Genomic DNA, 72,089 nt, shown 5'->3' on the forward strand with positions numbered 1-72,089 from the left:
ACAAAAGTAACAAAACAAGTTGAGCCTAGGCTTATTTATGAGTTTGGTAATAAAATTGATATGAGCTTGACAAGTAAACTCATATCCTTCTAATACTTTAATTAATTATAAGTTGAGACCACTCATCCAAACCAAATAGGCTAGAGAGTAAACTTGATATAGGCTTGATAATATATTTGTGTTGGATCTCAAGGTCAAAAACATGATATTGAGCTTGAGTTTGGGCTTGATATTGAGCTCGAGCTTGGCTTGATTCATTGAATCAAGCCAATCCGAGCTGAGCTCAAGCTTTTATACTTTATAACAAGCTCAAGCTTAAACATTATTTGTAAGCTCGTATCAAACTCAAGCCAAGTTTGAACATTCTACTTTTGATGTCGAGCCGAGCTTGAACATTCACTACTCGACAAAACTCGGCTTGTTTACAGCCCTACTCAAGAGAATATGAGATATGGGTTAGAGTTTTAAGTGATGGGAATTAAATTTTGAGAACTTATGCTCTGTTTGGATGTTTAAAAAAGGAGGGGGAGTAGAGTAAAGAAAGGGAGAGTAATTCAATTACCTTATTTGGAAGTTTTTTAAGGAATGGGGGGGAGGGGTTTGGAGGGGTTTCAACTACCTCTAACCCCTCATTTTTAATTCTCCCAAATTGGAGAGATTTGAAGAGAGAATAGAGTACATAAATTATTGACCAAATAAATTACCTAATATACCCTTATTATATTAACAAAATTACAATGTTTTGTAACATTAAAAAAAAAATATATATATATATATATATATATATATATATATATATATAACCCACAAATTTCTCTCAAGCTCTCTCAGCTTTGTAACCCACAATTTCTCTCAAGCTCTCTCTCTCTCTCTCTCTCTTGGACTGTCTTTCACTCTTCTCTCTCACGCCTAGCATTCTCTCACAAAGGTAAACTCTGTTTTAATTTCTATTTCATGGGCTTCTTTTGAGTTGGATCAAATAACTATGTTCTTAAAATTGTGATTTTATTGGGTGATTTCTTATTAATTGTGATTTTATGAGGTAATAACATGTTATTTGTGGGTGGGTTTCAAATCTGATTGTTTTTTTTTTTTTTTTGGCTCAAATTTTAAAGTTTCAAAGTATTGCTCATAACGTGTTTGATAAAGTACTTGAGTGAGTCTAGATTGTGAACTTGCATAAATTTGTATATTGTAGCTATATATGGATCTGTGTTTCTTGTTTCTTTTTATCTAAACACTTGCAATCCTTTTAGTTCATGATATATGGATGAACTATGGTTAAACCTAGGCTTTGTGATTGTTTATTTTGTGTAAGTTTGATTTTATGGTCAAGTTTTTAATTATTGGTTTGAGTTTGTGATTTTTATCGGGTAATTTCTTGTTTTCTGTGAATGGGTTTCTGATTTGGGGTTTTCTTTTTCTTTTTTTTTCTTTTTTTACTAGAATTTTAAAGTTTCAAAGAGTCGCTCACAATGTGTTCAATAAATTGCTTGTTTGATTGTGTATGATCAAACTCACATGAGTTTGTGCAGCATCTCACTGTGTAGTTGTCTCTCTCTTTGCCTTTATATATATATATATATATATATATATATATATATATATATATATATATATGTCATCGTGAAGGAATCTAATGATTGAAACTAAACAATGAGTTATCGGGAGTTACTCAACATCATGAAAGATTTTCATATGATTAGATTGTGCCCTGCTCTATATAATTAATGACATATAAAACACAACCTGAGATATGCCAGGCTTATTCAATTTCTTCTGTTCCTCACTCTATTTACTTCCCGGTTCGGCATTTCCTACTCGCTTCTTGGCTATATATATTATGGAGATAATTATGTTGTTGATTGATTGATAGGATATGCAAATTATTTTATGTGGATTAATATTTTTGTTTGCATTTCAACTGCTAGCTTATCGGGCTGTCTTTGAAAGTAGTATATATTGGTACTACTGTTTTGCAACTACTGTTTCTGTTTGTGAGAGTTCTTGTTTGGATAATGGTACTATTTTGGTGCGTATACACATTTTGATTATTTGGTGGTCATCTGTTAGTATATGGTGTTGTTCTAATAGGAGAAATTTCCAAATCAAAAGTTAGTCATGTTTCTTCAATTTGTTTTACTAGTAGATGCTAACATATTAGGGAAATAGTGTCCAAGCACAAACTAACACTTGTAGATGTGTGTATACTTTTGGCATGTTGGAAAGTTTGGATTGTATTGCAAATGTTGATGTTGGAGTACTGAGAAGAATGTAAAGATAGAGCCAAGCATGGGGGGCTGTAGGCAAGGAAAAGTTCAATGTCTTTTGGTGATTTTAGTTCCAATGCTGATTTAGTTTAATTACATCTTTCTATGGAGCTAAGATGGCAAATCTAAATTAAGGTTTTTTCTTTTTTTGCTAGGTTCCTAAGACAGGTCTAAACACAACATTTCAAGGTGGCTTGTTAAAGGATGTAGCTGAAAGCGTTATAAAGTGGGCGAGGGTAATCTACACAAGATAAGATCAATGTCATTGCCGTCTTGTAGTTGACTATCTTAAAACCAATCTATTATTCTATAGGATGGCTTGGAAAGGAGAGGCATTGGGGAATCAATGTACTTGAATGAGCTAGCAGAGGATGTTATAACAGGTAACTAATCTGTAAAGCATTCATGTATTCTTTTCTAGTTTGAAAATATGCTATACATGCATGATTTTCTTAATTAATGCAGGTGTGAAACCAGTTGAGAAGCTTTTGCAGATGTATAATGAAAAGTGGGGAAAAAATGTTGATCCTGTGTTTGAGGAGCTACGCTACTAAGTTGAACTTGATTCTCATGACAAAACGCCTTTTTTTTTTCTTTTTCTTTTTTTGTGTGTAACTTTCTTGTTCATGTTCTAAATTACTTTTCCTAAATGGTTATGTTTCTATATTGCAAGAATAAATAATGACAGATATCATTCTGGATTTTTTATTATTATAAAAAACCTCTTATTTTAAAGTAAATTATTCTCCTAACTCAGTTCATAGAACGAGAAATATTATACTTTGTCTGCTTACATTCATCTTTTATGCATTTCACATCTGAGTGAAGCTATGTTGACCTCATTGGTGCTATTTTTTCTGGTTTTGTCTTGACCTGCCTTGGTTCAAGTGAGCTTTTTTTTTTTCTTTTTTTCTTTTTTTTTTTTTAAATTTTTTTAATTTTTTTTAATGAACGGTTCAAGTGAGATTTTGCTTTATTAATTAGATGGACGAGGCATTCTTAATAGGCTCTATGTTTGGCAAATTCCAGTATCTCACGTCATGATTCAAAGTGGCATTGGTCCCTAAACGGATAAGTATGGTCATGAAAAATAAAAATTTCAGTGTGTGAAATTTTGCATTTTTCTGAGAAATTATTGTCATGTGTTTTGGTTGAAATTTGTGTGCTATTGCTTAGTAGTTAGCAAGGATATTCTCTTGAGAATTTTGAGTTGCTTTCTTTTCTTAATAGTAAGTGGGCAAACACTTGAATTTAAATTACATAGTAGGATCCTATTTTTTGAGTTAATTCATAGAGCCACTCTCCCTATCCTTTTTTGTTTTTTTTGGGTCTCAATTCTTCTCCGAATCCTCAAAAAATTAAATTTACATACTAAGCAAAATAAAAAAATAAAATATATATATATATATATATATTAAAAATAATAATAGTAAATGAAAGAAACACTCAAAATTCAATATTTTGTTGATTTTTTTTCAGTAAACAAATAAACCAAACATTTTTTTCTTATTTTAATTATTATCAATTAAGGATAGTTTTTTTTTTAGTATAATAAAAAGGAGAAAAAATATTTAATCATAGACCAATGTTGATTATTTAATTCACATCAAGAAAAAAAATTATCAAAAAAAATATTGCATGCTATAGTCATAATTATTTAATCTAACAAATTAATCATAGACCAACGTTACAAGTCCATTTTCAAATAAAGGTAAATTTGTTTATTTAAAAATATTTAATCATTTCCTCTCATTTCTATCCTAATTTTTAAAACATCCAAACAAGGGAGAATGACTAATTACTCCATTCTCCCTTACTAATTTTAAAAACATCCAAACAAGGTGGAGGATAACCATTCCCCTCTACTCTCCTCCCCACTACTCTCCTCCCTCTCTAAACTTCCAAACAGGCCATTAGTTTTGAGTGATGCTCAAACCAAACATAGCTAGTGCCTCATACTACAAACTCAAATAACCAAAAAAAATTAGGCTAAAATGCAAAATTCACTCTCTAAGTTTCACTAGAATTCATTTTAGTTATGTAACTTTGTTTTCATTAATTTCAATCCTCTAAGTTTTTTTAATCATTAATTGTAATTTTTTTAATTAAAAAAAATTGAAGAAAAAATTTAAAATTTGGACAATTAATCGCAACATTTAACGGAAATTGACAAAGATTCCTTAATTTAATAAACTTAAAATTTAGAGGATTGAAATAAATGAAAACAACGTTTAAGAATTGAAATGAATTTTGGTGAAATGTAACGGGTGAATTTTACATTTTAGTTAAAAAATTATAAAGTAAAACCCAAGCATGAAACCTTTAATGCAAATGCTCAAATCTCAAGCCTCATTCCACAAAGTGTTGAGTTCCAAATAATATTATCACAAAAACTATCAATTCAAAACAACAATCACACAAGAACAGAAAATTTATGTGGAAAACCCTTTCTCTTTGAAGGGAAAAACTACGGGACAAACTCCAAATAATTTCACTATTATCAAATCAATTACAATAATTCTTGTATATGTCTCACAACTAAAGAAAAATCTCTCTTTTTTTTCTTTACTCTTACGCACACAAATTATCTCTCTTAAAGGCGGCAACACTTTGCACTGTCCTTTCTATTTTCTTCTCCACGCACAGCTCTCTCTCTTGGCTGCCTTCTTTTTCTCTAAGTGGCTCCCTCTTGGCTACTCTCTTTTTTTTCTCTTTGTGCAGCTTTCTCTTTCTTTCCTTTCTATTCAATATGCGGCACACCCACATGCTTTTTATACGCAAAAAAGCTTTAGCCGCCTTAGACTTCTTTTCCTAGCAAAATATGAATTCCTAACTTGACTTGAGTTAGGATTCTTACAAGTATTAATTATTAAACACAACTCCTACTTACATTTGGAGTAGGATTCTAGGACTTGTCAACCACGTTCATCTATTTCTAATTGAAATAGAATTCCATCAATGCATGCATGGCAAGCTCATTATCTTGGGCACAAATGCTACATGGACTGGACTTCTATTAGGTGTTGTGCACCTCCCAACAATCTCCCCCACCAGCCCATCAAGGAATGAGATCTTCAATCTAGCTTTTTAATTCAGATCCATGTCGGTCAAGCCAACTTCAAGCTTGACCTTCTTCATTATCTTCACTAGCACTGAGAACACCTCATCAACGTCAATATCTTTCACTCTTAAAGAATTTATCTAATCTTGGATTTCCTTAATCCAATCTCTTGGCTCCCTCTCATCAAAAGCCCAATTATTCTTGAAGCTAACAGTTCGATGTTCTCCAGTAGACCTCTTTTTATGAGGTTCAACAATCTCTAGTAGAGGATATTGCTCTCCCTGCTCAAGACCTCCAAGGTCTTTCACTTCATTATCATCCCATGTAGCCTTAGCATCTTTGCATTTTTCATCATCTATTACTTCCTCATCTAAAGCACTATTAGGCAATGGGAATTTCTCCCTCTTGGTATCAACACCATTAATGCCAACTCTCATCTGTGGAGTCTTCTCAAAATCTTTAATCTCATTGAACTTCTTTTTACTGGTCTTCACATGAGTCCTGTACATACTGCAACATGCATGTCCTCTTGCAACAACTAATGACCCCTTAGTAAGTTTTCATCTTCCATTACCAAGGTAGTTACAATAACCCGCTCGATCCATAGCCAATGTAGAAAACACATTCATCCTTAAATCTAGAACATTTTGCACATCCTTCAACCTTATGGTGCTACCAACATTGGTTTCAATGCACACATCATCAATTCCAACAATTTTCAAATAACTAGAATTACCTATCTTCATGGTACCAAAGTCTCATGCTTTGTACATGGTAAACAACCCTTTCCTACAGTGACAACTCCAGGAATTTTTCCCAAGGTGTTCCTAAAAATTTTTCTCAAGAAATTTTTTTTTTTTTTGGCACGTGGTTTTCTTATCAAATATTTGTCCATAATTCTAGTAAAAGAATAAATAATAAACTATAAGTTCATTTGAAATATTAATAAAATTATTAATTCTTGTTGTTTAGTTGTTTCATTAATTTGTTTGTCTTTTATAAACTATAATTCATTATATTGTTGTTTCATTAATTATAAAATTATTAATTATTGTTTAGTTTAACATAACTTAATTTGTTTGTCTTTTATAATGTATTGGTTAATTATACTGCTTTAATTATTGTTGTTTAGCCTAACAATAAACTATATTGCTTTAATTTATTTGTCATTAATTATATTGCTTTTAATTTGTTATATTGTTTAGCCCCATGTGCACATTACACTAAAAGAGCCATTGATTTGCACACTACACATGTAACACATCCCATGTGCAACACAAATGCACAATAATTAAAGCACTAACGCAGTGTAATGTGCAGCCCGACCCCCCATGTGCCCATCTACCCCCACCTCACTCAACAAACAAGCACGCCTCATGCCTGATGAGTGATGCCCCCTGCCAATCAGAAAATTTCACAATCACACATTACACTAAAAGACAATTAATATCTCACCAACACCAACACACTAGACACACCAACACCAACGGATAAGATAAACTAATAAAATCCAAATTCAAAAAGTCAAAAACACAAATCAAATCAAAAAAAAAAAAAAAGTCAAAAACAGACAAAATGACAAAACATTAATAAAGCTAAAGTTCGGCCAATCAAAAGAGAGAGAGAGAGTTAGTCTTATTAAAGAATAAAGAGAGAGAGAGAGTTTAATTCATTTCAAATTTTAATTAATTTCATATTCAGTTCAGTTCAGTTCAGAGAGAGAGAGAGAGAGAGAGAAAATGAAATACCTTGAGGGAGGGAGCACCGGAGCAGCCGAGCAGGGAGGCCTGAAGGCTGAGGCCGCTGAAGTAGTGACGAGGCGACGTCGCAATGAGCAACCTGCCGATCTCTATCCTCCAATGAGGGTTAGCGACAAGCGACGACAATGTGGAGGGGTGAGCGAGCGATAATGACGATCTAGACTGGGCCGATCTCCGACGAGTGAGCTGTGACTAATTCGATCTCCGTTTGTTGGCTAGAGGCTCAAGCAGCGTTGCTCTGAGGGACTGAGTTTAGGTTTGCTTTAGGCCTTTAGTGGTTTCCTTTTTCTTTTTCTTTTTTGATAAAGCCTTTAGTGATTTCTGATTTAGACCTTTAAGGACTTAGGCGTTGCTCTGTTTTCCTTTCTTTTTTTTTTTTTTTTTTTTTTTTTTTTTGGAGAATCCATGGTTTGTAATCTGTTGGGCTTACCGTGGGCTGCCTCTATTACAATTTTTTTTTTTTTCAAATTTTAGTTCAATTTTTTTTGGGCTTTTTTTTTTTTTTTGGCTTGAAAGTAGAACATATATTTTTTTTTTTTTTTTTAATTTGAAGGTGTTCCTAATTCTGTGATTGAGGGTGTTCCTAATACAAAGCAAATATAAAAATTAAAAAAAAAATTCAGGTTTTTTTTTCCAGGTTAGGGTCTTCCTAGGAACACCCTGAGTTGCACGTGGCATCGCCATTGCTTTCCTAGGGATAACATGGTGGGAGACTACCAAATCAACAACCCACTCAATATCATTATTAGCAACATGCTCACACTTTTGCTCTTCAACAAAGAGCACCACAACTTCCTCAGCAATCACAGCAGCTATAGTATTTTTCTCATTATCATTCTTTTTATCTTTGCCTTCAATTTGTTCTTTATTCCAATGCCAACAATCTCTTCTTAAGTGACCCTTTTTTTCCCACAATAGAAGCATTCTCTAGTTTCCTTGAGCTAAGATCTATCTCTTGATTGTGACCTATTATTTAATTTTCGATCATTAGGACCTCTACTTCTACCTCTGCTCTTGTTCTTCATGACAAAAACTTGATCTTGTGCATTGTCTATATTCACATCTCTCTTGCGAACTTCTTCACTTAAAATCAAATCTTGAATATAATCATATTTGATTTTACTTTTCCCTGCAGAATTACTCACTGTTATTCTTATGGCTTCCCAACTGTTTAGTAAAGAAGCCAAAAGAATCAATGCACAAACCTCAACATCAAATTCAATTTCCATTGGGATAATTGATTTGTGATCGTATTGAACTCATTCAGATGCTGTGCTACAAGAGTGCCTTCTACCTTCTTCAAATTGAACAACTTCTTCATCAGATGCACCTTATTATTCGCCAATGGCTTTTCATACATGCCAAACAGAGCCTTCATCAAATCCATGCGGTCTTCTCCGTCACAGCATTATGTGCAACTGATCTTGACAAAGTTAATCAAATAACTCCCAATACCTATCTATCAAGAAGGTTCCATTCTTCCTCCTTCATAGTTTCAAGTTTCTTCCCTAAAAGAGACAGATGCAATTTATTCCCATAGAGATAATCTTCAATTTGCATCCTCCAATATCCAAAGTCTGTTCCATCAAACTTTTCAATTCCTGAAGCCTTGCCTTCTTCTTCGGCCATCACTTTGACTCAACCTTAGCTCTAATACCACTTGTTGGGTCCTAAATAATATTATCACCAAAACTATCAATTCAAAACAACAACACACAAGAATACAAAATTTACGTCAAAAATCCTTTCTCTTTGAAGGGAAAAACCACTGGACAAATTCCAAATAATTTCACTATTATCAAATCAATTACAATAATTCTTGTGTATGTCTCACGACTAAAGAAAAATCTCTCTTATTATTATTATTTATTTATTTTTGCTCTTACACACATAAATTATCTCTCTCAAAGGTGGCAACACTTTGCACTCTCCTTTCTATTTTCTTCTCCACGCACAGCTCTCTCTCCTGGATGTCTTCCTTTCCTCTAAGCGGCTCTCTCTTAGCTGCTCTCTCTTTTCTGTTTGTGCGGCTTCTTTTTCTTTACTTTCTATTCAATATGTGGCACACCCACATGCTTTTTATACACAAAAAAGCTTTAGCCACATTAGACTTCTTTTCCTAGCATAATATGAATTACATTTGGAGTAGGATTTTAGGACTTGTCAACCATGTTCGCCTATTTCTAATTGAATAGAATTCCATCAATGCTTGCATGGCAAGCTCATTATCTTGGACACTCATTCTACATGGGTTGGACTTCTATTAGGTGCCGTGTACCTCCCAACACAAAGGCACAAACCCCAAAATACCTATAACATAAAATTTTAAAGGTTCTGTTTGGTTGGAGGAGTGGAAAAGTGGGAGAATAGAAAGTAGAAAAGTGATATAAAATTGGAAAGATAAAAAAGATTTAGTTTTCTCTTATATGTGTTTGATTGAAAGGATAGAAAAGTGAAGAGATGAAAAACTTTTTTATTTGGTTGAGGAGAAAAGCGAGAGGATGGAATATGTAACTTTAATAAATTTACTATTTTATCCTTATTACATTAAATAAGAAAAATGTTATTTATAATCAATTAAAATTAATAAAATTACATCTTATAAAAATTAACACATTACACATGTTATACTATTTTATTTTTTTTTATTTTTTTTTGTTATTATGTGTGTGTGTGTGTATATCATATACTATATAATAAAAGTGGGGTTTAGAAGTCGTGGTTGCATCCAAGTGGATGCACCAAATTGTAAAAAAAATTTAGATTTAAATATATATATATATATATAATTCTTGTTGTTCTTATCTTCTTCTCCTATAATTTCTAAATTGATAAAAAAATCTTAATTTGATTACAATTCAAAATCTTCATCTACTCCTTTTTTTTATTTAAATTATATTTACTACATGTAAAAAATAAAATAAAATAAAAATCAGCAACAATCTTCATCTATTCCTTTTTTCTTTTTCTTTTTTTTTTATTTGAATTATATTACTTCATGTAAAAAAAAAATACCCTTTAAAAAAAAAAACAACAACGTATTCAACAGCAAAATTTTCCTCTTCACACATGTGACTTTTATTTTAGATAATTATTGTAATATCTTATTAATTCTTATCAACTTATTTGGATAAAGTTATGTTGGCAACAAACTATTCTTCTTTGTGTGTGTGTGTGTGTGTGTGTTTTTTTTTTTTTTTTAAATTTTTTTTTAGGTTTTAATTTCTACATTAATTGATAATTAAGTTTTTTTTTTTTTTTTTAAATCTATCGTAGTTCCTTACAACCATCAATCACGTTTTCTTTTTTTCTTTATTTTTTTATGTTACGTTCATATCAACATTTTTTTCCTTTCATATTATTCTTATGACTTTTTTTTTTCTTTTTTCATAATTCAAATTGCATCAATTCTTTTTAACTCAAAAAAAAATGTAAATAAATCACCTTTTTGGATAAAGTTATGTTTTTCTATTTATTATTTAAGAATTATTAAATTTTTTATTCTCTCCTACAACAAGGGTTCCATTTGTATTTGTGTTATGTTTATATGTGTGTTATTATATTAAATTAATTTCTTGAGTAGTAAATTTTTTACTAATAAAAAGGAGAATAATTGAGCAAAAGCACGATGTTTAAAATATTTAAATTTTAGCTTCACACCTCCACAAATTATGAGAGTTTGAATTTAAGTTTAGTATTGATTTTACTTTTTAATGACACTCTTATGAAGACAGTTTTCTAGAGATTAAACTCTATTAGCTAAAAGTTTATTTGTTCATATCAACTTTTTTTTCCTCTTCATCACTATATGAATTATCCACAATTTTTATTTTGTCAATACACTTTTTTTGTCATCAATTTTAATTTAAGTGTTAATTTATCTACTTTTAAATTTTTCAATCCACACACTTGAAAAAGTTTTAAGTTTAACAAATTTCAGTTTTTTTCATGAGTTAAGAGTTTTAGTTTAGTATTTATTTCACTTTTTAATGACACTCATATGAGGAGTTTATTTGTGAATTTGGTTACAAAACATGTAAAGATCTCATATATAATCATCTCAAGTAACTTTACTCCGCACGTAAGTTTAACACTTATTCTTTCTTTGTTTACATTATGCATTGGGAAAGTCAAAATAATGCTCATAAGCCTCAAATGCCATGTTTTATCTCCTCAAAATGCCCATTCATTTTCAATTTTTTCCTCTCATAATTAAAGCGTTTTGGTAATATATAGGTTATACTACTAAGTGCATACTGTCATTAATTATTAATATAGTGACAATTGATCTCTTCAAAAAATATATATATAGAGCCCGTTTGTTTAGGCGTATTGAGAGAGCTAAACGCCCGTTTATCAAATCGCAGAAATTAGCAGATGTTTGGCTGGGCGAAATTTGTGGGATTGCGTTTTTGAATCAGCAGATTTTCGCGTTTCAGGAAAGGCAATTTCCCGTTGCGATTCCGATATCGCGCGATTTGCAAATCGTGATTCCGCCAGAAATTTTTGCTGAAAACCAAAAATAGCCTTCAGTCTTCTCCCTTTACCGTTGTGTCTCCAGTCCTCTCCCTTCACCATATATATCCTCAGTCCTCTGCCTCAACGCATCAGCTTCACAAGGATTGGTTCTCTCTTTAACGTTTTTGCTCTGCTCCGTGTATCGACGTTCTTCATCGCAATTCCAGCCTTTCCAGGTAACTATTCTCCATTACCCATCTTTGAAATTATGATATAGATTTGGGCTTTTGGCATGTTGGTTTACACTATTTGAACTCAAAATATTAGAATTCAGAGATTTGTTGCTGCTGTTGTTGTTTTCGCTCTACTCCGTTTATCATCGTTCTGATCCACCAATTACAAAATCTTAGTAGATAGGGAAAATTTCTAGTTGATGTTCAAAGGAGATATGGATTCTATCTTCTTAGCATTAGTTAATAACAATTACACAGTATGATGAATGTTTGCCTCAGAAGAAAATGTTGGAACACTGCCCTCTGTGGTTTGCTAGTTTTTGAATGTTTGCCTCAGAATAATCTTTTAGAAAAGATAAAATGAACTAAAATTCTTATGCTGTCTTTTGCTCAGATCTTATAACTCTTCTTGGACACTCAAATTTTAGTGGTTGTAGTGATATATTAGATTCTAATGTGGCATTGCTTACCCTGTCTTGCATTTCAGTTGAATTTTTCCTTTTAAGTGATTATTAGAGAAATTCAGTTGGGTTTTGTGCATTGAGTGGCTGTGATAAAAATTAGAGTTTTATGGTTCTGTTGTTAACATAAGTTGAAGTTTTTGGTGTCCTGTTGCCATTGTGTGCTCTAAATCTTATGCAATCATCTTCACATGTCTCTTCCCTTGCTAATAGTACTGGAAATAATAATCACATTTTCATATAATCTTAGTCTTGACTCATCAACCAACTTATCAATTTGTCTGATTCAGGAATACAAAACACAGCCAAAGAATTTCTCTCCATTTTCAACTTTGTCACCATTCTCTATTGATCAAAGCTTTTGAGCTTATATTTTATCACATAGACCATTTGTACTAACCATATTTTATCACACAGAAACAGTTATTGTAAATAGATCATTTGTATTAAACGTCTTTTCTATGTTTATAACTGATAAGGTATCAAGATTGTGCTAGTCTTTCTTAAAGAACATCTATTTTGTGGAACACAATATTGTCCTTAAAACTTGAGGTGAAACTGTTTGATTATTTGGCTGAACATTAATATTAACAAACTTATGTTTTTTTTAGATGGGTAAGCCATCCCAAAATAGCTCAAATGTTAGAGCTCAATGGCCATCAAGAGTAACAACTATCTTTTGCGAAGCTTGTGTGGATGAGGTATTTAAGGGTAATCGACCTAATACCCACTTTAGTAAAAAGGGTTGGACAAATATTATAGCAACTTTTGAAAAGAAAACTGGAAAGGAATATCCTAGGTCGAAGTATAAGCATAAATGGGATAGTTTGAAGAAAGATTGGGTACTTTGGAATAAGTTGAAGGGAAGTGAAACTGGATTGGGATGGGATGCAGCCAAAGGAACAATAGCTGCAACTGATGAGTGGTGGGAGAGGAAACTAATGGTATGTTTTGTATAATCCATTGTACATATTTTGTATTAGTAGATAAACCATGCTATTTGAGTTATTAATGAAACTATTCAAAATTGTAGGAGGTTCCTGAAGCTGCAAAATTTCGAGAGAAAGGTTTGGAGAATATTGACTTATTAGACATTATGTTTAAGGACATTGCGGCCACAGGAGATTTAGCATGGGCCCCCACTTCAGGTGTGTTACCTGATGATCTTGAGACACCTAAGGAGGGGTTAGGTGATACTTCTGCTGACTCATCTTCTCCAAATGATGACGATGACGTTCATGAAGATGAGACTCCTAACCCCACACAACCACCTAACCCAACACAAAAAAAAGGAAAGAAGCGAGTTTTACCATCATCCACACAGAGCAAAGGGAAGAAAGGAGGAACGGCATTACAGTTGACACAACAACTTAGTCGTATCTGTGATGTTGTGGAGTTAAGGAACTCAGCTTTTTCAGTGGAGCCAAGTAGTACTATTCGTAATGTCATGGAACGCGTGTGCACCTTAGATGGCATTGAGAAGGGTTCTGAACTCTACCTTATGGCAGCACGTATTTTTCAGAAACGAGAGAAGAGAGAGATGTTTGTCGTGATGGAAGAACCATATTTACAACTTCAGTTTCTGCAAGAGGAGGCAAGATTGTTAGGAGGGCACTACTTTGGCACTTAGGGCGTTTTATGTTTTATCCTTTGAATAATGTTTTATGGAAGAGAGAGATGTTTTTCATGGTTTGTTGTTTTATCCTTCGAATAATGTGGTTGTTAGGGTGTTTTAACTTGTTGGGCTGTTAGGGTGTTTGAATTACAAAGATAGAGTGTTACATGGAGGGTAATTTTTTATATGGTGCTTTTGTAGTGAATCTTATGGAACTTTCTGAATTTGATTAGAGGTCCTCAGTTTATCTAATATGTTTGATTGTTTAATGCATGCACATATATATATATATATATATATATATATATATATATATAGTTTACCACTTACTAAGAGTAAATATATAGAAGATTGTGAGGATTAAGCCATAATACAGTCACTGTTCACAGCACCAATGCAGTCCTGGGGAGATTAAACATATGGTCATTCTATCATGCTCAGCTATTTATATGCCTAAATAATTCTCTTAAATAGTGGTGGAATTAGATGTTTAATCTTAACTCTCATGTTAGTTGCCATAAAGGGAAAAACAAATTTAAACAAGACTCATGTTAGCCTCTGTTATTGAGCTTCCAAATTACCTACTGCATAGTTAACCGTGGGGACAAGTATGATTTCCTTGTGTTCTCAACAGCTCAGTAGGATGCAGAAGTATACAGCCCCTACATATCAAATCAAATCACCTGGTTTCTCGATATATACAGCAAGCCAGTTTGAGTGTTTGACTATGTTGACTCATATTAGCCTGTACTTGGTAGCTAGGGTGTGTATTTTTAATTTTTAACATGGTTCTTATCCTTATAATTAGTATGAGGAAAGGTGTAACAATGAAAGTGCATATATTCTTCTTTTCAACAGCTGAGAAGGAAGCAAGAAATTGAGTTTCAGATTAATTATTGTATTCCTTACTCTAGAATTTGTGTTATGCCTTATGCTTTATGTAATGACTTTTAAAATCTCCTTTAACGTGGAGTTTTAATGTGCTTTGTAACCTGTATTAAATTGATTGTGAGATTCTTGACAGTGATGACAACTCTGGTTGGAATATTTCCTTTTTAGAATCTAAAATGACTTCTGAACATCGCCTTTTGCGAATTTGTGATACAAGTTTCTGTATTGCGAGGGTGCACTAGATCACCAGATAGGGCATGTGACCAATTTTGGACACTAGATCACCCAGATAGGGCTCTAGATCACCCATGTTGCAATTAATGCAATGAATAGTGTAAAGACTAGTTGCAAATTTCAGTACTAATTTTGTACTTGTTCTTTGAACCAAGTAGCTGATTTTGTGCAAAAGTACAAATTGGGTTTTCCTCAATTGTTTGATGTTGAAAATTAGCATACAAAAATCTGTTGTACAGTCTAAATTACGAGTCTGCTTCTTGCTATTTGCATCCAAAATATCTGACTGTTGATGCTCAATGTATTCCAATTACACCTTGCTATAAGAAGCTCTTACGTTTATTTAGCTGATATGGATTCAATGATTGAATCTTGTAACAAATTCTCATTCCATTTACATTTTTTTTTTTATGTTTTCTCTTTTATTGTTATTGATTACCATACATTATAATAGCTAGCACATATTATATTAATCTGTTAAAAAGAAGACATGTCTTCTTTCATGCACAAGCAACCCACACCAGATATGGATGTGTGTCTATACAGGAATTCCTGTCCATGTCCAAAGTTGTGCTCTTAGTGCTTGATTTTCAGTTGGGATCTACACTTTGGTTGAATTCAGTTGGGTTGAATTTGCTGTGCTTAATTTGTCAACCACTGTTACACTTGTAATTATGAATTTGAATTTGTATTCATTTTCTGCTTCTGCAGAAAGTGAGCATAATTGCTGCAACAATTACTAGCTCTGCTGAGAGAAGAACATTGTTTGCCCAGATAAATAGTTTCATTGCTGCTGTTTTGTCTTCAATAATGAAACTAGTAGGCCTTTTGAGTAACATTATAAAATACAACTCATTTAAGGCCTGAAAAAAGGACATGTATTGGGTTGGCAGCTTATGGATATATATCGTGGAATCTATGTTTATATGCTGAAAACCTCTTAAATGGAATTTCTCTCTTTCTCCACCCCTCCCTTTTTTATAGAGTTAACAAAGAAACAAATGTACAAAAGAAGAATCTAAGGAGTATGCAGGTTGTATACCCATATTTTTTGTAGAATTACATAAGCATAGCATTTTGTCCTCCACTCCTATTTGGAGCTGGAATGAATACAGACTTTGGGAAAAAAATGAGCAAAATTTCTAGCTCCCAATCATGAGTACATCTCACAAACATGGGGATCCACTGGATTCCTCCATTTCTTAGTGGCGGAACCCACTTTAGACACATGAACCTGATTCTTTGGTCTAACATGGGAGGTACTGACATGATTGTTCTTGCTATATGGGAGGTACTAACATGGGAGGTACTGACATGATTGTTAGACACATTTCTTTGATGCTTTGGTTCAACTTTAGAGGTTCTGACAGTACCATTATTGCCAATATGTAGTCCTAAGGAATTTGGCCTATAAGAAACTAAGTTTATAGTACTTTTCTATAAGGTAGTATTATTGGGAGGCTTTGACAATAGTATTATTGCCAAGTATTATTGCCATTTTGTATAAGGTGCTCCTAAAGTACTTTTTACTTAAGAACACATCCACTGTACGGTGCACTTAAGATAAGTTGTCTTTAAGTCTACGTAGGGGGTTTTTGTCATAGACTAACTATGGGGAGTCATGACTATTAGGTAGGTACTTTTGTGGGCTTTTGTTGTATGATAGATACTTATTTTGATTTATCCAGTTATGTAATTTTAAATTTTTGCTCATTTTCTTTACTGTGATTTATCTAATTTGTTGCTATAATATTTTAGGTGACATTCCTATGGATTACAATGATCATATTGATAATAGTGATGAAGATCATTCTTATGATGTTGAAAACGATGAATATGATGATGAGGAATTATATGATCTTGCTATTGCTGGATGTCATGTTGCAGTGACATATTATATAAAATATATTGATAAACAACCTTGTAGAGATTCTGAACAAACTGGCTATATGTGGTTGATGGATTGTTTGACGGGTAATGAAACGAAATGTTACGAAATGTTTAGAATGAAGCCACATGTTTTCCTTCAATTGTGTAATGTTTTACAACATACATATGGACTTCAGCACACTAGGCATATTAGGCTTGAAGAGTCAGTAGGTATATGTTTAATGATACTTGGACAAGGAACTTGTTATAGGATGGTTCAAGAAAGATTCCAACATTCTGGTGAGACTATACATAGACATTTTCATAGAGTTCTGAAACGCCTTAACATAATGTCAATGGATATCTTCAAGCCTTCTGATCCTACATTTAGTGTAGTTCCAAGACATATACAAAAGAATCCATTGTACATGCCACACTTTCAGGTATTCATTTCATACATTCTAATTTGTTTATAATATTTGTTAGGATTATTTCCTAAGTAACTAAAATTTATATTCTATTTTAGGACTGCATTGGTGCCATTGACGGTACACATATCCAAGTTGTTGTTGGAGATGAAAAGAAAGCTGCATATTATAATAGAAAGGGCGTGACATCTTTTAATGTGATGGCAGCATGCGATTTTGATTTACTTTTCACATTTGTTATGGCTGGATGGGAGGGTGCAGCACATGATACACGTATTTTCTTAGATGCTACCCGTCGACAATCTGTCAACTTTCCAAAACCACCACCAGGTATATAAATTTTTGTATATTAAATATGTATGAAGGATATTATTTATGTACATCTTACATTTTTTTTTTCTTTTACTAGGAAAATATTATTTAGTTGATGCTGGATACCCCTTAAGGAAAGGATACTTGCCACCTTATAAGGGACAGAGGTATCATCTTTCAGATTTTCGACGAGCTGGTCGAGGGAATCACATAGAAGAGAAGTTTAATTATGTTCACTCATCACTTAGAAGTGCAATTGAGCGAACATTTGGAGTTTGGAAGAATAAATGGAAAATTTTGAAGCAAATGCCACCTTATGACATTAAGCACCAAAGAAACATTATAGTTGCTACTTGTGTTTTGCATAATTTTATCAGAAAACATGATAGGGAAGATGAGGGATTCAATTGGGATGAACATGACTTGGACAGACCAAGAAGCAATAGTAGTGGAGAAGGTAGTAGCAGACAAGCAAACGTTGAAAATATACAAGATGAGGAGATGAAATTTGTTCGTGACAAAATAGCTCGATCCATTTGTGGGTTGTAAACAATATTTTTATTATTTCTGTTTTGGTGTTCTGGTTTTTGATTTTTCAAATAAGAACCTTTTTATTATTATAATGGATTGTCTAGTATTGATATTGTTGGCAATTAACATTTTAATATAATTATTTTCCTAATCATTTTAATATCTTTTTCTTGATGAGTTATTTTTAATATTTTAAATTTTATAAACTTCTCTCCATGAATTTCAACAACGAAAACATTATTATTGTTGTTATTATTAATGTAATTGTTAAGCTTAATTACATATTTTCAAAAATAAAAAAACACTGATCATAGGAAAAATGACAATATAACCTTCAAAAAATAGTTAAGCCCTTTTTTGGAATTTACACTCAAAACAGCTATTTTTAAAACAGCTTATCCAAACGCTTAAATATGATTTTAAAAATAGAAAACGCATATTTTCACATTTTTACCAAACACTTATCTGTGGTTTTTAAAATGGAGTTTTCAAAACGCACGTTTTAAAAACGCTAGTTTTAAAAACGCACATTTTGAAACAGCTTATCCAAACAGGCCCATAGTGACAATTGATAGTTAATGTAGATTAAACCATTTTACCAATAATTTATTATGAATAACAATCTATTTTCTAAACTATATATAAGAAATTTAAAATTCTACTTCATCTAAGATTCTATTAGCAAAAGTTTCAAGTAATTTAAAACAAATTTAATATTTATTTTAATTGTAAATCATAATTTTATGTTTGAATATGTAAAATTTATATATTAAACACCATGCTCATAAAGAGTGATTTAAATGTATGTATTAATTATATATATGTCGTAACATTAATGTGTTTCATAATGTGAGTAACTAATTATATTAATATAGTTTTGAATCTTTTAATTTATTTATATATATCGTTTTAAGTAAACTGTGCAAAAAAAAAAAAAACAAAACAAAAAAACAAAAAGCACAAACTGACGGTGAACAACATGAGAAAAAGAAAAAGAAGAAGAAAGAAAGTAAGAAATTAAATAACGATTAAAAATAATAATAAATAAATAAATAAATAAAACAAAACGTGTTGGTGGCAAGAAAGAAACAAAAAGACACAAAAATGAAAGAGATAATGTAAAAATAACCTTCTATTAATGCTAAATCCCCAACCCCGAACCCCAAATATTAAACTTCCAACTAAGGGTGGCAAATGGGCGGATTGGGTCATAAATGGGTTGGGTGTATAATTACATATTTATCCATTGATGACCCGTTTATATATAAATTAATTATCTATTACCAATCCAACCCATTTAATTAGTAACCCACCCATTTAATTCAATATGACCCAAATACCTCTAAAACTACATGAATACCCTCTTGACCTCCAAAATTACCAAAATACCCTTAAATACCTAAAATGACACAAATACCCCTACACTTCCAAAATTACCAATATACCCTTAGATATCCAAAATTATCCCCAAAATCTCTAAAATGAGAAAAATATCTCCAAAATCTCTAAAATGAGTAAAATACCAACGAAACCTCTAAAATAACCAAAATACCCCGATATCTCTAAAATCACCAAATATGCTCAAAACCCACTAAAATGACCAAAATACCTTCAAAATCTCTAAAATGACCAAAATACCCCTGAAACCCAAAAAATGACCAAAATACCTCCGAAACCTAAAAATGACCAAAATACCCCCAAAACCTATAAAAATGACCAAAATACCCCCAAAACCTAATAAATGACCAAAGTACCCTTAAAACCTAAAAATGACCAAAGTACCCCTAAAACCTAAAAAATGACCAAAATACCCCCAAAACTCAAAAAATGACCAAAATACCCCCTGAACTCAAAAAATTACCAAAATACCCCCGAAACCCAAAAAATGATCAAAATACTCTCGAAACCTAAAAATGACCAAAACACTCCCGAAACCTATAAAATTATCAAAATACCCCAAAACCTAAAAATTACCAAAATACTTCTGAACCCTAGAAATTTACCTAAATAACCAAAAAAAATCTAAAAATTATTTAAATAACCCAAAAACATAAAAGATGACAGAAATTCCCTCGTAACCTAAAAAATGACTAAAATACCCTTAAAATCTAAAAAATAATCAAAATAACCCCGAAACCTAAAATAGTACTGAAATTCCCTGGAAACTTATTAAATTACTGAAATAATTTTAGAACCTTTAATTTGTCGAAAATATTCTTGAAACATCCAAAATACCCTAAACCTCTATTTCGGTAATTTTAGATGTTTCAGGCGTATTTCGGTCATCTAACATGTTTAGGGATATTTTGGTCATAATTAGGTTTTAGGGGTTTTTATCGATCATTTTTTTTTTTTTTAGGTTTTGGGGTTATTTTGGTCATTTTTTAGGTTTTCAGGTATTTCGGTCATTTTTTAGGTTTTAGGGTATTTTGGTAATTTTCTTAGGTTACGGGAGTATTTCAATTATTTTTTAGGTTTTGGAGGTATTTTGGTCGAATTTTAGGTTTAGGGAGTACTTTGATAATTTTTTAGGTGTAGGGTGTATTTTGGTAATTTTTAGGTTTTAGGGGTATTTCGATAATTTTTTTAGGTTTTGGGGGTATTTCGGTCTTTTTTTTTAGGTTTTTGGGGTATTTTAGTCATTTTTTTTTGGTTTTGGGGTTATTTTAGCCATTTTTAAGGTCTTGGGGTATTTCGATCATTTTTTAGGTTTTAGGGTATTTTGGTAATTTTTTAGGTTTCGGGGATATTTCAGTCATTTTTTAGGTTTATGGGGTATTTTGGTAATTTTTTAGGTTTTAGGAGTATTTCGGTCTTTTTTTTAGGTTTTGGGGGTATTTTAGTCATTTTATAGGTTTTGGGGGGGTATTTTGGTCATCTTTTAGGTTTTGGGGGGTATTTTAGTCATTTTTTTAGGTTCAGGGTATTTCGGTCATTTTTTTTAGTTTAGGGGGCGTTTTGGTAATTTTATGGGTTTCGAAGGTCTTTTAGTCATTTTTTTTATTACAGGGTAATTGGGTAATTTTTTCTAGTTTCGGGGGTGTTTGAGTCATTTTATAGGTTTCAGAGATATTTTTGTCATTTTTTAGGTTTTAGGGGTGCTTTTGGTAATTTTAAGGTTTCGAAGGTATTTCGGTCGTTTGTTAGGTTTCGAGAGTATTTTGGTCATTTTTTTGGGTTTTGGGGGCATTTTGGTCATTTTTGGATTTCGGGGGTATTTTAGTCATTTTTTGGGTTTTGAGGGTATTTTGGTAATTTTTAGATTTTGGGGGGTATATTTGTCATTTTTAAGGTTTCGATGGGTATTTTGGTCATTTTTAAGGTTTCGATGGGTATTTTGGTCATTTTTTTTGTTTTGGGGGGTATTTTGGTAATTTTTTGGATTTTGGGGGTATTTTGGTAATTTTTTGGGTTTTAAGAGTATTTTAGTCATTTTTTAGATTTCAGGGGTATTTTAGTCATTTTCTAGAAATTTAGATTTTATGTTGTTTATTTAAATTTTAGATGGGTTTTAATGGGTATTAGTGAGTTTGTCCATTAGAGCATCAACATCAGAGAATTCTATCCTACTCTATTTTACCATCTCAAAAAGCCACTTTATTACTTATGTCATACCATTTTACAATTCCTTCAGCATCCCAAAATTCTATTTTACCATACTACACATTAAAATAATATAAAGTAAAATAAAAATAATATAAAAATATTCTCACTACAACCACAACTCAGTAAGCCCAAATATCCGTCGGCGATTCGTACTCATTGTGATTAACTGATTCCGGCGACATGTACAAAGGAGTTCCTCTAAAATTCCACCGGAACAAAAATCCCATATTAAAAAAAAAAAAAAAACCAGCGTCACAACAGAAACCCAGCCTCATAACAAAAACCCAGAAACATTGACCTCGCTGTGACCCACTTCAACCATACCACAACCCACTTCATCCCACTTCGATCTCTGATCTCCGATCTCCGTGACCCATGCCGTGACCCACTTCAGTCATACCCACAACCCACTTCAGCCCACTCCGATCTCCGATCTTCGCGACCCATGCCGTGACCCACGCCGTGGCCCACTTCAGCCCACTCCGATCTCCGTGACCCACAACTCACCTCAGCCATACCCACCACTTCCTTTAAGCACCGATCACAGCCAAAAAAAAAAAAAAAAACACAACCACAGAACCCGTCGTATCGCAACTCACTAGAAAAAATGAACCACTGTGAGATGTTGGGAGGTGGATGATGTTTGGGTCTGAAGAGAGGAGAGAGCAGATGAGAAAGAGATAAGGAAGAGAGAGAAGAGAACAGAAATTATGAGAGAGGAGAGAGAAATGTCGGGGAAAGTTGATTAAATTTTTTTTTTTTTTTCAATACTGCTACAGTACAATTCTAAAAATAGAATTGTACTATAGCAGTATTGCAAAAAAATTTGCAATACCTATGTTTAACATTCCCTGATGCAGAACACTTTAAGGCTTAAAATGCCAAATTCTCCTAATATTTGGCATTAGCATTGTCCAATGCTGATACTCTTAGGATCCATATAATTAAATAACCTAATGGGTCTTTACCTATTTAACTCAAATATTCAAATGGGTTAGGTTAAATCCAAATTAGATGAATAATGGGTGAGTTCATAAATATGGATAAAAATTTCCACCCCTACTTCCAACCCAATAAATACCTATAATTGGTATGAGCATTAATCAATGGTGACACACATGAGTGCAAAGGTAACCCTTGTATCAGTTGTATGTGCTCCTTGCATATATAAAATTGTGAAAATGTGTAAATAAATGAAATTAATGGAGTTGTCACTATCTAACGAGAAATTATTCAATGCTCTTAGAGGACCATGTCGTCAATGTCCAATGGTTCTCCATTCAATAATATTTTGCTGTGTCAAAATTAATTGACTAAGTGTACTATTCATTGAAGCGTGAATTTGATTTGAACTTCGGTGACTATGGCAATCCAATACTATGAAATACTATGTAATAAGAAATAAATTAATTAATTAAGATTTTGCAGAAGCTTTGAGATGTCCAAACTATTGGGCAATAATAGGCCAAACTCATCAAAGATGCAACTCATAATTATAACCCCTAGATCTTCATCTTCCTATAGAAAATCCACACAATTATCAGAAACGCTTCTGCACTAGAATCTTTGAATTACAACACTTTACAAGCACTAATGTTTTGACTCACTAACGCTAGTACATACAAAACACCTTTCTTTCACTGCACACATGGCACTTACTCACCAAATACAATTGCACACACTTGACACCTTACTTCTAAACACCTAGCTATTAACACTATGACATAACCACTCTTGACTTTATTTTCTTCACTTCACACTAGTCACGGTGCTTATGACACACACTTCACCGGTGCTTCACCTCACAGGCTCACACTTCACACTTGCTTCATATTATTTATACATGGGTTAAAGTCGGTTAACTCACTGACTTTGAATTCTCCAACACATTCCATTATTATCTTTTAGTAATAGTAAAAATATCTTTCTTTCACCAACCTTCTACACCCATTAAGAATATGTGGCTGAGATTAAATAATATAGGGTAGCTCTAGAGAATTCCGGGGAGAGAGATTAAGAGAAACTCTAGAAATTTCTAGAGACGAGAGTTAGTGTTGATTTCTAACGTTACCCACACTACCCAATACAGAAATCCCAATTGATAAAAATCAAACAAGAATCTTTTGAGCTATTGTCATGTACAACTTCTCTTTCTTGGGGTCTGTTTGGGATTCTCTTATTTTGCTAAAATTGAAAATTTTTTGCTGAAAGTACTATAGATAAAAGTAAAAGTTAGCTGAAATAGTACAATGAGACTCATAAATAGTACCAAAAAGTGTAGTGGGGTCCATAAATAGTAGCAAAAATAACCTGAATAGTAAAATAAACTAGTTTTTTAATTTTTGCCAAAAACACACTTGGTTGATTGCGATTTTAACCACAGTTTGTTTGTTCTTGATGACTTTGCCACTATTAATAGAAGGCCTTGATCAAAAGATGATTAAGGAATGTCACCAGTGAGGACAAAGGGTTTTTTTTTTTTTTAAATAAATAAGAACTACAATGGGTTGTTGTAGGTGAGATGTGAGTGAGTACTTGTTTTATTTTTATTTTCCAGAGGAAAAGGACACTTATTAGTCAATTAATTTTGGCACATTGCATAATATTATTGGAAATTGACGACGTGGTCCTCCAAGAGGAATGAATAATTACGCAATACCTCTGGGTTCTAAATACTACTGGACATGCTAGCCGAAGCAAGGGGATCTTGCCCCCATTTCTCTACTCTCTCTCTTTCTAGAATTAATTTTCAAAATCGAAGAAATATTTTAGATTGATATTAATGATTATTTTTTCTTGACTAGAAAATGCTTAAATTTCGAGATTGAAAAATGAGTCAGAATTTGATAAGGATGTAGTATAAAACCCTTAGTTTACATCCTCCAATCATAGCATGACACATCAACATTTTACAAAACAATGAACAGGTGGTATCACACATAATCACTACTCACAATAGACCCAAACCCGTTTGCTCTCTCTCAATCAAATAGCCACCCAAATTAGACTCTCATCGGGTGCTGCCGTTGTCATCCCTAGTGGTTGCTCCGACAAAATTGACTCCCCTTCACATCTTACTGATCTTCGAACCTACCATTTCAAATCAACCCATAAATGAAACTAAGAAACTATATCCAACCTTAACCAGCTTCACTTCTGTAGACACCGTATTTTATACCTGTTACAACTCGGGCCTCCATTCCCTAATGATACTGAAATTCTAAGATCTAAGGTTGGTTTAAGGCCCAATCAGATTACAAATTGACTTAAGAGATGTTAAGATGGAAAATATAACTTTTATTGAGCAAAAAATCTATTTTTGAAAAATAAATATTAGGACATATGTGATTCACTTGTTAGAAACATATATCACTATTTTACGTAATTGGCTTATCCTTTAACAAAACACACTTTACTTGTATTTGGGTAGATCTAGGATGTGTTTAATACTTCAAAAAACTGTGTTTTAAGATCAAGTGTTGAAGACATGCAAGTCTATCCAAGATTCAAGCTGAAGAAGTGTTGTTCATTAAAGCTCAACAGCTTGCTATCCATCAAGCTTAAGAAGCTGTTCCAGCCCCGTGGCTCGACAGCTACTTGACAGCACCTCGACAGATAGCTATCTGTCGAACTTTATGAAAAACAAAATTCCAGTTCTGTTCTGACTCAAATCCGTGATTATGTGTTTGAGTCTTGTTTTCTTCTAACCCTAAACATGTAAAAAGATTATTTTAAGGGCCGTCAAAGTGTACACAAGTTGCACAAGTGTTGAGCAAAATTTGTTCAAGCAATTTGTAACCGGAGACAAAGTTTTGCCCTAGTTCATCATTCTTGTGAAGAAGTAGCTGTGTATGTGCACCGTAGGGTATAAATGTTAGGACATATGTGATTCACTTGTTAAGAACATATATCATTATTTTACGTAATTGGCTTATCCTTTAACAAAACGTACTATACTTGTATTTGGGTAGATTTATGATGTGTTTAATACTTCAAGAAACTGTGTTTCAAGATCAAGTGTTGAAGACATGCAAGTCTTTCCAAGATTCAAGCTAAAGAAGTGTTGTTCATTAAAGCTCAACAACTAGCTATCCATTGAGTTTAAGAAGCTGTTCCAGCCCCGTGGCTCAACAGCACCTCGACAGACACCTATCTGTCGAGCTTTATGAAAAACAAAATTTCAGTTCTGTTTTAACTCTAATCTGTGATTATGTGTTTGGGCCTTCTTTTCTTCTAACCCTAGACATATAAAATGATTATTTTAAGGGCCGTTAAAGTGTACACAAGTTGCACAAGTGTTGAGAAAAATTTGTCCAAGCAATTTGTAACCGGAGACAAAGTTTTGCCCTAATTCATCATTCTTGTGAAGAAGTTGCTGTGTATGTGCACCGTAGGGTTTTGTGATGAAGCATCTTCTTGATCTTCATCGTTGGGATGAATTGAAGAACTTTGCAGCCAACAACTTTCTCTAGTTTGTGATTGAAGTTGCGTATTGGGATCTGCGCATTGGTTAGTCACATACTTGGGAGCCGTGCATCGAAAAGGGAAATTGTCACTACAAAACAAGTCCAATTGGGTATTGGGGTAAGGGTTCAACTGTAGGTTGGTATAAAGTACTAAGATTCCTTTACTTGTAACCGTTTATTGTGATAATAGTGGAATTTCAGGAGTGGTGACCTAAAAATCACCCGGTGGGGTTTTTGCCGTTAAGTTTTCCCCATTCATAAACAAATCACTATGTCATTTATTTTCCGCTGCATAATTAGTTTATTGGTGATTTGTTTGTGCTACCACGCATTTGCATGTTAATTCACTTGGCTAAATTAATTGGTTAATTTATCACAGGGGGTCAATTCGTTTTTGGCCTATCAATAAAGATCAAAAGAAACCCTAGGCATGCATATGTAGGCATGAACTTAAGTACGTAGGCACGAACCTGGGCATATAGGTAGGGTTTTAGAAGCATAAGAAATGCAAATTTTCTGCATCAATGCTGAGGTTTGGAGTGAATCCAATATCGCCTGGGAGCCGTTCCAAACCCTCATTTTCACAATATAAATAGCCATACATGGTACGTTTTCAAAACACATAGAAATCCCACGGGAAAACACTAAAATTCACTAAAAATAGTGAATCAGAGAGGGAGTTTTTCACAAAACATTCTCAAGTTTTATTTGATTAGAGCCTTTTCTGGCTTTGATCTTTGAATTTTAAGATTACTAATCACACATTTATTGATTTGTGAATAGATTTGACTGAAAGGAACAGTCAAAAATCAAGCCTAGGGGCTTTTTGCTTTAAGGTATATATTTCAAAATTTTCTTTCTTTTCTACCTTTAAATTGTGTTTTAATCTTGTTTTTTGTGTTGTTTATGTTATAACATGTTTATTTAGCCTAGGTTTAGCCTTGTTTCTGTTTTAAAGCATGTTAGGGTGTTAGATTTATAGTTTTAATTTTTGCCCTATTTCTGCTTTTGCCTTTTTTTGGGTTAGGATTTTTGAACAACCCTGCACACGTAGGTATTTGGCCTGCGTACGCAGGCCATTGTCTAGAAACCCTAATTTATGTTTTGCTATGTTGTTTCACATGTTAACCCCTGCTTTGATCCTCCATGTATCTGTATATGAGCTTGAGTTTCTATTTCACATGTTTGTTTGTTTATTTGCCTTTCACATGCTTAGATTAGGGTTTGCTTTCTTTTCTTTGTTAAATGCTATGAAAACGTATTCACATGGCCATGCATAATGTCATAGGTGCTGAGTTGCTGCAAGGTAAATGAGGTAAGTCATGCATTCATATGAACATGCATATTTGAATATGATTTTGCTTAACAATGGATTTGAACATGCTTGTTTGATGAGTTGTGCTTAATCACATGTTTTCTTGAATCTTTCATGTTTGTATCTATGCCTTGCTTTGTTGCTGCCTTAGAAAATGTAATATGATAGGAAATGCCATGTCAGATGTATGCTAGGATTTGTGATGTGCCATGATTAGATGCATGTTAGGCTTTGTTTGATTGTCATGATAGATGTATGGTTAGGGATGATTGATACCATGCTATGTGATTGGATGTATAGTGTGTGTGTGAGTATAGATGCAATGCTAAGTATGCCTTTAATAGGGTAAAGACATAAGACACAATGAAGGGAAGCCAACCTTAGGGTTGGGCAGTTTTGGGTGCCTAATACCTTTCCAAGATCATACCTTAACTCAGAACCCATATATCTGATAGTAAGATCAAAATTTCCTTCCTCGAGAGGACACTATATATATGGTTCCTAGACCATTGCAAAAACTAGGTGGTGACTCCCCGTTGTGTCCATAACTTCACATCTTGCCGATCTCCAAACCTATCATTTCAAGTCGACCCATAAATGAAAATTAGCATGTATGTTAAGAACATATAAGACATGTAATTCAATGATTGCATTTTCAAAATATTAATTCAATAACAAGTTATTGGGTGGTGTAACTTTAAGCAATGTTACACTACTCAATATTTTTTAATTAGATACTAATATTGACAAATCCACCATTAAATTCAATTATCTTCACATATTCTCAATGCTTGCAAATTTTCAATGTGATCAAAGATTAATAATTATGTCATCAATGAGTTTATGGATCAAATGGTAAATAACATCCAATTGATATGAAAATTGGCATGCATGTTAAGAACATATAGAACATGTAATTCAATGGTTGGATTTTTAAAATATTAATTCAATAATAAGTTATTAGGCAGTGTAATATTACTTAGAGTTGCACTAGGTGTAACTTGAACCCAATCTTATATATATATATATATATATATAAAAATATATATATATATATATATATATATATATATATATATATATATTGTGGGGAGTGGAAAAGTCTCTACTCAGACCTAGAGCCCAAGAAGCTATTGGGTTGCGGGAAAGTAGTTGGGCCTGGCCTTTGTGCAGAAGAAAGCTCAAAGGGTGATAATCCATGAAAGAACTGAAAGCTGGATCATCCTAGATGTTGAGGACAAAGTTTGGTAACATGGTTAACCCATTCCCGCAGAAAAGGGAAAGCACTAGCTTATCCGAGGCATGGAGCACAGATAATCAATGTATGACCTCTAGGAGACACTAGTACACGCAACCTCTAGGCAGTTAGAAGGAGAGGAAACCGATAAAGTCAAGGAAAATATTCCTAAGACTTTAAATGGGAACAGGACAGTTGTAGTGATATGAACAGGGATTGAAGTTATAAAAGGAAGGAGAAGGCAAAAGGTAAGGGGATCCCAAAGGGAGGGGAGAAAAATTTGTCTGATGAGAGAAACATAGTAAGAGAGAGAAGCACTGAGTGTGACACCACGAGAATAACAATAAAAGCTTCCCGTGGAAAAGGGAAAGCACTAGCTTATCCAAGGCATAGAGCACAGATAATTAATGTATGACCTCCAGGAGACACTAGTAACCATGGGAAGTTTCTGGAATGTGCAATAAGAAAGAAGATTTTTTACCTCTGCATTAATGAAGGGGTTCTTACCTAACCTCTGCCGCATTAATTGCAAAAAAGACGGCCTGAACAGTACACGCAACCTCTGGGCAGTCAGAATTCAAAGATAAGAATGAGAGGAAACCAATAAAGTCAAGGAGAATATCCCTGAGACTTTGAATGGGAACAGGACAGCTGTAGTGATAAGAACAAGGACTAAAGCTATAAAAGGAAGGAGAAGGCAAAAGGTAAGGGGATCCAAAAGGGAGGCGAGAAAAATCTGTCTGAGGAGAGAAACAAAGTAAGAGAGAGAAGCACTGAGTGTGACACCACGGGAATAACAATTAAAGCTTCCAATAGTCATTTTAGCATTTGTAATAGGAAAGGTACCATATTAATGGTCAAAGAAATCCATTGTTTATGTTTCCCATTGTAGAGTGTTTATTCCCTGTTATTTACTTGTATGTTAATTGTGTGGGTCGTTATAAAAGAATTCTGAGAAGTGTTCCTCGGGACTAATTTCAGTGTCCCTACATATATATATATATATATATATATATATGATTTGGGAAGTAGGTGGTATATAGGATATTACAACATAGTTTTGTTTATTTAGGGCACGTTTGGTAGACTGTAATAGGCACTATAATATAATAGTTATTCCTATGGTTTAATTATTCAATAGTTTGGTTATATTTTTATTACATGAAATAGTTATTCCTTATGAATAGTTATTCTTTAAAATGAGGAATAACTATTCCTCTCTAAAAGGGTTGTAATAGCTATTCCTTAGTAGATGTAATAATTTCTAACATTAATATATTTCCAAATAAATAAACTTTCCATATCCACCTAACAATTATGGAAATAAAAAATCATCGAAAAATAACTAATCTCTCTAAAATTTAAAATATATTATTTTCTAGGAAATATAATTGTATGAATGAGATATTTCCTAAAATAGATCATAAGTTTTATTCTAATGTTACAACTCACAACCAAACTAATGAATAGATTTAGTTACTCCATTACAACACTTTTTATTCCTAGTAATAAAGATTACCATTCCTGTTGTAATCCACATTCAGTGTACCAAACATACCCTAAGTGAATTTAAGATATCCGATGCCTTTAAAGTTAAGCAAAATTGCTACAGAATTAATCGTAATGATTTTTTGGATTTAAAATAATATCGAGTTACATAATTTTTTTTTTTAGAAGAATATTGAGTTACATCATATCATCATATGCTATATAATAAATGTTGGGCTTAAAAGTTATGGTTGGTCTAAGTGGCTTCACCAAATTGTAGAAATTATTATTTTTTTAAATTTTAAAAAAATAGATATAATTTTTTTTTTCTTATCTTCTTCTTATATAATTTCTAAGTTGATAAAACTCTTAATTTGATTACAATCCTTTTATATATATATATATATATATATATATATATTTAAACTATATTACTACACCTAAAAAAAAAAAGAAAATCTAGTACATGTAAAAAAAAAAAAGGTCCATCTATCCTTTTTTTTTTTTTAATTATATTACTAAATGTTAAAAAAATAAAAAATAAAAAGCAACTTAGTACACGTAAAAAAAATGTCTATTACAAAATTTTATTCAACTACTTTTAGTGTTGAAATAAAGGCGAAAACTCCAGTCTGGCTCCTAAATTTTGGGGTCATAATCAATTTGGTCTCTATATTTTGGTAGTAGTCAAATTAGTTCCTATTATTTTCAACTTACAATCAAATTGGTCCTTACCATTAACTTACTAACGGTAAAACTAGTACACAAATAAAAATAAAAGTACAGATCATGAGGATTTTAATGTAATGAACTGATGAAAACGCTAGCCACATCTACGCTTATACCTCAAGAGAACTAGTTAATCATTTATAAATTCAAGATATACCTAATAAACCACAAATGTAGGACTCAACAAATGGCCACACAAAACATTCAAAAAATTCAATCAAATTTAGGGTATTTTGTTGTGGTGCCCTCAAGTCTTTATCTGGGAGGCTTTCTCTGTTAGTAGTGGAAATCCTTTCGACACAATAATGCTTCCACTATTATTATGATTAGTGCCCAATTTAGTGATAGGGAGCATCTAATGACTAATTCCCCATCTTTTTCTCTTTAATAAAGTTAAACCATTAAAGTAATAACTTTAAAAAAAGAAAACAGAAAAAAAAAAAAAAAAAAAAATTGACTAACCCATCCCATTTTCTGTGCATTTGATATTTTGTCTGTATTCGCTTGTTAGTGTCTTCAAAAAAAAAAAAATAATAAATAAAGTTGAGACTATTTGCAACTTTAAAATTAAATGGTTAGTTGTTGAGATTTAATAAATTTAGTTGATTTGTAGTCTTGTGTTGTTTTCATAATGCCGCAATAATTTGTACTTTGTAGATTAATATTGAACATATAATGAGATGATATATTCAACTTATATCTGATTTGTAGATTATGGGAAAGTTAACTACATTGTTTGATTTTTTCAAAAGGAAATATTCAAATGATTTAGAAACAAATACTAGTGGTGCAACATTACCAACCACTGATATTAAGATTCCCATTCTGGTAAATGCCGATGTTCCAATTGAGAAAAATCATGACATCCCAATTGAGGAAAATGTCAATGTCCTAATTGAGGAAAATTCTCAAACCAAATTTCAAACGGTTGATATTAGTTTGTTGGAATTAAAACATGATCCCAGGTTGCATAGTCATATGTTTTTTGGAGTTTCATAATGATATATATATATATATATATATATAATTCTTTTTATACTTTTGCACCTAACTCCAAGTCTTGACTCTATCCTTGCATGTGGATCAGATAAATCAAAAGGAAAAATATGGATCATGTGGAAGAAAAACAATCATGTGAAGATCAAAGGAATGTATGAGCATATGCATATCTGATCATGTTTGCATGGAAGTATGTGAACATTCAAAATTGTAAGCATGTGAACAACCAAGCATGTGAACATCCAAATATGTGAGCATGTAAGCATCTAAACATGTGAGAATTTGAACAACCAAGAATGTGAACATCGAAGCATGTGGATATCCAAACATGTGAGCTTAGGGACTATGAACATGTGAATATCCTAGCATATGAACATGTGAACGTATAAGCATGTAAACATCCAAACATGTGATCTTATGAGCATATAAGAATGTGTGCATGTGAGCAACCAAACACGTGAACACAAAAGCATATGATTATCCAAACATGTGAACATATGGACATGTGAATATCCAAGCATATGAGAACACATAAGCATCCAAGCATGAAGACATGTGAACATGTAGGCATATAAGCATGTGGACATCCAAGTATATGTACATGTTACAATCCAAACGCATGATCATTTAATCCTGGTCCTCAAAGCTTGAGAGCGTACAAACATCCAAATATGTGAACATCCAACCACATAAGCAAGTAAGCATTAAAACATATAAACATGTCATCATCCAAGTGTGTAAGCATGTGAGTATCCAACAATGCAGATGCATGAATGCACATGCATGTGGATATCAAACAAAGTGTTTAATTCTTAATGAAAGTTAATGACTAAGTCTTATGAAGGAGTAACACTTAATTGAAATGAAGTTTTAGTCATTAGGCCTTGAATGTATTTCCGTTAATAAACTTATCATTAATTATTAAATGCATTCTTAATCTTTAAGTATACTCTTCCCTTTTTCCACCACTCTCCCTTGGTGCGATGGTCACTCCTAGGGACGTAGCTAGCTTTGGACTAGGGGGGGCAATGGCCCCCCCTAAATTTTTTTTAAAAAAGTATTATTATATATATGTGTGTGTGTACTAATTTTAGCAATTTTGTTCTATAAAATTACATTTTTTCCCCTAAACAATATCATTGATTCTTTTAAGAGCAATACTATACTCACAAACTTTTTTACAAACTATTTTGGTAACAAATTCTTATTGGTTTGCATATGGACCTACCATTCACATCATCTTTTTACTTACTAGTTACCACTTATTACATCAATAATTTATAAAAATTTTTGTAGTACTAGTATTTTCCTCATTTTAGTGACTATAAAAAAATTTATAGATTTAAAATCTAAAACAAAATATGCAAGCCCCAAAAAATAGCTCAACAACAGAAATTACCAATAATAAAACTTAAAAAAAAATTAAGCTCAGTTAACCAATTTTATTCAAAATAAACAACCCTATCATTTAAAAAATTATAAATAAAAATAATTTTGTTTATACCAAAAAAAAAAAAAAAAAAATCTCACCAACTAAATAGTAACAGAGTCAAAAGTTGAAACCGCTGCACACAGCTAACAGTAAAGCCACCCCCCTTGACTCAAAACTTTGGCTCCGTCCCTGGTCACTCCACAAATAAATGCTTGTGAGGTGTGGGAGACAAGGGCCGAGATTCAAGTTTTCTGGAGGGAGCTTCATACACATGTAACTTAGATTAGAGTAGAGTAGAAATTCTATCTTGTATCAAAAAGTATGCTCTTCCCTTTCAATACATCTCTTCACTCAATTAACCTTTATTACTTTCTTCTCAACCAAAAAAAAAAAAAAAACTTTATTATCTTAGATATCAATTTATTTTGAATTCAGATATTCAAGTCTTTAGAAATGAACATAACATTAATAAAGTCATTAAGTGTTTTGTGCTTTCCTAGTCAGCTTTTAAATTCAAATTCAATTATTTTCAATCCATTAGGCAATATGATTTCTTGATTCTCAATCATTAATGTCTTATCATGCCAACTATTTAGAATTAAAACCCTTACGTCTTTTAGGAAAGATTTGCATTTAGTTATCTCATTAATTACTTGTCTTTTACTTAATTGACTTCCAAGTTCAGATTCAAATTAGTTATCTTACGTCATTAAAGTTTGATTATCAGAAAGATTTTAATATTCAATTAGAACATTAAGATTTTCCTTATCAAAATGAAGTAGATTCAAATTAGAGATTTAAACCTAATTGACTATCATCTTTTATGAGAAATCTATTAGCATTTAATGCATTTAATACTATTACCTTTTAGGAAATATCTTCCCATTAGTGCTTAATTGTCTTCCATAATTAATCTTTCAGATTTTATGATGAATGTGGCTAGCCCTAAAGATTAATGAGAATTTTATTAAAAAATGATCAAAGATTAATTACACAATTTTAAATGTTGGGGTAATTACACTCCTCTCCTTTGAGGTTTGGGGGAATGACACTCCACCCCAAACTTGGAAAAAAAAAAAAAAAAAACTTTCCTCCTTTGAGATTTGAGGAAATTAACACTCCCCCTACTTTTGATTATATTAGTAATAAAATATTCTAAATTTTTAAGAATTTCTTTATAAAATTTTAACTGTGGTTAGTAAAAAAATAATTGTTAAATTTAGAATAAAAATGCAAAATTTATGAAGTACCAAAACACTTGCAACGACAAATCTCCCCATAACCCGTTGAAACTAGAAGAAAAATTAATAAGGAAAATTCACAAATAATATTTTAACACTTTAATTAAAAATTAAAAGCACTGAATTTTAATTATGAAATAAGATAATTTTAAAAACCTTCCACTAAGCAAAGTGCAGGTTAACAATTTTATTAATTGAATAAAGTTTAGTTAATCAACCGTTAAGGGCAGAAAGTGTTTTTTCTTTTAAGTTTGGGTGGGGTGTTATTTCTCCATACCTCAAGAGAGGGAAGTGTAATTACTCCTTAAATGATTTTAGTGTTTTAACTAAAAGCCAATATGGAAAAAAAAAATTAACTGATATTTATAATGAAGTAAATAAACAATTGTAATTATCATTTAAAATCTAATATAAAAGCAAACCATAATTTGTTTTTTCATACTTAGTTTAATTTATTAAACAACCTTCGGTGTTTTTTCATATTTTGAACTCATTATTATGCTCAAGATTTCTCCATAATCTCAATTAACAATAAATAAATTTTTTATATCATTATAATAATGGAACAAAGGAACTAATTCATAGTTTCTAACAATTAAATTACGTGGGTTCTAGTTAGTTTAATTGGCTCTTGTTGAATAAAAGATTTATGGCTCAAACCATGCCTACACAAAAAAACTAATTGTGTTAGCCTGATGATGGACACCATATGATAAGAGCAATTATCATAAAGTAGACACTATAGATTTGAATTTTATCCTATCTGTCAAAAGAAGAAAAGAAAAAAAAAATCAAAGTATGAAAACTTTTATCTTCGGAGGGTGGAAAGCTTCATGGTGCTTATTACAAGAGCAATTGTGCTTGCCCTACTTGTATGCCAAAATACTGTTATTGTTTGAATAGGGGAGAGATCAAATCTCCTCATGCATTACTTTACCTTGACGTAAAACTGTTATTGATAAAATTCCTAATTAAAAAAAATAATAAAATAAAAAAATGAAAAAGTTAAGGGCAATATAAGGAAGGACAAAGTTTAGTTACAAAATTGGTTGTAACTTAAACATACAACCTTATTCAATAAAATAAACACTACTACATATTTTGAAAATCCAACCGTTGAATTGTATATTCTTTACGCTCTTAATATACATATCAAATTTTATATCAATTGGATATTATTTACTATATGATCTATAAGTTTATATTTTATGCATAATTTTAAACTACAAAAACTTGCAATTTAAACAATTTATTAATGACATAGCTATTGATTTTTAATTTTCTAGAAATTTTGTAAGCATGGAAGATATAAGAAGTAGATGTAATCCAATGGTGGATTTGTCAAAATTTACCTTCAATAAAAAGATATTGAGTAAGTATATAGTCTTAGGTTACAATCAATTTTGTAACTAAATTTTTTCCTATAAGGAATAAGAGCTATTGAAATAATTACCATTTAAGTCTTATAGTGTAGGGGTTTTACAAATTAAAAGGAAAGATTTCAAAGGTAACAAAATAGAGCATAAAATTTTAAAAAGTATAATATAAAATTAAATAATTTTAAAAACACTAACAAATAATTAGACCCTAAATTTTTAAAAAGTAATAAATTAAGCTTTAAAATTTCAAAACTAACAAATTAAAATTAGAAGTTTCAAAAATTACATATCAAATTTATAAAATATATTTGACACAATTAATCAATTGGCAGTATGTCCATATGGACCACCGGTTAATAATGAATATATTTATTTATTTACTTGAGAATAGGTTTACTAAGATCACTAAAATTAAATAATAATTTTAATTAAGCATGTCATACAGTATTTTATTTTTATCAACGACATAAGTTTAAAATCATTTAATATAAATAGTGATAATTTTTGAAATATCTTGAATTTTACTAATAGATTTTTAATAAGTGTGAGTTTGGCAAAAATTATTTTTGTCAACTTATTTTACTATTTAGCTTATTTTTGCTACTATTCATGGGTCCTATTGTATTTTTTGGTACTATTCATGGATCCCACTGTGTTATTTCAACCAAATTTTACCTTTATCTATAATACTTTTAGTAAAAAAAAAAAAATAATTTTAACAAAATAAGTTAATTCTGAACGGACACTTAGAGCACTCACAGCAGTGGTGCTATATTGGTATATTGTTATATTTTAGCTCCTTAAACACCAAAATCATGCTTCAATAATGGAGTTAAATCTATGTTTTTAAGCTCCATTGCTACAGTGCACATCTATAAATAGATGTGCACTATTCATGAGAGTTAAACAAAAAAATTATTATTTTACTCCCGGGTGGATTAAAATAATAAACAGTGGTTCTCTCTCTCAGTCTCTCTGTGCCTCTCTCTCTCTTAGTCACTCCAGAAGCTCTCAAAACTCTCTCAAGCAAACTCTCTCAACGTCACTCTTTCAAGCTCCCTCATTCATCGCCGCCAGCCCGACTCATCCTCAATGTTGCCACCATCGAAGCTCGACATCACCGACCCACTAGCCATCCCAAGCCGCCGATCAGCCTCAGACCCACGCCGTCATCTGCCTCAGACTCACGCCGCCGATTGGAGTGCTTGCTCGTGGATATTGGGTACCTGACTGGGAAACCCATGGAGCTCGCCAACCCATCCCTTCTGCCGACCTAGCTCACCGACGTTGTGCTTGTTTGTGATTGGTGATTTTTTATTTTGTTTGTGATTGGTGATTTTGTTTTGTCTAGGTTGAGGAAAAAGATTCGAGGTTTGGGTTTTTTTTTTTTTTTCCTTGTTGTGGATTGGTGGTGGTGGTGGTAGTGGTGGTTGTGGCTATGGTTGTGGTTGTGGCTGATGGTAGAGGTGGTTGTGGTTGGTACTGTGGATGTTTTTTGGTAGTGAAATATATTATTTTATTGTAGTGGTTATATTATTTTATTATGATATTTATATTATTTTATTGTATTGAAAGTTAAAATAGATCCACTGCTGCAATATGTGTGTAGATAAAATAGATAAAGTAACTTTTGATAGAATGAAATAACTAAATTTTTAGTTTTATTACTGTGAATGCTCTAAGAGTACTATTTTAACAAGGGAAGGACTTTCATATGAAAGTTACATTTAAAGCAAATTATTTTAATGATTAAAATGTAAATTACATGACGAATCTCTGTCTGTTCGTCTGTCTCTGCCTCTCTGTGCGAGATTCCAATTACCTATTTTTTATTTTATCATTCTTCTAATTTTTCTCTCTCTTTGTCCCTCTCCCTCTCTCTCTCTCTCTCTCTCTCTCTCAAATTATTTAGACCGGACCGCCAGACCATCAAAAAATAAAGAGACTGGACCGCCAGTCATTCTCGTGGCTCTCATGGGAGTTCGGACTTCGGAGCCCAGTTAAAAGGCAAAAAAGTGGATGTGTTTGTGCTACTGACAATCACACATACAAAAGGAAAAGAAAAACCCGTCACTTCGAGTACACCACAGCACAAACATAGCATGTAAGGTGTGTGTGTGGTGTGAAGAGATTGGTGGAAAATCTGTCCGGCCCTCTAAACTCTTAAAAATAAAAAAAGGAAAGAAAAAAGCTTTAGCTTTAGAAGAAAAAGGGAAAGAAAAAAGCCACACACACAAAAGGAAAAGAAAAACCCGTCACTTCGAGTACACCACAGCACAAACATTAGCATGTACGGTGTGTGTGTGGTGTGAAGAGATTGGTGGAAAATCTGTTTGGTGGAAAATCTGTCCGGCCCTCTAAACTCTTATAAATAAAAAAGGAAAGAAAAAAGCTATAGCTTTAGGAGAAAAAGTAAAAGTATGCAAGATTCTATTGGTAAGTAATTAGAAGAATGATAAACTACGTACATAGGTTTAGGTTCAATTATTATTATATTATAAAGACGAGGACAATGCAATTTGTGCTTCTTGCTCATCACAAATGAGTGAATCTATCATGACTATGGCTTCCTCAACGAATCACCGTAAATGGAAGTATGATGTTTTCTTGAATTTTAGAGGTGAGGATACCCGTAATAACTTCACAGGTCATTTACATAATTATTTGCTTCGTTCTGGTATTAACATCTTCAGAGATAATGAGAAGCTTAAGAAGGGTGAAGAAATTTCTCCAGCTCTTCTCACAGCAATCGGAGAATCCAGATTCTCACTTGTCATATTCTCTAGAAACTATGTATCATCTACATGGTGCTTGAACGAACTTGTTGAGATTCTTCAATCTGTGAAATCAAAGGGTCACCTTATGCATCCCATTTTTTATGATGTTGATCCGTCGGACCTTCGTTACCAGAAGGGGAATCTTGAAGCAGAGGTTGACAAACATGAGAAAAGATTCCAATCTAACCTTGAAATTGTTCAAAAATGGAGGAATGCTCTAACTGAAGCAGCCAATTTGTCTGGATGGCATTTAGGAAATGGGTAACCACTCTTAACCCTTTATTATTCATTTTTATGATATATTTTAAAGCACATAATTTAGGAAAAATACAAAATATAGGTTGTAATACAAGTTTGATTCCACTTTGGTAGTGGAAAAATAATCTTTAATCCCTATTTTTTATGTGAAAAATGTTAATACCTCTTTAGTGAAGGTAGAGTTAAGGAAATCGTAGTAAACAAGTGGAAAATAGGTAAATGATGAAGTTAAAACTTAGAGCTGGGTCGACCCAAGTGTTAATTGAGAGTTGGATCAACTGAGAGAGAGGTGACACTCTCTATATGTCCCTATACATAAGTTCGGTTGACTAAATGTAGACCAAACGTCAACTGAGATTATATAAAATTGCGTTTTCTGCAATTTTGTGGCCAAAGGTTGTACCACTTGAAATATAAACGTTTGTGGGTGTTAGAAAAATGTTTCAAACTTTTTTTATTTATTTATTTTTTTTTAGTTTTTACAATTATAACACTTTACCCATGATAAAATAAGTGATTGTAACTCTCATTTTCAATAATCTCTCTCTTGATTTTCTCTTAGAAACACAAGAAATTTTGTGCGTATTCTCCAAAATTGATATTTATAAAACCCAATAGATTTGATTCTATTCTAGAAACAAATTTATAGTAACCCTTTAAACAACTCTTGTAGGGGAAAATATTGTAAAGGAAAACATTTACTTTATGCCTCCAGGTCATCAGATTTCCTGTTCACCTCTAAGTTACTTTGATCTTTCTATTGTTCTTTTTTATTTTAAAAAAAAATTCTTTTATTCTTTTAAGTACTATCATTTCATAACATTAAATATCCTCTAGTGTTTTCATTAATATATTTGAGTCTTAATAAAAAATAAATAAATAGGCGATTAAATTTAACAATAACAAACAACAACAAAACACATAAATCTAAATAAAAAAATATTTCTACAATTCCATATATTACATATTTATAAATCAAACTTATATTTATAAGTTATAGTCAGATAAAAGATTCCATTAAATCTAATAATGTCCTCAAAGCCACAAATGAAATTCAAAGTTAAAGGTGCAAGAGAAAATTGCTTTATTTAAAAGTCATTACTTGAACTCAAGTCAACAACTAGAACTCATCATCATACAAGAGAGGCAAAAGTTAAAAATGAGAAATGTTATTGGTAGTGGACAGTTTGCTTTCATATATTAAACTGTTTTTTTTTTTTAATTATAAATTTTATAGAGGGCATTTGAGCAATTATTTTTTTGGAGATCACTAGTTGTTCAATTCTTTTTAGGAGGCCGGGCTAAAAGCTTTCTAAGCTAATTAGTTGACACTTCTTAATCTTTTTAATAAAAATATCTAGAATTTAAATTCCTTCACATACAACCACTTATTGAATAATTAAAAAAATAAATATATTTTTTGGGATGAGAGTAACTCTAATTTCTGGTGATCAAATTTTATTTTTAGGTCTAATATTTCAAAGAAAAGTTATTAAAATATATATACATTATGGAAAATTAAAATTATTTTTTTGGGAGTGGGGGGGAAGGTAGATCTGCCCTTGTTAAAATATATGTTTAGTTTCTGAAAAATTATCTACATATACTCGGCCTCTTAAAATTTTTGCGAGTCAAGTTAATCCATGTGTTCTCAAAACATTTTATTTTGGTTTTGGTTTTTCTCTCTCTTGTATCATTTGTTGATATCCTATTAAGTATTAAAATGATAATCAAAATGGTAATAACTTTTTTTTTTTTTGCCGTGCAATATGTTTGAGCTTGAAAATCTATTTTTCCTTCTCATACTATCTACCTATGGAGGAAAAAAAAAAAAAAAAAAAAAAAAAACAATTTTAAAACTAAAAAATAACTAGTAATACATTTCTGAAGTATCTTGGATCTTTTATTCTTGTTTGATAATCAAAAGGAGAAAACTGCTTTGGAAGCGAAAAGTGACAAAAGACAACGTTATAAAGATGCTTTGTATTTTAGAACTGGTTAGCATCAAAAGCGCTAATAGAGGTTTATTTTATAATTTATAAATACTTTTTTCCCATACTAGAATATCCAAAAAATAAAATTAATGATCAATGTTTATTTTTTTAACTATTAATATGGAAATTATCCCAAAAAATATATTTTAATATGGAGAAGAATGGATGTCATTACCAACTAAAATTTGTTATAATTAGATTATATAAAAAAAAAATGATATAATTATTATTTAGGTTTTCAATATTTTTGGAGTCTTATAGTATCTTCTTTAATTGGCAAAATGCAAATAACACCTTTTAAGTTTGACCGATTATTATTTTAGTCACTTAAGTTTCATTTTTATCATTTTAGTCTGTTAACTTTGCATTAGTTATCAATGTTAGTCTTTTTGTCATAAACTACCCTTAACCATTAAAAAGTAACATTTTTAATATGAAAAATTTATTAATTTTTATCAAAAAAATCATAAACATCAACAATAGTAATTTTAGGCAAGATTATGGAACACCCAGCAATTTGATCACACAGCAGATTTACCCAACAAATTGAAAAAACTCAAAATACTCCGTTATACCATTTTTGCAATGTTGAAGAGAATTACATCTACCCAAAATTTAAAAGTCAAGATAACTCAAATAGGAATTAGGAAATAATAAAACCCAAGAGAAACGGATCAGTTATGATAAATAGAGAAATAAAAAAAGAGAATATGGGGAAAAAAAATGGAAGCTACTTTTGGATCTTTGGACACCAAACAAGTTGGTTAAGCAAGGCGAATCCATTCCAAGCTCATTTTTGCAGAAGCTTCACCGTGAATAGGTAAATCTCCTGTATAAGCCTATAATCAAATTACAAAATTCAACCAACAAAATAGGTAGAACTTGCAATGCTGCATAAAAAAAGAAAAGACAAGCAAAATAATTCCAAGGAAACAAACAGAGCATAAGCTGAGAAAGAAAAAGAACATAGAGAGTTTACTTTGATAGAATTAATGTAACGACCCAAGGAAAAATGCTAGTCACATCTACGTTATACCTCAAAAGGACTAGTCAAAATTGATACTCTTTTTAGTTGTTAATAAAGCCCAAATCTACCCAGTAAATACCCGATGTGAGACTCATTGCACACTCACACATATCACACAATCAATCAAATTGGGACATTACAATCTCCCCCACTTAAATCCCTAACATCCTCATTAGGGCCCATTTTGTGGACTAGTATCTCCGAGCCCACACGGGTTATCGGTCCGACTCTGATACCATATGTAACGACTCAAAGAAAAGTGCTAGTCACATCTGCGTTATACCTCAAAAGGACTAGTCACAATTAAGGCTTCTTGTAGTTGTTAATAAAGCCTAGATTTATCTAGTAAATACCCGATGTGGAACTCATCATACACCCACACACATCACACAATCAATCAAATTGGGGCATCACAATTAAAGCCCTTCTTGAGATTGATTTCAAGCTCCATCATGGTGGTGGCCTCACTGGTTGTAATCACAGCGATCATGACATGTATGGTAGCAATGATTATTGAGCTAGGTTTTCGCTACCAGAAGTTCATCGGGTTGGTGGCCCATAGAAGCCTGAGTTTGGGCAAACTAGTCATTCGACGAGAAGAGACTTTACAAGTTGAGATAACTGGAACCTACAACAATTGATTAAACTTAAATGATATAATTTATATTTTTACCTATTTTATTTTGCTGGAGAGAGAATATCTTGGGGAGCCTCTAACTGAGTGGTTATATAAAATATAAGATACCACTAAACTCAAAAACTTAAATTTATGAGTTTGGTCTAATTATATTATATTAACCACTCACTCTAACTCCTCATTCTCATCAATTCACAGCGATACAATGTCTATAACTTCAAGGAATCCTAAAGAGGTACACCGCCTTACAGGAATGGTCACTACCTTGAACCGATTCATCTCTAGATCAACTAAACGTTGTAAGCCATTCTTCCAGCTCCTAAAGAAATGGAGAGACTATATATGGAAACCTAAATATGAGGGGGAATTCCAAGGACTGAAAAATACTTGACAAAGGCCCTATTACTCTCACGGCCCGAGAATGGAGAAAAATTGTACATGTATCTATCAGTATTAGACCATGCTGTCAGCGTAGTCCTTATTAGAATAGAAGAAGGGTTTCAAAACCAATGTATTACGTAAGCAAAATATTACTTGAAGCTGAAGTGAGATACCTTCCCTTGGAAAAGATCGCCCTAGTTCTGGTGCATGCAACCAGACAGTTGTCACACTATTTTCATGCCCACACAATCATCGTCCTAACTGAATACCCACTACAAGCACTTTTAAGAAGAGAAGAGTTCTCTGGTAGGATTGCTTTATAGGGAATTGCTTTGTGAGCCTATGATATCAAGTATTAGCTCCGCATGTCAATTAAAGGATTTTATGGCTGAATTTACCCTGGACAACATGGGAAAGAATCTCAGCTTGAACCAAGTGTGTGGTGTGATCTCGGATTCAAATCCATTGTTGGAAATTTACATTGACGGAGCATCCAACTCTCAAGGATCCGGACTAGGAGTGGTCCTTATCTCCCCCAAGGGAATTTCTCTTGAATGATCGATAAGATTGGAGTTCTCAACATCTAATAATGAGGCTGAATATGAGGCACTACTGTCCGGATTAAGAATGGCCAAACAAGTGGGGGCTACCAAGATAAAAATATTCTATGACTCTCAATTATTAACCAATCAGGTTAACAGAGAGTTTGAAACTTGGGATGAAAGGATGGTAAAATATTGGACCGAAGTGAAGGCATTACAAAAACAGTTCGAGCAAGTTTTTGTTATTTTGATACCTCGAGGAAACAACAATCATGCAGATTCTCTAGCAACTTTGGTCTTCTCGGTCAAAAGTTTATCACTTCGGGTAATCATCGTGAAGTCCTTAACTAAACCTAGCATGGACCACTTAAATGGTGCTCGGGTAATGGGTATCCATCCTAGCCCTAATTGGATGGATTCTATCATGGCATATATTAAAGATGGGATGCTCCTTGAAGATAGTTTTGAAGCAAAAAAAATCAGGCGCAAAGCTCCAAAATATTTGTTATTAAGGGAGGGAAAGCTTTACAAACGCTTGTATACCGGTCCGTGCCTGCTATGTGTTCATCCAGAAGCAATAGAATTACTTTAAGAACTACATGATGGAATTTGTGGTAGTCATACTGAAGGGTAGACTCTAGCTCACTGAGTAATTACCCAAGTATACTGGTGGCCAAACATTAAAAGGAGCTCCCAAGAATACACCAAGAAATGTGATCAGTGCCAAAGATATGCTCCTAACATACACCAGCTAGGTGGGTTTCTGAATCCATTGACAAGTCTGTGGCCTTTCACCTAATAGAGGCTGGATATAGTAAGAACTTTCCCTAGGGCCACGAGAAATCGGAGGTGGTTGTTGGTAGCTACTGATTACTTCACTAAATGAGTTGAGCTGAGCTGTTGGCCAATATTAGAGACTCTGATGTAAAATGCTCTATGTGGAAGAATATAATGACTAGATTTAGAGTCCTTCGAACCCTGATATCAAACAATGGACTGCAATTTGACAACAAAATGTTTTGTAGATATTGCACTGAATTAGGAATCACCAACCAATACTCAACCCCAGCCTACTCATAGGGCAATGGATAGGCTGAAGTTACCAACAAAACAATCGTTAATGGTCTAAAGAAGAGATTGGATGAATCTAAAGGGAGGTGGACTTAGGAACTTCCAAGTGTGCTATGGGCTTTTAGAACAACCCCAAGGAGATCCACCAAAAAAAACCCCTTTTCTATGACTTATGGATTGGAAGTTGTAATACCTACAAAGGTTAGAATGCCAATCTCTAGAACAAATGATTTTGAACAGAAGAGCAACAACTTAACACTATCCAAGAAGCTGGACATGGTAGAAGAAAATAGAGAGGTTGCAATGATCAAGTTAGTTGAATACCAACAAATGATCAGTCATGGTTATAACAAGAATGTGAAGGCTCAAAATTTTGTCCCTAAAGACTTGGTACTTAGGAAATTTATGGGGCACACCAGATATCCGAGCTGGGGAAAGTTGGGTCCAACTTAGGAAGTTCCATATAGGGTCACATTAGTTGATAGAAAGGGAGCTTATAGACTAGAATACTTAGATGAAAACCCGGTCCTTTGACTGTGGAATGTATATAAATTAAGGAAGTACTTTTACTAATAAAGTTTTCTTCCTTTTGTACAAGTGAGTTTTCTTTCCGTCCATACCCCAAAATTACGGAAAGATGTGGAAAACAATAGCTTGGATCATGAAAACCCTAGGATACAAGACCATGTCTTTACCTCGAGTGTATCCTAAATAGAACTGTCTACTAAATTCTATTCCAGGGTTTGGGAGAAAAGGGAAATTAGGATGTGGCCAAACGTATGGACACTCAAGCCCATTAAGGCCATAAATCATAAGCATTCATACTTGCATCAAACAGTAATAAAACATAAGATAACACTTGGCAAAATTGAACCTCATAGAAATTATTTAACCACGAAAAAGATACTGCATTCATTAAAGTAAAGATAATTTCAAATGGATACAAGATAACAAACATAAAACCCTTACAAAAATTATAAATTATAAACCCTTAAAAAATTTTACAAATTTATAAAATCAAAAGAACTATCATGCAGTAGGCTAACCCCCCCTTGGCGCCCCCACCTTGAACTTTTGGATCCTCATCTCGAGCATTTGAAGCTTCCTCTTTAGCCACCAAACCCCTCCTCTCACCTTTGGTGATAGCTAACACATCGGGAAGATAATTGTTCAAAATGGGTATCTCCTCCTCATTCCGAAGCACTAAATCAGTAGCTACCTCTTGTTTGTCCGAGGCACTAGTCCATTCTTCCACAAACGCTTGAAAAAAAGATTTTTAGACCAAAGGCCGGAGATACTCCTTGGTGAACTCTTGACCATCCAATAGGCCTTCTGAAGTTCATCACCATGAGTAATGATCCTCCCCTCCAACTCGACATTTTTCTCTTCCAAGGCCTTTTAGGCCTCCAATGACTTCTTAACTGCATCTCTAGCCTCCTCCATGCCTTGATAAGTTTGCAAATAACAATCATCATCAGAAGTGTACAAAATGACAATAATAATAGTGGTATGAGAAATATTAGCAAAAAGGACAACAATTGAAAAATAAGATAAAATGAAATTAGCCTAATTAATACCAACCAGTACCACATTCCTCTTCAAGGCTAAGAACATTCTCTACCCTTCCATTGTCTTCTAGTTCTCCATATTTGTAGGAAGAAAAAGGGCATTTCCCATTCAATCGGCCTCCTTGCTGACATGCCTGTCTGCCTAGGGCCTAACACCCTTGGTAGATGGAAGAGGAGCTCCCTCCACGACAAAATCACATGAGTAAGGGGGAGGATCAGGCTCAGATGACCCTTCACCATCCGAGGAATCTTTGATACTCATTATTTGCAAAGGATAAGTAGGAGGCTGAATTGGTGCTACTGTTAAGGCCATCAGGACGTTAGTATGAAGAGTTTTGCCATTCTTTGATGGGACATCACCTTGGGAACCCCCATGAGGCCTTTTAGCTTTAGGAGTAGCCATAGAAGAAGCCCTCAAAACTTTGGTTCTCAAAGCTCCAAGGAGGTAAAAAATGTCTGAAATCACCATTTGATAAGACATCTCCAAACCTAGACTTTCATGGAGAATCACCTCAGAAATGATGAGAGTAAATCCTGGAGGGGCTTCTGGAATAATTGGAACCAAGATTGGTAAAACCATGGATACTTAGAGATCCATGTTTGTGAAGGGAGGAGGGGAATCACTACGCCATGAACATTTTTCCATCTCTTCAATCTCCACTGGTGATGGATAGAAGTTCTTTAGACGGACGCCGATATGGGGCAGCCGATAATCACCATTTCTGATTATGTCTTGTGCTTTTTGAAAACAAGGGTACATGGGTCTGTATCCGAGAATCAGATGAGTAGCTCGGAGTTGCCCGTCTGTAGGAATGTAGATCTTAGACCAAAGCAACCTGTTGAGTTGGTTAACTTCAACAAGATTGATGTTTTTCTCGTGGGAATGCAGGTTTGCAAAGAAGGAAACATATTTGCAAATTTAATAATAATAGTAATAGATATATAAAAACAAAAAAGAAAAAGAAAAAAAATGATGATGAGTGAATGAAAATCCTACAGACCTGGTTACTGATGTTAGTAGGGTAAGAGAAATTATCAGATTGCCAATTCCTCGAGATAACGAGGTAGCCCCCATTTGTGAGTTTGTTAGAGTCAAGTAGGCAGGAGAATATCTTAACTGGCCTATGGCGGGCCTTGAGATTCCAGCACAATCTAGGGGCCTCAGATTTACGACTGTTTTGTAAGTTATAACATAATTGATGTCATGGAGAGTAAGATTCAAGCCTAATTGTTTGTTCAGTGTATCTACAGCACTGACTACCCGAAAAACATTAGGTACACACTGGTTAGGACAGTTTAAAATATCTAAGAAAGTTTACTAAAAGATCATTCATTGGTATCCGAACCCTCCCTTTACGAAAGCAATCAATGGGATAACTACCCTCCCAAAGCCTCTATTTTGAGCAATATCACTTTCCTCACATGGCCTAATTTCTTCATCTTCAGGTCTATTATACCTAACTTTGAAAGTAGCAATACATTCAGAGGTACTAACTAATTGGGCAAGCTTACTCATAGTATTGACTAAGAAAACGAAGAAAGGAAACGAAAGCCAAATAAAAAAAGGGAAATAAAAAGAATAAGAACTAAGGGACTTACAAGAAAACAAAGTATCAAAGCCTGACCAAAGCGTAGAGAGGCAAAATTTCTTCAGAGAAAGAAAGGAAGGAAGCGGAGTGAAAGTGACAAAAAATGGGTAAAAGGGGTCTTAAATAGTAGAAGGGCAGGAAAAATTTTGCTCTACCTCTTGGGTTTCCCTCCATTACACGCTCCATCTTTCAACATCCACCGCACGGATGCTGACAAGTGGCGTGGTAGTTCGAAAACTGAAAGGACATTTGACATCCCATGTGATAGGCCAAGAATGTATTGACCCACTGTGATAAATTAATCAATCAATTAGTCAAGTTAATTAATTAATTCAATTAACATGCAATACGCGTGGTAGCATAAACAAATCATCAAATAATTAAATGTAGCGGAAATTAAATTCGGCACGGTGATTTGTTTACGAATGGGAAAAACCTCCAAGGCAAAAATCCCACTCAATAATTTTAAGGTCACCACTCCTAAGAATCCACTATTATCAAAACAAGTGGTTACAAGTAAAGGAATCTCAGTACCTTATACTAACCTACAATTGAACCCTATCCCAATACCCAATTGGATTTGTTCTGTAGTGACAATCTCTCATTTCAATGCACGGCTCACAGTACGTGAATAACCAATTGATGCATGGATCCAAGTACATGACTAACAATTAACTTGATAAGTATGTTGGCTACAAAGTTCTTCAATTCATCAACATGATGAAGATCACGAAACTCCTTGATTACAAAACCCTATGGCGTATAAACGCAGCAACTTCTTCAAGAGAAAGATGAACTAGGACAGATGTCTCCGATCACAATATGCTTGTAAAAACTTTTGCACTAAGTTGCATCAGCTGTGACGGCCCTTAAAATAATCTTTATATATGTTTAGGTTTGTAAGAAAAGAAAGCCTAAACAAATATACACGGATTGGTGTATTTTTCAATTTACACAAACATACACTGTTTTTGCATTTTTCAATTTTTCATTTTTTTTAAATGAAAAACAAAATAAACAAAACTGAAAAGAAAACAAACAAAAACAAATTAACCAAAGCAATGCATAAAACTAGATGCAAATGCATGGAGAAGGAGGAGGAGAAGAAGAGATCAATCCATGGACATGACACCAATGTTTTGGCAAAGGAATTTAAATCATTTGCTGTCAAGAGGTTTGATGAACAAATCAACCTTCTGATTATTAGTGTGAATAAACTCAAGAGTAAGAGTACCATCTTCGACAAGCTCTCTAATGAAGTGATGTCAAATCTCTATGTGTTTAGTTCGAGAATGTTGAACCAGATTCTTAAAGATGTTGATGGCACTGGTATTGTCACAGTTAATGGTAAGATGTTCTTGACAAATACCATAATCATGGAGAAGTTTTTGCATCCATAGAAGTTGGGTGCAACAGCTACCGGCAGCGATGTACTCAGCTTTTGCAGTGGATAAAGAAATGGAATTATACTTTTTACTCATCCAGGAGACAAGATTATTACCCATATAGAAACAACCCCCTGATGTACTTTTTCTATCATCAGCATTCCCAGCCCAATCAACATCAGAGTACCCAACCAAGATAGCATTTGTGTCCTTGCTGTACCACACACCAAAGTCGGCAGTGGTTTTGACATATTTTATGATTCTTTTTAAAGCAATCATATGAGACTCTTTGGGATTAGCTTGATATCCAACACACATTCCCACACTGTAACTAATGTCAGGTGTACTAACAGTAAGGTAAAGAAGACTACCTATTATGCTTCTATAAAGAAATGGATCAACACTTTTTCCTAACAAGTCAACAGTGAGTTTAACATTTGGGCTCATAAGAGTTCTAATAGAATTAGTAGATTCTAAACCAAACTTTTTTACAAGATTCTTAGCATATTTAGATTGAGATAGAAATATACCTGAATCTTGTTGACGAATCTACAATCCAAGGAAGTGAGTCAGCTCTCCAATCATGCTCATCTCGAACTCGACTTGCATGAGTTTTGAGAAGCTATGGGTAAGTTCATCCTTAGTTGATCCAAAGATGATATAATCAACGTAAACTTAAGCAACTATCAACTCGCCGTCTTCCCTTTTTATGAAGAGAGTTTGATCTGCTTTTACAAGCTCTTCTAAACCCATGTGACACCAAATATTGTGTGAGACGATCATACTAAGCTATGGGGGCTTGCTTTAACCCATAAAGTGTCTTTTTGAGGTACAACACATGATTCGGGAAGTGTGGATCAAATGAATCCTTTTGGTTGAGCCACATAGACATCTTCTTTAAGAAGCCCATTCAAGAATGCAGTCTTCACATCCATTTGATAGAGCTTGAACCTCAAGTGACATGTTTGAGATAGGAGAATTCTGATGGACTCCATACGAGCTATTGGGGCAAATGTCTCATCATAGTCTACTCCTTCCATTAGTGAGTATCCTTGAGCTACAAGACGAGACTTGTTGCGAATCACATTACCCTCCTCATCAGTTTTATTGTAGAATATCCACTTTGTGCAATGATGTGCTCATCCTTTGGTCTAGGTACTAAAGTCCAGACATCATTCCTCTAAAACTGAAGCAGTTCATCGTGCATAGCTTCCACCCAACTTTTATCCTGAAGAGTTTCTTCAACTTTAGTGGGTTCAACCTGTGACAAATAACAAGAATAAGATACAAAGTTAGTAACACATTTATCAATTGTATGCTTTCATAGTGTAAGTTCATTCATGTTTCCCATAATAACTTCAGGAGGATGATTCAATTTGACCCTAGAGGAAGGTCCTTTCTTTTCATGGGTTTCAGAATCAGGTGAGCTAGACAAATCTATTGAATCTTCTACAACACTTGGAGTATCTGGAGTACTAGGTGATACAGGCTCTTGTTCAATAATTTCTTGAACTTCTCTAGGTTCGGGAGGAAGAATTTCTTTGGGAAGTTCTTCACCAAAATTTTCAGAACCAGCATCTGAAGATTCATCAATAACAACATTTACTGTCTCCATTACCTTCATGGTTTTTTTGTTGTATACCCGATAAGCCTTGCTTGTAGAGGAGTATCCCAGAAATATTCCTTCATCACTTCGAGAGTCAAATTTTCCCATATTCTCTCTATCCTTGAGAATGAAACAAGTACTTCCAAAGATTTTGAAATACTTAACATTAGGCTTCCTTCCCTTCCATAACTCATATAGAGTCTTCTTGGTACCGAGTCTAAAGTATACCCTATTAACTGTATCACAAGCAGTGTTGACGGCTTCTCTCCACAAGTTTCTAGCCACATCCTTGTTGTGTAACATTGCTCTAGCCATCTCTTGAATAACCTCGTTCTTCCTTTCTACTGCACAATTCTACTAAGGAGTAATAGGAGCAGAGAATTCATGAGATATGCCTGATCTTGTACAAAGGGATTTCATATATGAGTTCTCGAATTCTTTACCATGATCACTTCGAATTCGATCAATCTTCAGGCCCTTTTCATTCTGCAATCTTGTGCATAAAGCTTCAATGTGCTCAGGGGTATCAGACTTGGATCGTAGGAGAATGACCCAAGTGTACCTAGTGAAGTCGTTTACCACAACCATGATGTATCTTTTTCTACCCAGAGACTCGGTTCTGATTGGACCCAGAAGATCCAGATGTAATAGCTCCAATGGTCTGGATGTAGCACATGTCTGAGTGCTTGGATGTTCAGCCTTAGTCTGTTTCCCAAGTTGACATGGTCCACACACCATATTGCTTACTCTACTAAGCTTAGGTATCCCTAAAACTAACTCATGCTTAGATACAATTGAAAGATGTTTGTAACTAGCATTTCTCATCCTTTGGTGTCATAGATCTTCATTTGGTAAACGAATACTATTGCACACAATATCAGCATCTGGAACCAAGCCATAACAATTGTCTAGAGTGTAGACACCACTTATGAGTTTCTGAGTTTCTTTCCAAACTCATCCATGACAAGACATTTTCCCTTTGAGAACAATACCATAAAGTCTTGATCACATATCTGACTTATGCTCAATAGGTTCACTCTCAGACCCTCTATATATAGAATATTCAATGTCTGGCAGTCCTGATAGAGAGATGATTCCCTTTCCTTTAATCTGTGATTTGTTCCCATCACCAAAAGTGACATTACCACCTTTCTTAGACTTGAAAACCTTGAAGAGAGATTGGTCTCCAGTCATGTGTCTTGAGCAGTCACTATCAAGGTACCACAAACACGTGTCCATAACCTTAAATGCAAACTTCATCATAAAGCACACTTCATGCTTAGATGACAGATCAGCGGGAATCGTATTTTCTCTCATCTGCCTTTTATGAACTAAACCTTTAACTTTCACTCTTCTCAGACGAACTCCTTTGCACATTTTCATTCTGAGAAAATTTAGTTTCCTCTTTGCCAAACTGAGATCTTTTCTAATAGTCATCATAATAGACTTCAAATAACTTTTAGACTTGTATTTTCTGATACACTCAAACAAGTAGAGATTAGAAAAACAAATGCATTTGAAAACAAAGATCTCTTCAAGCCGATTGCAACCCTAATCAGAGTGTGTCTGCTCTGATACCACTTGATAGGCCAAAAAACGTATTGACCCCTTGTGATGAATTAATTGATTAATTAGCCAAATTTATTAATTAATCAACTTAACATGCAATGTACATGGTAGCACAAACAAATCACCAATTAAAAGTATGCAGCAGAAAATAAATTGACACGGTGATTTGTTTATGAATGGGGAAAACCTACACGGCAGAAACCCCACCGGGTGATTTTAAGGTCACCACTCCCGAGAATCCACTATTATAAAAACAAGCGGTTACAAGTAAAGAAATCCCAGTACCTTATACCAACCTACAGTTGAACCTTTACCCCAATACCCAATTGGACTTGTTCTGTAGTGACAATCTCTCCTTTTCAATGAACGGCTCCCAGTACGTGACTAACTAATTGCATGGACCCTAGTACGTGACTTGATTACCAACTAGAAAAGGATGTTAGTTGCAACGTTCTTTAGTTCACCTAGACGATGAAGATCATGAAGTTGCTTGGTCACAAAACCCTAAGGTTTACAAAACATAGCAGCTTCTTGAAAAGAACGAATAACTAGGGCAAACTAGGTTTCTGGTCACACTTTTCTTTACACTTGTGCAATTGTGCTCTTGTGCAACTTCTGTAACCTTTTATGACCATTAAAATAATCCTTATATATGTTTAGAGTTGTGAGAAAAGAAAGCCCAAACATATATTCACGGATTGGATGAAAACAGATCTGAAAAATCTGTTTTTCATAAACCTCAACAGATACCTATCTATCGAGCAGCTGTTGAGCCTCGGGCTGAAACAACTCTCTTTATGCCTCGATAGATGCTAGCTGTCGAGCTTTAATGAATAACACTTTCTGGCTTGGTTCTTGGACAGACTTGCATGGCTTTAACACTTGAACTTGAAACCTTATTTCTTAAAGCATTAAACACATCCTAGATCTACTCGATTACAAGTAAAGTGAGTTTTGTCAAAGAATTAGCCAATTACATAAAATAGTGACATATGTTCCTAACATGTGAAACACATATGTCTTAACAATAGGATTAGCCAATTCTAAATGACATATGTTCCTAACATGATTCACATACGTCCTAACATTATTTAATGCACAAACGGCTGCATTCTCATCAATGTCAGACAAAGATCTCGAGGAAACCCCCAAGATAAGACCATGATCTCATCCTATGAAGTTAATGGGCACGAGATCATAGGGGGCTATTGTAATGGGACAAATATTGGACCTTAATGTAACGAGATAAATACTAGGTCCATTTCAACATAGGGCCAAACAGTGGAAACAAATCCAACACTAATTGGCCTATACTGGCAATGTACGTGGGCCTCAGATTGTTGTTCAGGCTTAGTGACCTTACAGGCCCAATGCTGAGACCTTGTCCGAACCGTATCCATACTACTGAGGTAAATCCCAAAAAAGGTACTTTTTTTCGAGGTAGCTTTTTGATGTTTCTTGATGATTCCACAACTGTCTCCACATTAATGAAGGTCACCTGCCTAGCATCACTGCATTTAATGTAGAAGGACAAGTCTTAACAATAAAAAAAGCCCCTAAAATCTGCATTCATGATGAAAAACCAAGAAAGAAGAGCCCGATAAGACCAGAAGTTATTTAGGTTGACTCCTGAACAGTAAGGAAGACTTCAAAAGTCTTCGTTTATGATGAAAAACCATAAAAGAAGAGCTCGATAAGACCAGGAGTTATCCAGGTGGACAAAGACAAAATATGAAGAAGAAAGGGATGACTCATATAAAAGAGAAAGAAGAAAGAGAAGAGGAACAACACACAAAATATAGGAAGAGAGAAAACAATAAGAAAAACACTCAAGAGAGATCCATGTAACACATCATACTTGAATTAATGAAGATATTTGATAATTTACATGTTCTTGTCCAAATTTCCCATTGTGGATCAATATCAACCCATAACATAAATTAATTGTACCACGTGTGTTACCTAGTATCCTAAATCATAGAATTAGGGAACACGTTCCTACAAACATGAATGGATTTTTATATTTCATAATACTCTCAAGTTATATATATATATATATATATATATATATATAGACACACTCTCAATTCCATCTTTGTATATTTAATTTTGTCCCTCATGGAGTCAAATTCTAGGTCAGGGTCCATTATGAGTTTTTAAAATCCTCTCCCACCCCAATATTTGTTATAAAAAATAATGAATTTATATAAAAAATTTAGATAATTCCCCCTAATTATTATTTTTTTAATTGTATTATATTTATGTAAATCAGTACTGCATTATTTTTTTTTTCCTGTTATTACTCTAAAAGTATGCATAGCCCATGAAACAAAAATGTATTCAAGGAATATATTCCTATGAATATATGATTTTTTTTTTTTTTTTGAGGAACAATATATGAATTTATTTAAATGAGTAATGTGCCATTTTCTCTTCTTATTACTCTTATTACATTTATATTATACATAGCTCGTTAAGATAGAGATTATCAATATATATATATATATATATATATATCTGCTCCTAAAAATAGGTAAGTAAATCTATTTAATTGACGCATTCTTTATTTTCTGAAAAGAAAAACTTTTTTTTTTATAAATTGCATTAAGAGAATTAAAGATACGGACTTTATGCTTTTATCGTTTGAAGAATGACAACGGTAGATTTTGTGATTATGAGTAAGAGATCATTATTGCATTTGTTATGCATGAAAGATAAGGTTTTCCATTTGTTTTTATTATTGTAATGTCTTTCTTTTAATGACTTGGATATGTTTAGGCGTGTGAAGTACCGTTTATTCTCTAAATTACTTAAAATTGATTGAATTTCATATTTTTCAATATATTTAAAACTATCTATATGCTCTCACTGTATAACCTATGGTTTGTTTGACAAAAGATCTTGATCTAAAATATTTAAAGAATATTAATCTCGAGTGATATAATTTAAAAGCTATTTCCCAATTTCGTGATTTATAAATTTACTGGATGAAACAAAATAATGGTTTAACGAATGTAAATACTAACTTAATTGACTTAAATATTTTTGTTATGTAGAAGAAATTAAAATATGTTTTTATAAAACAAGGTTTTTTTTTTTTTTTTTTTTGAGAAACTTGTGAAACAAGTTCATTGTGATATTTCTCTCAAAACAAGTTCATTGTGATATGTATTTTTGTCACTAGGTCTAACTTACTATACGTTTTTCATTGTTCTATTGTTGACAGGGATGATGAACCTGAGTTTATCCAAAAAATTGTTAAGGATATTTCTGGAAAAAAAATTGAACAGTACAAATATAAGTATTGCTAAACATCCGGTTGGAATAGATCCTCACTTGCAAAACATCAACCGTCTTTTGGATATTGATCATTCAGAGGAAGTTCGCAAGGTTGGGATTTATGGATGTAAAGGAATCGGAAAGACAACAATCGCGAAAGCTATATATAACTGGCATGCTAGTCAATTTGATCGTTGTTGCTTTCTAATGGATGTTAGAGATAGGTCTAAAGATCAGTATCAAATTGTCAAACTACAAAAATTGCTTCTTCATGAGATCTTAGGAGAGGATTTGGAATTGGGCAATATGGATAGAGGAAGCACTGTAATTAAGGAAAGGCTTTGCCATATATAGGTACTTATTGTGATTGATGGTGTGGAGGATACAGATCCAAACCCTTTAGAAAAATTGGCAGAAAAACTTGATTGGTTTGGTCCTGGAAGTAGAATAATTATAACGACGACAGATAAACATTTATTGGATAATCAGGACGTTCAATTAACCTATGAGATGAGTACAATGGATCGAATTGAAGCTATTCAACTCTTTAGTTGGCATGCTTTTAAAAGAAACAAGCCTATCCCGGATTACATGAAACTTGTAAATGTTGTAGTACGTTTCACCAAGGGCATTCCATTAGCTCTAGTAAAAATGGGTTCTGATTTGTGTTCTAGAAGCATGGATTATTGGGAAAGAAAATTACTTGGAAACGATCTAATTGAGCCAAAAGGTGAAAAAAGCACCACAATTTGGATTGTGCTAACTAAGTATGTCGAGACACATTATAATGATGAAACAAGAGAGATGCACCCTAATTTGCAAGAACTTTTCAAAGGAGCTTTGGAATTCCCTTCTGATGTGCACCCTAAGTTTGACATGAATATACTAAAGCAATGCGATGATGTAGATTGGAAAGATGACGATTTTGATTTACAAAAAATCAAATCTGAGCAATTTGATGATGAAGCCTCACATCCAGATTCTGATAGAACTCGAGATGATGAAATTGGCAAGCAAGGGGTGAAAGCTCGGCAAGGTCAAAGTGAAAACATATATGCTGGCAAAACTCGAGATTTTGGAAAGGGATGTCAATCGATGAATGCTTTCCAAGCTGGAACTGAAAACCCTTATCATGGTGAACTTAGTGATGATGCTGCTGCTAAGCAAGGTGGATTTGATAACACACATTATGGTGAACGTGGAGATGATGACACTGCTTGGAAAGGAGGAAACGGTAACACATACGATAGTAAACCTGAAGATAATGATGTTGCGTTGCAAGGTGGAACTGATGACTCATATGATGATCAACCTGTAGATGATGACGGTGCAGGTGGACGGGACAACCTATATTATGGTGAACCCGGAGATGATGACTCTGCTGGCCAAAGTGGAACCAATGACCCATATTGTGGTGACCTTGAAGATGATGATGTTGTTGGGAAAGGTGGCAGTGATAGCCCATATTTTGGCGAACCTGGTGATGATGGCGTTGCTGAGTATGGTGGAAGTCATGGCCCATATGATAGTGAACCTGAAGATGATGATGCTGCTAGGCAAGGTGAATACGATGGTCCATACTATGGTGAATCCGGAGATAATGACGCTGCGGGGCAAGATGGAACCGATGACACATTTTATGGTGAACCTGAAAATGATGATGCTGCTGTGCAAGGTGGAAACGATGATCAATATTATGGTGAACTTGAAGATGATGACGTTGCTGGCCAAGGTGAAAACGATAGCCCCTATTATGGTGGTGAAACTGGAGATGATGACGTTGCTGGCCAAGGTGATAATGAAACCCCATATTATGGTGAAGCTGGAGATGATGATGTTGCTGGGCAAGCGGAAAATGATAGCCCATATTATGATGAAGCTAGAGATGATGAAGATTCTGGAGAAGGTGAAGACAATAATTGATATGCAGAAAGATATGAGTATCGGTAAGGTTTAAATGAAAACCCCATATCTCGTAGAGGTTTAAATTATAAAAGGTATTTATATAATAATATAGTAAATATTTTTTTTAATAAAATAATAAATTTAAAATTTATAAAATATATATATATATATATAATACAAATAAAAGATAAAAAGAAACTATTGTAAGTTATGTTCCGAAAGCATATGATAGAAACAAAATAATAATAATAATAATTATTATTATTATTATTATTATTATTATTATATGACTTATAATAACCAAATAAAACTTCTTTGGTTCAACCAAAAAAAAAAAAAACTTCTTTGAAATTTTTAATAATTAAGTTTTAGTCAAAAGTTTAACTAAGACAAAATTAGGTTAATAATCTAATAAATTTATATTTTTAATATAAAAAAATGGATTGATTAAGGACATGGAGATTGAACAAGATGTGTGTAATCTAATATTCGTTTATTACATAGTAATTATTTGATATACCTTTGATGTTAATAATGATTTAATATCCAAATCACATATGGTTTCAATATTCTTTCAAAACTTATTTCCTGAGCATTTTCTATATACTGTATATAGTGACTTCCCCCTTGTGCTCACCTCCCTTCTGTTGGATTGCAGATTGTTACATGGCGAGAGGCCCATTTTTGTGCAGATCAGTTGACAAAAGAAAAATGTCTGCCCAAAGGGTTTGTCTACAGCCCTGTTTTGTAATTTTCCTTAATCTGCAGATGATGTCCAGCTTTGGTGTTAGGGTCGTGTGTGTAGTGTGTTAGTGTCTTGTTTCATAGCTTAGTGTCTTGTGTGTAGTATAGATGAAGTTCAGTCTTGCGTTTGTTTATGTTGTTTATTTCGTCATTTTGGTTTTGTTTGTAAACTTGTTTGACGTTCTCTGCCTTTTGTTTATATACATAAATAAACATCCCTTTCATGCAAAAAAAAAAAAAGAAAAAAAAGAAGAGATTAACTGGAAGCATAATGAAATAAGATTAGGAGTTTTCTTTGCCAGTTGATTATGCTTCAAGATCCAGTTGTAAATATTGTAATATTATCTTTTTTCTTTTTTAAGAAGAATATTGTGATATTATCTTAATTATAGAATAAATAAACCTCTTGCACTATCATTTGTTATTGAGGCATGTGTGGGATATGTTTGTTTTGTTGTGAGCACGATGCATCTATGCTCATGGTATTTGGTACACATTTATATTTTGATCACAAGCTATTTGGTTATTGATTTGGAATATTTGAGGCTTATGTTATGCTTTGAAATCAAGAACTCTAGAAGGGTTTGATATATCATGTTTTTTGGTACACATTTATATTTTGATCACTACCTATTTGGTTTTTGGAATATTTGAGGCTTATGTTATGCTTTGAAATCATGAACTCTAGAAGGGTTTGATATATTAGTAATTGCTTATACTATTGGGAGTATGAACTCTGGTGCAATTTAATATTATAAATATTTCTTGTCGGTGATGCTTTATTTGATTTAATTTTTTTAAAACTTAAATGTGTTACCTTTGAAAATTGATATTATATTCTCTAACTATAAATTTTGAGACTGAAAATTTTGGATATTATTTCTTTAATTGAACTTTTTATATTGATAATCTTATTGAATATTTTTATATACAAAATGAAAGCATCATACGATTGTATGTATTATCCTGATGCACTAAGTTGAATTGGATGCGAGATAACAATCATGTCCTCATACTCCATGTTTTTTATTCGGGGCATGAGAATTATCATTTCACATGAGGCACTTATTATAGTTTTATGGATTTATTGTAAAATATGAATTTATGTGAGATAAAAAAAAAAGTCACATTAATAGTTTATGTAACAACTTTCAATAAGGTAGACACTCGTCATCTTAGGTTTAATGACAGTCTTTTAGGCACCATGGAATCCAATTTGAGCGGCGGACCAGTAGCTTATAAAACCTTACTGAAAGTTCCCTCCTAGGTTAAAAAAAAAAAAGGGGAAAAAAAAAGAAAAAAAAAGTGAGTATATGCTTGGACTTGAAAGTTATTTATTATTATTTTTTTTTTGATGTGTTGGACTTAAAAGTTAGAGTATATATATTAACTTGTAATCAATCTCCAATTTCTATATGGGGGTAGGGATGCAGATTCAACTATAGCTTGACAAGTGTTCAATTCTGAACTCAGTTAGAATGAAGTGAAATCTGCCCAACTGCTTTTAGTTACGCACGTGGGCCTCATTTACTGATTATTTCCGCTGGGTTTTGATACGTGGGCTAGAGCACTTCAGGTGGGCCTTGTCTTTGATTATTCTGTTACTTGGGCTTGCACCCTTGATCTAGCTCTTTGGGCCCTATAAGATAAACAATATTGTCATGGGTAGGGCTGTACCTGTACATGGTGCGGTGCGGCCAATTTTGGAGGGCTTTTCTGCACCGCACGTACAGGAGCAGTTTTCCCTCATACGTAACTGCACCTCACTTGTGGAGGAATGATAACTGGTCTATACAAGGTGTGGTGCAAGATACCGGTTCGATGCAGTTCGTTCGGCTAATTTTCCATTCTCTCAGGAACCAAACACAATGCACTTAACAACCTCAAATCACATCGTGATAATTTTAAAAACCAAATATTCCAAAAACAAAAAAAGAACAAAAGAAAAAAAATAATTAAGCATAAACAAATTCACAATTTTTCTCTCAAACTTACCCCATTTAAAATTAAAAAAAAAACCCAAATAAAAATAAAATAAAACAAACCCATAAAAGATCAAACAAAACCATTGAAAATAAAATACATAAACAAACCTAATAGGAACATCCAAAGTCAGAACCATTACTAGAAACTCCTAAGAATGTTGTGACAAAAAGGAGAGTGAGGATGGTGAAACTCCAAGAAATGTGGCATCAAGCTGTAGATTGTGGTGGTAGCAAGCAGTAGAGGTTGAGGAGAGAGATAGAGAGAAGAGGCAACTGGGAGAGGGAGACTGAAGAGGGAGAGAAGAGAGAGGTGGGTAACGTAAATAAACCTAGGGTTTAAAATTAAGCCAACTAAAATGACATCATTTTATTTTTAAATCTGATAGTGGCGTCATTTTGGAGCTAATATTAAATTTATATCAAGTACTAAAATGATGTTGTTTTAGTACTACATATTTTATATATATATATATATATATATATATTAAAAAAACCCCAGCATTTTTCTTAACCCACCACATAGCGCCGTTTTCTTTTTCTTCTTCTACCTAGCGTCTTTTGCTTTCATGCATTGTCTGAGTTTTCTTCTCTTTGCTGAAACATAAAACTATATACACTAATATCTGTTAAATTATAGTGTGTATATATATACTGGTGCGGGGCAGTTTCTCATTGGAGTGCAAAATAGCCACCGCTTGCCACACCGGTAGTCTTCGGTTTGCCCAAATCGCCGCCGACTATTGCGTCAGACACCTACGGTAGGTCATGAAGTGGTTGGATCAGTTCGGCATTGATCGTTTTCATTGGCTTTAGTTGGATCCTGAACAGGCCTAGTCATGGGTTTATAATATATGGGCTTCCACAAATTATTGTCATGGTTTTTTGAATATCAGTGAGATAAATAATATTTGTCATAGTTTATATACACATGCATGTTTAAGTTTGCACTTAAGTCATGTGGGATACTTGGATTGTAACATATAATGTTACATATATTAATTTGTTAGAAAAAAGATTAATGATTATTTATTTTATGTTTGTAGGGAATTACCATGTTTAGGTATCAGTTAAGATAGGGATTAGTGGTATTTGAATTTTATTTAGATTGTATTGTTAGTGTTGGTGGTGTCCTAATTTTAGGAACATGGCTATTTTGGCCATAAGTTTAGGAGAAGTGCTCAATTATTTTAGTTTTTTACCCAAACAACGATTAATTTTGCTTCAACAGTAAACAACTCCTTTCCCACATCCATCAATTCTTTTTTCATTGTTATGTATTTCTAGACTCATGGTTGATGTTGCCTCCATGTTTGGTTCATCTAATCTTTACTCATTCGAGGATTAAGAGGAAGTTGCTAATGGCTTTGTTCATGTGTGTGTTCTATAGAAAGAGGGGAAGGTTTTAAAATAGAAGATCTAAAAGCTGCTACATGAAAAAAGATGTAAAATTTAGGTATTAATTTTTACAAAACCTAGCTTTTTGATCTTCTTTTTTCCTGATTTTTTAATATTTTATGTTTTGAGATGAGAGAGACATAAAAGGATAACAAAAATACAAATTTACCCCTATTTTTAATAGAGGTGAATAATGAGAAAAAGGAAAACTTTACTAAACTGAGATCAATTTAATTGTGTAGCTTTTTAGTTGAGGTTGAGTTTCTCAATATTGTAGGAAGGAGAAATTTGTTTCATGTTCCTCAATTTCCTCGGCAACCAAAGGGATGGTAATAAATGCCATGAGGAAATATGATTCTGTAATGGATATGCATACTGGTGAACTCGCTTAAATTACATTACATTTTTCAGATTTTTTACATATTTAATAGTTTTGAGGTTTGATCACTAAAACTTTTTTGTTTTTCGGGTGCTATTTTTAACCTGTTGCAATTCATAATATTAAGTACGCTTTTAGGGCGCATGAGCATTCAACATCAGGGATTTTTGAAGTAGAACCAAACCATTGTTCTGGTTTCATATTTAGGAAATCAATCGAAGATCTAAAAGTTGTTACATGAAAAAAGATGTAAAAGTTAGGTTTTAATTTTTACAAAACCTAGCTTTTTGATCTTCTTTTTTCTTGATTTTTTAATTTTTTATGTTTTGAGGGGAGAAAGACATAAAATGGTAATAAAATTAGACAACAAATAGAAACAAACTACTGAACTCCTAAAGACTAGGACAACCCAAATCAACACATTCTAACGTGCTGCTACTAATTTATTCAACAGGTTCGTGAGTTTGGTCATGACTCATGAGCCATGTGCTCGGATTTGAAGCTTGAATTGTGCGCCTGTGTAGCTCTTGGTGAACACATTGGCAATTTGGTCCACACTGTTAAGATAGCAAGCCATTCTTTATTCAAGGACAACTTTCTTACAAACAACATGATAGTCAACTTCTAATTGCTTCATGCACTACAAAAAAAAGGTCCTCTGGCCGCGTTTTTAAAACGCGGCTATATGGTAAAAAAAACGTGGCTATAGCCTATAGCCACGTTTTTTTAGGCCACAGTTTCTAATGTGGCCTAAAACCCGTGACTATAGGATTGATGGTCCTATGGCCGCACTTTTTAACCGCGGCCCAAGCCCGGGTCGTATAGCCCTGTTTAAAACGCAGCCTAAGGGTACGGGCTTAGGCTGCGTTTTAAACGCAGCCCAAGGTTGAACCTTAGGCCACGTTTAAAACGCAGCCCAAGGTTGAACCTTAGGCCGCGTTTAAAAAGTGCGGCCATACCTCCCATTGTGACGGCCTGTGACACTCGTTTAAGCCGCGTTTTAACCGTAGCCTAAGGTTCAGGTCTTAGGCCGCGATTAAAACGGGGCTTTAGCCTCATCTTGGGCCGCATTTTTTAAAACGGGGCTTTAGCCTCACCTTGGGCCTCGTTTTTTATGGCCGCGGCTTAAAAAACGCGGCCCAAGGCCTCCGCGTTTTGTAGTGTGTGACACAGCTATTTTCAAAATAAATTTCGTATACTTTCTTGCAAAAAAAGGAATTAAATTATATATATCTCACCAAGGAACTAAAATTAAAATTATTAAACCCAAACTAGACCTTAAGTTGGTTTAGGAGCCATGTTATTGAGTTACCCATTCAATCAATGGGTTACTAGCAAAGCCGACTCAACAACTTTGAGAGCTTTAGATGAAAATTTTAAGTGAGATATTTTTTATACTTAAATATTAATTAAATAATATTTATTGATTTATTTTATTTTATTTTCTATGTAAAATCTATTGATTCTTTTTGAGATTCATTGATCCTTTTTGAGATTCAGTTTGTTTTTCAATTTTTCTCCCTTTTTTTTTGAAGTTTTTCATATTCAGAAAAATATGTTCTAGTAGGCATTTGTAATAAGAAAATATTTATAAATAAATAAAACACAATTTATGATTAAAAATTATAATTTAAATAAAAAATTTTAAAAATAGAACTTTTTTTAGAGAGTTTCACAACTGATTACGTCCGTTTTTTTTTATGATAGCTGATGTACATTGATAATAGTTTAATTTTGCATATTTTATATCATTATTAGAAAGTATTATCATACTTATTTTGCATTGATAATAGCTTAATTTATACATTTCATATTTGGTTTTGGAATAATGCTGAATAATCAATTTTGTGCTTATTGAATCTTATCGCATGAATTTGTCTTTTGTAGGAGAATGGAATTAAGTAAGTGGATTTGTGCAAAGAAGAAAGCTAATGTACTTTACTTTTACAACGGCCACGATGAAGTTAAAGAAGGCCAACCCTATTAAATTTCAACCCAATTGGAGCACGGAATCAAATAAAATTTGCATCAAATCCAAATCCAATTCGGATTAGGATTCCAGCCTACACATCAATTGGGATAACTTTCCGCTCAGATGTCCAATCAAGATGATTCAAGTTGGGTTGAAAATTTAACTTAAAGGGCTACAACTTTGTAGTTTACCAAAAGTCCAAATTTTGATGCTAAATGGGCCAAAACCGTTGGTTAAGTGAAGCCTAAAAATCTGAGATTTTCTCCAAACGAGAGAATTCAACTTGTAATAGAATTTCTTGACCTATTTAAAGGCTCTTTTCATTCAAGACATATATTTGAGAGTATCATTTTTAACATCGAGGACAATGTTTGGTTTAGGTTTTGGGGGGGGGGGGGTGGTGTATATAGATTTCAATTTTTTTGTTTTGTTTAGTTGTGTTAAAAAAATAAAAAATAAATAAAATCTTTTGCCTAGCTTGAGGTTTCTATTTTGAGTTCATTATACTACTCTTGCTTAAAAGAATTTCATTGCTTTCATGCTCGATTCGTTGCACATGCACATAGCCACTCAGACACAACTTGTTGTTGAAGGATAAAAATGATTAGAAAATCTTGATGATAACAATGTGGAGACTGTAACCCTTGTGAGTTTTGAGCCAATCATTATTTTTTGATGGTTATTTATTGTTTCTAATCTTAAAGTTCATTTGGAAGTGCGTAACGTATTTCCCTTGTTGTAGTCTCATTGTTCTTTCTTTTGGCCAATAAAATATATATATATATATATATATATATATATATTATGCCACACTTGAATCTTTTGAAGTCATTGATATTGAATGAACTATACTTGTCTTTGAGAGATGAGATTTGGCCATTTTTGTCTACTTTGAGCCATATATGTGTTTTTCTTTTTCTTTCTTGATACATTATCGCTAGTCACCCCGTTGAGCCTTTTAATTAGTCTTTCCTTCTTAAATCCCTTATCCACAGTGTTTCAAGATGGAATTTGATCAGTTTGTTTCAATGTGGTGGTTTGTGCGAGAATTCAAAGAAGAAGAAAGAAAAAAGAATTCGAGGAAAAAAAAAAAAGAAGAAGGGAAAAGTGTCAAAAAGAAGAAAATAAAAGGGGTTCTCATCAAATTTCGAGAAGTGAAATTGACGGAAGGAATACTGCTTTGAAGAAGAAGAGTTGAAAAAAAAAATGTTGAATGGAAATTCCAAAAAAAGTTGACATTCCGACAAATCTTGAAAACACTTCTTATTATTTACCTTCACCCATTTTTATTTCATTCCCTTTGCTTTTACCCTACATTACGTCCTAATAAAGTCCTTATTTGATCTTGAAGATTGTGTAGTCCAGATATTGATATGTCTAAGAAAAAAAAGGTGTGGTATAAATATTTTTGGCATCCTTTCATGAGACTACTTGTTCTTTCTTGATTAAGCGTTTTTCATGTGACTTATATGTGAGGTGTTTGATTTTGCTTACATTATTCCACTCACATATATTGTTGAGAGTGTTGCACCCCATTTCAGAGTGCTTTCATTTGTTAAGTGATAACACCGGAAAGATTTGAGTTGAAACATACTTTCAAATAGAGATTCGAGTCAAGTTTATTCTAAAACTAAGGGTATGTTTGGGTTGGCTACCACTTTTCATTCACATTGAGTTTTGATGGCATGAGAAATTTCTTTAGCATTTGTAGTGTTTCAGAACTAGAACTGATCCTCTTTGCAAAAGGCAATTGAAAAAAAAAGTTTTGTTTATTTTTTAGTATTCATTCTTAAAATTTTGTGGGTATATTCCCTGCAAACTCTCACGAGACTACAACTCGTCCACTAATGTAAGCTAAGGGTTTAAAAGCTTGTTGCATATGCTAAATGCAATCGAAATTTCCAGCGAAAGTGGATTAGTTAGGATTTCCATTTTCTTTGTTTTGTTTTACTCTTTATCTGTTTTGCTTGAGGACTAGCAAAATGTAGGTTTGGGGGTATTTGATGTGCATTGATAATAGCTTAATTTTGCATATTTATATCATTATTAAAAAGTATTGTCATACTTATTTTGAGTTAATTCATGCATTTTATATTTGGTTTTGGAATAATACTGAATAATCAATTTTTTGCTTATTTGAATCTTATCGCGTGAATTTGTTTTTTGTAGGAGAATGGAAATAAGTAAGTGATTTGCGCAAAGAAGAAAACTAATGGACTTTACTTTTACAAGGGCCACGATAAAGTTAAAGAAAGCCAACTTAATTAAATTTAAGTCCAATTGAAGTAAGGAATCAAAGGAAATTTGCATCAAATCCAAGTCCAATTCAGATTAGGATTCCAACCTACACATCAGTTAGTATTTTTGGCATAAATGTTGGCTCAGATGTCCAATCAAGATGATTCAAGTTGGGTTGGAAATTTAACTTAAAGGGATACAACTTTATAGTTTACCAAAAGTCCAAATTCTGACACTAAATGGGCCAAAATTGTCGGTTAAAGGAAGCTTAAAAATCTGGGGTTTTCTCCAAACGGGAATTCAACTTATAATAGGATTTCTTGACCTATTTAAAGGCTCTTTAGGGCAACATTCAGGAAGGCTAGTGCTAGGGCTGGGGGCTGTACATAGAGAGTGCGGCTACTTCTTTGGTTTTCTTCCATGATAGTTAGTTTTATTTTATTTGTCTGGTTTAAAGTTTAGTATTTTATTTTTGTGTTTTCTTTCAATTACTATGAGTTGTTAAATTTATAATTAGGGTTGAGGATGAAACTTTGTTAAGGATTATCAGCAATATTTATGTGATTTGATTTTTTCCACAATAGTTGTTCTTTAATGATTTAAATTGTTCTTACTTTATATCAATTGACTAAGATGAGATTCTAGATATGAGTTCAATCATGTTTTATCTTAATTAATTGAATGCTTGGTTTATTAATTCTTGATTATAAAATTGGATATCACTTATGATTTGTCTGTCAATGGATACAATTTATGATTTGATTTTTAGAATTGGATATATCTTGTGATTTGTTTGGCTATGGATACAATTGATGATTTGGTTTTATATTTAAGAAGTGAAGAAGAACATGCTTTAGATTTTTAAACATAAGTTTTAATGATGATATTTTCCATGATAGCAAGATTGATTTCTAGATTATCATGCAGTGGTTGGAAAAAATTAATGATCATAAATATATACTGATATGACTTACAAGGCAGATTTCAAAACCTTAATTCCTTTTCCTTGATTGTTTACATCTTTTTATTGCTTTATATCTTTTACTTAGTTTAGCTATTTGCTTAATTTTATTATTTGTTTAGTATATTTAATTGCAAACAATCAATTTTTATTAAATTAGATTAGGATTAATTTGGTTAAGGTTTAATTAATTTTCTTACATTCATTTAAGTCCCTATGGGTTCGACCTCGTTCTTATCTAACTATACTTTGATACAGTTCGTACACTTGCGAGTACTTTAAAATTTCACAACAATATCTCTTTATCATTAGACCAAGACATCAATTGGTTTTTAGTGTAGGCTAGAATTGAACCCACAGTAGAACCTATAGAATAATAGAATCTAGTTATTGCAGTTTTTCTAATGTTGTGACTACTTTATACTTTAAAATCTAAACCTGCAGTCCTACACAAATAAGAATTAATTTATTACATGGTTTAATAAATTATTATTACTTAATACAAATGGGTTGATATGATATGCATCAAATTATCAATTGGTGTGATAAAAAGAGAGCATGCATGTACAGGTGTTTATTATTCAATGGGTGGGGTTTAAGAATATTTTGTTAATAAAAGTTAAAACCCAAAAAATCTTGAAGCTTTAAATGCTAAAACTCATCTGATTAGTGGGTGGGTTCCATGGGTTGGTGTTTTTAGTAATAGTGTGTGGACCATGTGGCTGTGGTGTGCTACAATGATATTTTCTATTTGTAAGGTGTAGTGTAGTAAACTGTTCTGTCAGTTTTGTAGTGCAAATCAATTTTTTTTTTTTTTGAATTATTGAATAAAATTAAAAGCTAATAGTTATTACAAATCAGTAGGTCAGTACTCTTCAATGACTTCAATCCTTATGGAAATTTCACACAGAGAGAGAGAGAGAGAGAGGGAGAGAGAGAGAGAGAGAGAGAGAGAGAGTACCTCTAGGACTGGCTCACACACACACCATCCATAGTCCACTGCAGTTAAGCTATTGCAATGATTGGGACCTTTTTTTTTTTTTTTTTTTTTTCCCTTTTTAATCTTCTATATTTTAGAATACAATGGGACATCTTTAATGTATTTTATTGAGCAATAAAAGGACTTAAAATTGTTTTCTTAATTAATATATATATACACACACACCAAGAGCTTATAAGGCATGCGTGGGGCGCATCTCTTGTCGATGTGGGACAGAATCCAAAGGCTTCCCAAAAATGGGTCGAACCCGAGGTGGAAACTCACGCTGCTTGAGAACAAAACCGTGCGGGCTTGGCTCCCCAAAGCGGACAAATAGCTTGTGCGGGAAATCCCCCACACAACATCCATGGTAAAGTTAGTGATAGTTGAATAAGAGATCTGAGGTTCAATCCCCGTCTATACCAAAAATCGATTGATGTTTTGGTCTAATGATAAAGAAATATCATTGAAAGTGTATGCTATAAGCTGAAATTCTCTATAAAAAAAAAAAAAAAAAAAATGCTTTACTAAATATGATTCTATTACATATCTTAAAAAACATACCTATTTAATTTTTAGGTTGACAATTGAACTAACGAATATCTTCTCAAAACCATTAGCCTTGCGTACTCTCCAATATGCACAATTCATTGAGACTTGTGATTTGCAAAATTGCACTAATGAAAATAGGGACACAACATTGCAATGTTCAGTTAAAAAAAAAAACTAGATTTCAACTCTATGAAATTATCAAATTGTCTTAATTTAAATATTAGAAAAGTAGAAAATGATACTGTGATGGACCTATAACAATGATCATGGTAATTAGACCCATGGTTTTGTTACTTGAACTGTTCAAAGAACCGAAAAATTGAGAGATTTAAGATTTTTTAGGTTTAACTATGATGACATCATAATTAATTTAATAATTATTTAAAATATAAATAAATATATTAAATCATTAAGAATTGAAAATTTGACTAAAATTGAATGGTTTTCAGACCCGGACGCTTTAAAAATTGTGTTTGGTAATCTTTCAAATAAAAATAATTTTAATTAAAATTAAAATCAATTTACAAATTTTCACATTCAAATGTAATGATGTAAAATCATAATTCTATTACACAAATAAATTTAGAAAATACTATTAAGTATATAGTGATAAAATTAAATTCAAAACTATTAATCTTGTAAAAATACAATAAATAAAATATATATCCAATGGGTGGCACAAATTAAAGAAGCCAATTGGTGTAGTGGTTAATGTGCTGAACAAAGATCTTAAATGGATTCACTGGTTCTATACTTGATGCATGTGTTTTTCTTTGGTCTTGGTCTAACCATGGCACTTATTTTTTTTATTTTTTATTTTTCCATATTTGTGGTAGGGTCGATTTTTGGATTTTACTTGCTAAAGAACCGGTTTAGGCAGCAATTTGCGAGTAAATAGGACTAAACCGCATAGTCCAATCCGGTTAACCAAAAACCATACACCAAGACGGTTCTTTAAACCCCAAAAACCAAACTATAAAAAAATGCAGTGGACTTATGTACTGTGATTGAACCACCCTATTTTGAAAATTGTGAACAGTTCTTGGATCTTATATCATAATTTTTTTAGGTACTTATAACCATTGTTAATGCTTCAACAACCATGAGATCTTAGACCTTTAGATCGCATCTCCTTCTTCTTCTTTCTTCTTCTCAACCTCCATGAATCTTCCAAGGGATGCATATGACTCATAGTCCCAAATAGAAGCCCCTCCCATCACCCTTAAAAAAAAAAAAAAAAAAAAGAAAAAAAGGCCTTCCAAGGTTTCATATATATGCTATAATGGTGTTCTTGTGAGAACTAGATAACAGTGATTTGTGTTTCCTTCAAGTGTTATTGTTTCTAGCCAAATTGAACCTCAATCCTCAAACCTTGTACTACCTTTTCCCAACCTTAGACAATTAAGCCATCAATTTCATTGTCAACCCAATCCCCATACTAATCCTAATAGTTCTACTTTTGTTGTTGTCCAATCTAGACTTCAAAATTATAAATTAAGGAAATAAGAGAGGGAAATGCACCAATTTTCTTTAAATATAACTAGCCTAACATAACTGAAAGTTACCCAATTGCAATTGGCTCTTTCCTCTCTATGGTTGTGAGCAATTCTTGTCTTTCAAATTTGGGTATTGTAACCAATTCAAGATTGGTTTAGATTTTGTGTTTTGGTTCTTCCAGAAGATGAAATAATTAGGACATTTTTTTCTATGTAAGGGGATGACTAGCTTTAAGTTTTCACATGAACACCATTACCAAGAACTTCATTATAGCGTTTATATGGAAATTGGAACCTTGAGGGATTTAAAAAAAAAAAATTGGGTTAGAGGTGGAGCTTTGCTTCTATTAGAAGAGTTCATGGAGGTCCCACAGAGAGAGAGAGAGAGAGAGAGAGAGAGAGAGAGAGAGAGAGAGAGAGAGAGAGAGAGAGAGAGAGAGAGAGATAAAAAAGAGATAAAAATGCAACATCCACAATATTTTTCACAACACTTTTACAACTAATGCTAAGTAGCAAGTTGTTACAGCCTGTTATTGATAGCCAAAAAAAAAAAATTATAGTGATATTTTCAAATAGAAAACAAAAAGCAACTTAAAACCTAAGATTTATTGTAAAAATAAGAATAATAATAAAAGTTGAGTTAGAAAACTTTTACTAGTTTTTATCTAAGTCTACCACTAGCACTATTCTTTTACTTACTACTATCAATCTACCACATCAACAAGTATGAAAAATTTTGTCAAATTTTCTGTCTATAAAATTAAAAAAAAAAAAAAAATTACGTAGTTCGTGTTAATTAGTAGTAATTTTGTATCTAAAACAAGATAATCAATTTTCGTCTTAGGGCCCCAAACGCATCAAGCCGCCCCTGAGAAAGCTATGGATGGTGGAAGGAGGATAATTTTTTTTTTTAAATATATAAATGGAATTTAATGAATTAATGGTATTAGATTTGATATGGCATTAATGTTATTTTAACCATTAGAATGATGGAAATGAATGATTTAAAAAATGTGTAACTCCATATCTTATGTAACAGGTTATTATTTGCTGTTACAGATGAGCAAAAAAGTAATTTAAGTTGTAGATTTAAATTAGAACCAATAACAACTTATCGCCAATGATTTATTGTGAGTGTTGTAGAAAGAGACATAGCATTTTCCTTATTTTTTAGTGTTTGGTTATGTTCCAAAAAAATATTTTGAAAAACATTTATAGTTGACATAGCTAAAATATCCTTAATTTTATAAAGAAAAGTCTAAGTGTATTATTTATCACTTTTATGTGGCTTTCTAAAAATATGTAATAAGAAAAATACATTTATTTTATGTGGCTATCTCCAAAATTAAAATACATTCAAGTCCAAAATAATTATTTCAAATTTTGTTAATGGTTTATCAAACCATCATGCCTTGTCGTTATAAAATTAAAAATAAAAAAAAATTAAAAAAAGCATCATGTCAATCAACATAAATTCTTCATGCTTTAAAGATTAAATTACTTGTAAAACTTGGAGAATCATTCTCCTCTCATAGGAGCCCTCCCTTCCTCACTAGGCGAGTATTCTCTGTCGTTAGGGTTCCCTTGACAACCTATCCCTCCCCTTCAAGGGGCCGATATGGAGAAGGAGTTACTTGATAGTTTACAAGAACTCAAGAAGAAATGAAAGAATGCCCGACAAGAAATGGGAGTTATACGTTTTTCTACTTCAACCCCCACTTATCTAGTATGATAAATTTAGCTCAATTCCTCTTTTGTTGGGAAATTTAGACCCCGGTTGATAGT

General features: G+C 32.9%; 4 protein-coding genes across 7 annotated transcripts; all 4 read left to right on the forward strand.

Moving 5' to 3' along the window:
- Positions 1-868: 868 nt before the first annotated feature.
- Positions 869-2,855, forward strand: LOC115992688 (glutamate--cysteine ligase, chloroplastic-like). 2 transcript variants are annotated; one of them, XM_031116913.1, is made up of 5 exons: positions 879-928; positions 2,230-2,331; positions 2,426-2,506; positions 2,584-2,653; positions 2,736-2,855. In XM_031116913.1, exons 2-5 carry the CDS (start codon positions 2,293-2,295, stop codon positions 2,822-2,824), a joined length of 279 nt encoding a protein of 92 aa, XP_030972773.1. In that variant the 5' UTR covers positions 879-928; positions 2,230-2,292; the 3' UTR covers positions 2,825-2,855. The 2 variants fall into 2 exon arrangements, 1 of the variants encoding a protein (XP_030972773.1); XR_004092619.1 differs by lacking the exons at positions 2,230-2,331; positions 2,736-2,855 and having other exon boundaries at positions 869-928; positions 2,426-2,729.
- Positions 2,856-11,448: 8,593 nt separating this feature from the next.
- LOC115988329 (L10-interacting MYB domain-containing protein-like) lies at positions 11,449-14,087 on the forward strand. Its single transcript, XM_031111860.1, has 3 exons — positions 11,449-11,785; positions 12,855-13,187; positions 13,277-14,087. The coding sequence occupies exons 2-3, from the start codon at positions 12,855-12,857 to the stop codon at positions 13,871-13,873; spliced, it is 930 nt and encodes a 309-aa protein (XP_030967720.1). The 5' UTR covers positions 11,449-11,785; the 3' UTR covers positions 13,874-14,087.
- Positions 14,088-38,510: 24,423 nt separating this feature from the next.
- LOC115989413 (spore wall protein 2-like) lies at positions 38,511-58,303 on the forward strand. Of its 3 annotated transcripts, none has more exons than XM_031113089.1 (4): positions 38,511-39,053; positions 55,646-56,932; positions 57,017-57,644; positions 58,262-58,303. In XM_031113089.1, exons 2-3 carry the CDS (start codon positions 56,209-56,211, stop codon positions 57,619-57,621), a joined length of 1,329 nt encoding a protein of 442 aa, XP_030968949.1. In that variant the 5' UTR covers positions 38,511-39,053; positions 55,646-56,208; the 3' UTR covers positions 57,622-57,644; positions 58,262-58,303. The 3 variants fall into 3 exon arrangements, with proteins under 3 accessions (XP_030968949.1, XP_030968948.1, XP_030968946.1); XM_031113088.1 differs by having other exon boundaries at positions 55,646-56,376; positions 56,410-57,644; XM_031113086.1 differs by having other exon boundaries at positions 55,646-57,644.
- LOC115990334 (TMV resistance protein N-like) lies at positions 38,578-39,057 on the forward strand. Its single transcript, XM_031114173.1, has one exon. The coding sequence runs from the start codon at positions 38,578-38,580 to the stop codon at positions 39,055-39,057; it is 480 nt and encodes a 159-aa protein (XP_030970033.1).
- Positions 58,304-72,089: the final 13,786 nt, after the last annotated feature.

Source organism: Quercus lobata, chromosome 5, assembly GCF_001633185.2.
Source record: "Quercus lobata isolate SW786 chromosome 5, ValleyOak3.0 Primary Assembly, whole genome shotgun sequence".
Lineage (NCBI taxonomy): Eukaryota > Viridiplantae > Streptophyta > Magnoliopsida > Fagales > Fagaceae > Quercus > Quercus lobata.

What these genes read in the sequence shown, in the direction of transcription:
- LOC115988329 (XM_031111860.1), top strand. Translation starts at nt 12,855, where the DNA reads ATGGGTAAGCCATCCCAAAATAGCTCAAATGTTAGAGCTCAATGGCCA. An exon ending in GGTGGGAGAGGAAACTAATG is followed by an intron (nt 13,188 to 13,276) that starts GTATGTTTTGTA and finishes TCAAAATTGTAG; the next exon opens with GAGGTTCCTGAAGCTGCAAA.
- LOC115989413 (XM_031113086.1), top strand. Translation starts at nt 56,209, where the DNA reads ATGAGTACAATGGATCGAATTGAAGCTATTCAACTCTTTAGTTGGCAT.
- LOC115992688 (XM_031116913.1), top strand. Translation starts at nt 2,293, where the DNA reads ATGGGGGGCTGTAGGCAAGGAAAAGTTCAATGTCTTTTG. An exon ending in GAAAAGTTCAATGTCTTTTG is followed by an intron (nt 2,332 to 2,425) that starts GTGATTTTAGTT and finishes TTTTTTTGCTAG; the next exon opens with GTTCCTAAGACAGGTCTAAA. An exon ending in GCGTTATAAAGTGGGCGAGG is followed by an intron (nt 2,507 to 2,583) that starts GTAATCTACACA and finishes ATTATTCTATAG; the next exon opens with GATGGCTTGGAAAGGAGAGG.
- LOC115990334 (XM_031114173.1), top strand. Translation starts at nt 38,578, where the DNA reads ATGGCTTCCTCAACGAATCACCGTAAATGGAAGTATGATGTTTTCTTG.